Source organism: Pseudopodoces humilis, chromosome 5 (genome assembly GCF_049639895.1).
Source record: "Pseudopodoces humilis isolate 2021_Gansu_Grassland_sample_001 chromosome 5, ASM4963989v1, whole genome shotgun sequence".
Taxonomy (NCBI): Eukaryota; Metazoa; Chordata; class Aves; order Passeriformes; family Paridae; genus Pseudopodoces; species Pseudopodoces humilis.
In genome coordinates, this window is record NC_142204.1 from 23,064,270 (window position 1) to 23,125,217 (window position 60,948).

The 60,948-nt window shown below is 50.0% G+C and overlaps 1 protein-coding gene and 1 long non-coding RNA gene across 2 annotated transcripts; both read right to left on the minus strand.

Moving 5' to 3' along the window:
• Positions 1-2,489: 2,489 nt before the first annotated feature.
• Positions 2,490-11,178, minus strand: ELFN2 (extracellular leucine rich repeat and fibronectin type III domain containing 2). Its single transcript, XM_088055858.1, has one exon. It carries the CDS (start codon positions 10,844-10,846, stop codon positions 8,420-8,422), a length of 2,427 nt encoding a protein of 808 aa, XP_087911984.1. The 5' UTR covers positions 10,847-11,178; the 3' UTR covers positions 2,490-8,419.
• A 138-nt stretch (positions 11,179-11,316) lies between these two features.
• Positions 11,317-60,592, minus strand: LOC148184298 (uncharacterized). Its single transcript, XR_015772446.1, has 3 exons — positions 60,167-60,592; positions 43,769-43,948; positions 11,317-11,474 (listed from the first exon to the last, which is right to left on the minus strand). It is a non-coding gene; the product is annotated as an uncharacterized LOC148184298 (long non-coding RNA).
• Between the last annotated feature and the right edge of the window lie 356 nt (positions 60,593-60,948).

Genomic DNA, 60,948 nt, shown 5'->3' on the forward strand with positions numbered 1-60,948 from the left:
CATCTGCCATTCCATCAGAGATGCTCTTCCAGTGCCTACAGTCAGTCCAGAAGAGGGCAATGTTGCCCACTTGCCTGTCGGTACCACAGCACAGAGGCACATGCACATGTACCTGCAGGCAGAGATGACAACTGGCCCGTATGACTTCCAGAAAAAGGCTCTGTGGCTAAGTCAGGTCCTTCTGTGCTGCTGCAAATTATGGTTTGGATAAGTCACTGAACTTCATAAGGGTGGAAAAGAACCATGTCAGTACAAACCAACCACAAGAAAACACAACATAGTCTGCCTGAGTCTTCAGCCAAGCAAACATGAGGCTGTGCAAAGAACCCATCTGCTCTTCTCCAGGGTGGGTTTGCTTAGCAGGCCAACTCACTCTGGCCAACCTCACACTGCCCACTGCAGCCACTTCACTGTGCACAGCCCTTGCCCCTTCTCTCACTCCATGATGCAGACATCATGGTCCAGCAAGCAGGTCCTGGAGGCAAAGGTCAGTGTGGTTTGCTGCAGTAACTGCAGTCTGTTGGACACAGTTACCTCCAGAGGCACTTGAGAGAATAATGCAGACACACAGACACAGCTCACACCTCATCTGGACACACACCATCTCACACAACAGCGTGCAGAGCAGAGGACTCCTAAGGTCTCTGACTGGAATCAGCCAAAGGCTGTTAAATACAAGCACTGCTTAACTCTTTCTCCACAAATCATTTTGGCCCAGAGGGCTGACTACAGTGCCTCCATGTCCCCTCAGCCCAACAGTTCTCACCTGACTTCAGGACATTTATGATGTCTTCAGCCCTGACAGTCTTCCCTTCCCAAAGCTTCCTGCTCCCCCTAGACAGGATTTGCAAATATATCTTGTCCTTTCTCATCCCTGTGGCAGAGCAACCAAATGAAATGCAAGGACTGTGGAGACAAAATCGAATTTAGCAACAAAATAAACAGCATGGGGGCTCTCCACTGATTAGATTACGCCTCTTTATAATTTATGCATTAATTCCTCCCAAGGTCTGAGATTCCCTGTCTCAGAAGGCCTGTATCCCTGCACTGCAGAGATACAGATGCCAGGAACATCACTTTGACTGCAACATCCAGTTTTCCACCAAGCAGATGAAGCTCTGATTAACCCCAGAAGAGCTCCTCTTTGTTATGCACCATTGTCTGTCCTCCAGAGATACACAGCCCAGCACCATTCCTTCCCACACCCAATCATTCTTCCCAAGTCCAGTGGAGAATATGTCAGACTGTGAAGCATCTGCCTGTAGCAGCATCTGCTCCTAGGTCTGCTCTCAAATCAATTCAAACATTAATAAGAGTCATCATCAGCTACTGCACCATATACATCCAGGAGCTGTTGTCTCCATAGTCACAACTCCCTAGAACCATTTATTCCTGTCCTTTGCAACACAAGGAGCAGAGACTGTGAGCTCAGCACGCTCAATAAGGAAGCCTAGAAGCCATGGCTAGATCTGTCTAATCAGAGCTGGATGTGCAAGAGCAAAAAAAAGAAACCCTCTGAGCCAAGGAGCCGTACCACTCTCAGGAGAAACTAGAAACATTAAGAAACAGGAGGCAGAGAAGAAACAAGACATGCAAGGGAATGGCTGCTATGTCACCATACACAAATTGGCCTAATTATGTGTATAAATGCACCAATAGGCATGGATTTGCTGGCTGTATTTTTGACTTTAAATATTGATGCTTAGGAAGAGCTGAGATCAGGATATCTGCTGGTGGATTAGGCTACAGATTGCTCAGTCATTACCCACGGCTGGATCGCCTGCCTTGGATTGCCTTCCTCCAGAGAGCTCTGGAGCACAGACAGAGGATTTGTTGTGTAGGTAATGGGCAAGGAAGCTCTGCCTTACACCCAGGCAGAGCTGTCTGCCTGCCCTGGGTGGGGCAGAACCTGGGTGCTGATTGCTGCAGAAAAAGGCTGGTACCCTGACAGAACTGACAACTGGATAAAAATGAGGATGTGTCCAAAACAGGCAATAGCCAAGGGCAGAGAAACAGTGTGTCTGGGGAAGTAGATGACCACTGGGTGCCTGGGAGATTCTTCCCATGCCCTGACCCAACTTGCTCAGCTTTCCGTATACCCTCTTTCCTCCCATCCCATCCCATCCTGTCCTCTCCCATTCTGTCCTGTCCCATCCTGTCCCATCCTGTCCCATCCTGTACCACCCTGTCCCACCCCACCCCATCCCACCCCACCCCATCCCACCCCATCCCACCCCATCCCATCCCGTCCCATCCCATCCCCTCCCGTCCCGTCTCATCCCATCTCATCCCATTCCACCTTCTCTACCAGACAAGTCTGGAACAAATGGACTCAGAAGCAGCTTTTCATAGTTTTTGCTTGTTGATTTTTTTTTTAGGTTTTTTGTTGGTTTTGGTTTTTTTTTTTAAATAAGAAATTTATTGCAAATATAGAAATTGATTTTCTCCATACAGGAATCTCCGAGTTGAGGAAAAACGATTTCGTGCCATTCAGTTTTAAAACAGGAAAAGAAGGAAAGAGAGGAAAAAAAAGAAAGAAAAGAACAAGAAAGAAATGCAATTCTAAAAGAAGAAAAGAAAATATTTTTTTTAAAAAAAGAAAAAAGTAAAGAACGTAACTCCAACTTAAATTTGTCCATACACAACCGGGGGATCACAGGGTTGTTACGGAAGGAGGAACACCAAAGAGGCCACAAGGAGCCAGTCCCAGCAGCTGCCTCCCAGGCCCTTCCTTACATTCAAGGGCTGACACCCCCTTCTCCGTGCCTGGCAGCTGCCCACCCCTTCCCACCCCCTCACCCCAGACGCTGTGCTTGTGGATGGACCAGCCGTACCAGCCCTGGAGGGTCTGGCCTGACCCGGACAGACTCTTCCTCTTCCCCCCAGGGAAGGTGGAGAGCAGGCGGTGGGGACAGGCCACCCAGGAGCAAGGCCTCACAGTGGCGGTGGTAGTTATGGGGGAGGCAAAGGCCAAGCCGAACGCGCGAGGACAGGGCATACGGAGGGGGACCGTAAAGGGGGGAAAAGGGAATTTAACCCCTGGTGGGGCAAGGAGGAGAAGGAGCGGGAGGAGAGGGAGAAGGAGAAACCAGGCAGAAGATGCCCTCTCTCCACTCAGGGACGGGGTGGGTTGGGGCAGCCCTGCAGACAGCTGCCCTGGTAGGACGGCCAGGGAGAGGTACGGAGACACCTCCCCAGGGCGCGTAGGGGGACAGTCAAGGGGAGGCAGACCAAGAACACCCCTCACAGTACAAGGCCAAAGCGGCTGAGGGATAGGGTTGGGAATGCGTGCGTGTGTAGGGGGGATGCAACAGACGCTCCCCTCTGCCCCTTCTTCAGGGAAGTACCCAAAAACACCTGCTCAGATAGGGTGAGCAGGGCACGGCTCAGGTGGGGCAGGCTCCACCAGCCCTACAAGAAGCCCCCATAGCCTGGTGGGGGTGGCACAAAGTGTCCGTCCCACACCAAGCCACCCTGAGGAGACTCCCTCCTGCTCAGACGGTGGGACAGCAGCAGGCTGGCTCCAGAAAGAGGACACAGATCCATGAGGCTCTTCTTGACTGCAGCTTGTGTGGAAGGAGGTGGTGATGGTGGAAGGGATGTTCTCCAGGCTCCTGGAGGCTGTGCATCCTTCCTGACACAGCTGAGCTTTCCAGTCAGCAACAAGCATGGAAAATGTGCTTTTGGGGCCCTGGGTCCAGCTCCTACCCACATGGCAGCTGCCCACCCTGCAGCACTGAGCTCTGCCCTACAGAGAGGGGTCACAGCTCATCATGAAGTCTGCCCAGTTGTTTTTCTCCAGGCACTGCTGACTTACACCTCACCTCCTCTCAGAGAGCTTCACCCCTGCACTCAGTCCTTTTCCTTGCTGTTCCCTTTGTCCCTTCATCATCCCATTCTTTCCACTGTAGCCATCTCTTCCCCAGGTCCTTCCAGCCTGTCCCTCTTCTACACCTTCTCCATCTCCCTCTACCTGTTACCTCCTTTCCTCACCACTCCTTGGTCCCACCATACCTTTTTCACCCCTACTGTGTCTGTCCCTCCTCTCTCTCCGCTCCTTTTCCATCTTCCTCCTGCATCTTCCCCTCTTTCCTTCAAGCCTGCCAGGCAGAGCCTCCTCCAGCAAGGCAGGCTGATTAGCATTGCAAACACACAGAGGCCTCCTCAGCCCGACATAATTCTTCATTTGTCAGTCATGAATATTTCACACCTGCCTCAAGAGGGATTTACTCAGCATGGAAGAGTGGGGAGGGGGAAGAGAACATGGTACTGCAGCATAAACTGGGGCAGCACCAGCAGATAAGGGAAAGAGCTCTGCCCCACAGGAACAGCTTGCCTAGAGTCCCACCTTCATTCTCCTGGGTGCAAGACCCCAGCCCAGGCTTCCTCCCCAAGGCTGTTCTTGGGGCTAGAGGGCAGGACTGCACCCAACTTCATTCCTCACCCTCCACAATTTCCAGTGAGGTGAACTAAATCCCTGTTTTCTCTTCCAATAGTTACCAAGCCAGAAATAAAGTATGAAAGGGTTTAGTCTTGGTTTGGCCCCAGAAGTCCACTTTGCCCTGGGAGAAGGCAGCATTGAGGGACTTGCCAAAGCCAAGCCATAGAGGCCTTAGAAACATCAGGCAGTCTCTCCACGCTTTTTCCCAACAAAGAGGTTTTTGAGGTTTCATCATGCCCTGCCTTCTGCCAGGGCCAGCCAGGGGAGAGAATGCATAGGACAGACCTAATCCAGAAGTCTACGCAATCAATAAGAGGAAGGTGGTGGGAGATCTTCTAAGTGATTGTAACTAGCTCCACATCAAGTTTTCACTATCAGAGGTTTCCCTTCAGCTAAAGCACTCCACATTCCCTCAAGAATAACCTTGATTTTTGGGAAAGAGCAACTAGGGCAAAGGGAGGGTAGTGACCATTTCTCTCACAAGATCTATCTTGACAGGCTTCACTCCTGTTCCTCAATAACTAGAAGAAATGTTGGCCACTAGAAAGAGCAGGCCTTTGGTATATAACACATACCCCTTTACATATGACCATGAAAAGCAGCTGAGAGACCACATTTGGAGCAAGGGAAAGGAGGACAATGGAAAGAAAAAGGAATGAGGTTTATGGGCTGATTGGGTTGGGTTCTCTTTGGGGTATGTTCCCTCTCAAACTGGTAGGAGTCTCTCATAAAATCACATCAGGGATCAATGAAAGGAGCAGAGAAAACAGGAACAAGGACAGGAGAGACTTGGAGGGAGGAGGTTAAATTCCAACAAACTGGCACATACACAACAGGTGTTTGCTCAGAAAAATACAGTAAAGTTGTCATGCAAATAGAACGTTAAATCTGCTTTCCTCCAACAGGGCTGGCATCACTTTGTGAGCCCTCATCCTGAGGGAGGAAGCAGGACAAAGAAGAAGGGAGGAGGAAGGAAGGTGAGACACTTTGTTCCCCTTCCTTGCCCTCTTCCTCCCACAGAACAGTCCATCTTGTGCAAACTTCATCCAATGGTTTGAAATGGGGGGCTACAGCTGAGAGAGAAATGGCTTTTCCCTCCTATCCAGCCTTCCCCCCACCAGAGAAAAAAGAAGGGCCTGATGATAGCTGTATCCCTGACCTCTCTTTTCTGCCTCATTGAGGTGTTGAGGGGAAAAAGCAGAAACCTTTACAGATTAATGCTCCCCCTTTAAGTATTAATTAAGCAGAACTGCTTACAAGAACACACAGCAGAGAAGCACAGGGAGGGAAGAATTGGGGAGAGGAACAAGACTCCATCCCCCCCTTGCCTGTCATCCCCTTTTTCCTGTCCCATTCTGCACCACAGCCATTAGTCTTTTCTGCTTGGATAGTTGCCATGCTGGAAGACCACTGAGCCTGCTCTGTGTGGTAGCTGGGGAGGTCTCTGTTGTGCCTAAACACCTCTCACAGCTTTTACCTGTCTTGGTTTGCTGCCCAGTCCCAAAACGGAGGGACACTTGCCAGCAGTGATGTGACTGGCCTTTGTGACTTCCCTTCATCCTACTGCACACAGGTGCACACACACGTGTGCACACACACCCCTTCTTCTTGGTAGGATTGGCTTTTTCTGTGTGGAGTCAGTCCCACAAACACCTCTGGACTCAAGGCAAAATAATGCTTTGACTGTGGGAAAGCAGGCTGACAGTGAAAAGTCTGAGGCAATGGGGTCAGGACCTGGCTTAGGATTGTTACCATCAGCATCCCTATAAGGAAGAAACTCCACAGATCTTCACAGGTTTACACTTTGGGGATACCTGCTCTGGTTTTCGTGCACCAGACTCTGCTTACTGCTCCCCCTCACTTACAGAAGGTGAAATTGTCATCTGTGGCATAGAAGCCAGCTCTCACAGCTGGCATTGCTACTACCTGGCAGATAACAGGCAAGTTCTCTGCATGCAGCATGTAAATCCCTCCTAGAGAAGCTCCTACACCCTCATTTTTCTCCCAGGGCCCCCAAAAACACTGGGTCTTCTGAGGAGCACCTCAAACTACTTAGGGGGGACCAACATAACATAGGCCTTCACCCTCATCCTGACAGAGGTGAACTATGGTCAAGTGCTGGGCAGATCATGGAGAGGAAGCTCCATGATTAAGTGCTGCATAAAGACATGTTCAGCAGGCAGCATTCCTGCCTGACAGAAAAACCTCGGGGGAGATGGTGCCAAGATTGTGCTTTGTTGGGTTGCTCAAAAATGGGACTAGGTGGAGAGGGCAGTAGGCTCATTCCCAACTCTGTGACAGATCTTCTACCCAAGAGGCAGAGGTTGGGACCTAGCAAATGCAAGTGGGATTTTGTCAAGAGATGAAAGGGCCCCTAAGAAAAGTTTGTCACACCTGTGAGGGGGTGGAGGATTTAGGAGATGATATGTTGCTCTCACTCTCATGAGGGCCTCTAGGTAGTCAAAGGAATGCTGCCATCCACATGCTGGTGTCCTCTTCTACCCCGGAACACACAGTGCACTCAAAAAGGGAGCTGCTTCCAGGCCATCCTCCTTGGGCTACTCACAGGCCCACATTTTCATATCCCATTTGTTCCCTGTGCTCCTGTCTTCACCCTAGGATGACCCCTGTTCATGACAGAATGTCCATAGCCTATACAAGAGAAAGACACTTTGTGAGGCCAACACAGTGAGAAGAGCAACTAAAATCCTGTTCTTCACATTCACCTGGAATTGAGGAGGTTGGATGATGCTCTTCTCATGGACACCCACCCCCACAGCCCATGGTGCAAATCAGTTGGGAAGAGCTGCAGAAGCTTCATGGAGAACTTGTTCTGCTAGATCCTCTCCGGGTCCCCTCCTCATGGCAAGGGGGAACATGAACATAGAGCATTAAACTGACTGCACAAGGGCAGCCTGAGCATAGGCGTGTGTGGCGAGGAAGACCTCTGACCTGTAACACTCATGAAGAGATGGGAACCCTATACACCTCTGAGAGACCAGACCTTCCTGCCTTCCTCCACCGCTCCTTGAGGACCTGGCTTGCCATGCCAAGGAGAACATTCACAACCTGTTTTCTCCCCACCAACTGGGAGAAAACTGGCTCTGAAAAGGCCTGGAGAATGCCTGTCCCTCCAGAATTGCTGGTGTTCATCAGCAGCAACATGGCAGGAGAAGGGAAGGAGGAAGAGCAGCAAGAGCACAGAGCCTGTTATATGGCAGGTCCTACCTGCCTTGGTCCTTCACATCTCTTCTTCCTCTGAGGAGGACAGAGGTTTGTGAAGTATCTAGACAGGAAGTTCCAGCCTAGGGACCCTTAACAGAGAAGGACAGGGAAGGGCAAAGGAAAAGAAGGGAGAGAACTTCTTCCAGAAATTCCCACCTGTCTTGGAAGGGAACAGGAGAGAGAGAAAAGCCTCCACTGCTAAAGAAAATGAGGGGAAAAGTTAGTGATGGAAGATTTGGCATAGCACGTGTACAAGGTGGACAAGGAAGCTTTCTAAACCAAAGTCCTTCCCTCCCACCCAAAAGAAAAATCAGCCTTCAACAGGAACAGAAAGATGAATAGTTCACAGCTGAGTTTCATGCCCAGTGAGTGTCCATCCCTGCCCTTCTCCTGCCACCACTGCCACCCACTCCCAGGCCACCCACCCACACTCCAATGTTGTTACCACAGTGTCAGAGCAGGATGCTCTTCCCAACCATCAGTGGGCAGAACAATGGTCCCCGTAACACAGTAGAGACAATTCGGTGTGTGTGAGTGTGTGTGTGTGTGTGTGTGTGTGTGTGTGTGTGAGAGAGAGAGTGTGTGTGTGTCTGTGTGTGTAAGAGTTGTTGTAAACTTTAAGAAAAGGTTTTGTCAGTTTTGTATTTGTCAGGAGTATTTTGTTGTTGGTTTATTTTTCACAGTCAAGTGGCTTTTTTTTTCTGGTTGTTGGAGGGGGGATCTTGGTTTGTATTGTTTCCTTGTGAGGAAGAGTCACAGCTTCTGCTGAGCAGAGACTCCTTTCCAGTAATCCAGGATGTCATGCAGATCCTCGTCCTTGGCAAATTGAACTTTCTTCCTCAGGGCATGCCCAGCTGCCATGTAAACCTCCTCCCTGTGATGCTTCTTGTAAGGCCGGAATCGCTCCCAGATCTTGTGGGTGCTCTCTGAGGAGTACTCGGGGCTGGAGGAGTAGCCCGAGAAGTAGTGTCTGGGGGAGAGCTGGGAGTACGTGGAGTCTCGCTTGGACCGGGACAGTGGCTTGAGGAATGACACCCGCTGGCTCAAGGTGTCAGCACTTTCCTCATAGTACAGGGCCGGGAAAGAGTGACGGTGCTCGCTGCAATGGTAAGAAGGCTTGACCTCCAAGTGGTGGATGGCGCTCGGAGACACCAAGGGAAGACGATCCAAAGGGCTGTTTAGGGGGCTGCCCTTCTCAATGTATTTGGAGTCAGACTTGCTGAGTGGTGGGTGGTCAGGCACATCCAAGCTGAAGACCTTGGCGCTCTTGATGGAGCCACTAGAGGAGACACTGCAGGTCTTTCTGGCCACAGCAGCGTCAGCACTGAGCTGGCGCTGCAAAGGGTGGTGGGAGCTTTCCTTGTAGGGTGGGGAAAGAAAGCTGGGCCGCTCTAGCCCACTTGAGGAACCGGCTGGGATGGACTGGCACTCAAAGGCCATATCTGAGTCAACGCCAGTCCCACCACCCAGGAAAGATGCTGTGTCCAGCTTGAGGGCATCAATACAGTTGTTGATGATCTGGTTGACCTTGTCTACCTCCTTCGCTATAGTAGAGATCTCAGCAGCTGAGCCTTGCCCATTGTCAAGCTCCCTCAGGTCCTCATCTCGCTGCGTTCTCTCCAGCCCATCCCCACCACCAGTCCGCACCTCAATGTAGTTACCTTTAGCGGTGACTTTAGGAGTCTCCATCCCAGCATCTATTGACTTTGATGGGGGCAACTTCTCCCCGATCATGGAAGGGATGGAGGACATCCGTGAGACAGGAATGACAGGTGGCTCACCCAGCTTCTGGGAAGGATGGACCATGGTACTGGTATCAATATCCGATCCATAACGCATTTCCAGAATGGTCTTTTTGACATTGAGTGACTTCTGCTTCTCCTCCTGCATCCTCCGCTTCCGCAGGCAGTAGTACACCACCCCCAGGACAATGACCATCCCAAAGAGGCAACCCAGGGTGGTCATAATATAGTGTGTAGTGGTGGAAGTACTAGAAATAGGATCTTCCCTGCCTTTGCTCCGGGTTGCAAAGGTCAGGCAAGTATGGTTGTAACGCCTGTTGTTGCGGATAGAGGCCACACAGAATGTATAATCAGTGTGGGCCTTCAGCTTGTTGACAGTGACATACTCCTTCTTGCTCTTCAGTGTCGCAATGTCAGAAACGTAGCTGTTGTTGTATTGGACCAGCACATACATCTTACTGTAGGGCATGGGGATGGTGACCATCAGGATGGCTGAAGTGATCGTGACATCATGTAGCTTGATGCTGGGACTGAAGGAGGAGTCAGTGGTGGAAGAGGCTGGCGGCTTGACTGAGAGGAAATCCCCAGGGCTGATGGCTGACCCCTCATCCAGATCTCGCTGGGAGTCAGGGGTGTAAGGAGTTGGGTTGACCCTGGAGAGGGAGGGGATGGTGCCCCCTCTGCACATGGACTGGAAGATGGTGATGGCATTGCGGTTGTGGTGAGGCCGAGGCACCAGAAGCGGATACCCAGCAAACTCCCGTGGAGTCTCACACTGGAGACGGTCATAGTTCTTGGTGACGTTGTTGAAGAGAGCCAGCCAGTTAAGAAAGCTGTAGAGGCTACAGTCACAGTTGAAGGGGTTGCCAGCCAGCTCGCACACCATCAGGTTGCTCAAGCTGGTGAAAGTGTTGCCCTCCAGACGGCTGAGGCGGTTGGATGACAGGTCAATGCTAATCAAGCTGGGGCACTCAGAAAAGGCAGTAGGGGTGACCAGCTCAATTAGGTTATGCTGCACAAAGAGGAACTGGAGACGGGCCATGCCCCGCAACATGCCCTCTGTCAGGTTGGTGAGTTTGTTGTAGCCCAGCTGTAGGACCTGGAGGTTTGACTGACCCATGAAAGCCCCATCCTCAATGTAGGAGATTTCATTCTTGGTCAGGTTCAAATCAGTCAGGTTGCCGAAGCGGTTGAGAGAGGAGTAGAGCACCACTTTGAGCTTGTTCTCGTTCAGACGCAAGTCGTGCACCGTGCTGTTGATATGCTGGGGGATGGTCTCATAGGGGGGCTGGTTCTGGCTGCAGATGGCCAGCCACACATACCCTTTGTCCCCCTCAATCAGCCAGCAGTCACCTCGCACGGTGCCAGGGGAAAACAAGCAGAGCAGGGCAGCTGCCCACAACCCCAGGCACAGCATGGTCTGCAGTGGTGCCCTCATCAGGATGGGGGAAAAGAAATCCCCAACAAAAATCAACGCCAAATCTCAGGACAACAGCAGAAAGAAACTAGGGGGCGGGAACTCAGGTTTAGCAATGGAAGGGAATGAGCACCCCAGTCCTATCAGATGTCATCACCATTATTTCTTCTTGCCCTCTGGATCAAGCCAGGAGCATGGAGGAAGGGGAACACATGCAATCTTCTTCCAGAACACCCAAAAGCTATGACCATGGATGTTTGTTCTGGAAGGGAACTACTTTGTGCTTCTTTTCTGAACAAAAATTCAGGCCAAGAATAATAAATCTTCTTTGATGTTCATGAGCGACTCACACACTTTTTCCACTTTTCTCCCCTCCCACCCACCCCCCACCCACACCAAACCCACCCCAAAACAAACCCAAGCCCTCCCCCCTCTAGTCTTCCCCCGCCCCTCCACAGTGTGATTTGGAAGAACAAGGCAGGGCTGCCTCCTGAGTCGCTCACGCTCCCTTGGCTTCTACTCCTTCTCTTGCTTCTTTCCTGGGTACCCTCTGAGAAGCTTCAGAGCTTCGGATCAAACATGTCGAAAACAAAAATACAGAGAGGGAAAGAGCAAGTGTGCACGAGAGAGATCCATCTGTCACTGGAATCTGGAAGAGAAAACACAAGAGACAAGAAGAGGCATCATTTGGAAGGGTCTTTGAGATAAGGTATAGACAGCAATGTTTCATGAGAAGAGGGAGATGGGGAAGAGACACATTAAGGGGGGTGCAAGCAAGAGAGGTGTGGTACTGCCTGCCGTGCTGATAAGCCTTTGAGGAGGGAACTCTCATGATGTATAATGTCATATCAGGGATATGCAGAAGGGTATCCGGGCTCCCTTAAGTCGTGCAATCACAGCCAGGGACCCGGGGGAAGGCAGTGGCGTGGGAGTAGCAGGGGAAGGGAAAGGAGAGTGGGAAACATAAAGCTGTTATTGTGGGGGCTCAAAATCCCTAGTGTAAACAAAGGCAAGCCCCAAGCACAGCCAAAGCCATGAATTTTCAGCTGCCTGAAAATGATGTACACAGAATGCATGAAGCAGGGAAAATGCAGACAAGCTTCTTCCTCCCACCCTCCCCAAAAAAGCTAAACATTTTTTTTCCTTTCCTTCCTTCTTTGATGCAAGAGGGATAAATAATTCAAGCCACGTGTAACCACTTCTGCTCTAAAAATTGTTCCTGACTCTTGGTGCATGGACAAAGCTGTTGAGGTGAACCAGTCTGGCTTAAGCACAGTGGGGGGCTGGGGGAGCAGGCAGTGTGTCAAATACCAGCCTCCAGTCTCTCAACCAACAATGCCAGAACTCCTAATTTAAAGCACATCACCCATCTACCCCCCACCAAAGACAGCTGCACAGTTTACACCTTCGTACTTTACTACCTCTCCTTGGGGGCTATAAACACTGCCCCTTTGGAAGAAAACACACCTTGCAGACAAAGTGATTTTTGCTTGTTAAACCACAACAAATGTGTTTCTAGGCTCTGGGTGAGCTCCTGGTTCTGACTGCAAAGTGCAGCCTGGAGAAGCGCAGCCTGGAGCATCTTTCTCTCCAGCTACAGCTCAACCCTTCTCCCACTGTGCTGAGACAGGAGCCTGGCAGGGGTGTCCTCAGGCAGCACAGAGGAAATAATTTCATACAGCAGATAAAACATGTGGGTACTGTGCTATGCCTTTTTTTTTTTTTTTTTATAATTTTATGCAGAAAGGAAACATTAAAAAAACAGAGAAAAGGATTCTTGGTTAATGAAAAATAAAGATCCCCTCTTGCCCCTTTTATTTTGGGGGGAGGCTGCTCACTAAAGATATCACTGAAGATTTTGCTGCAAAAGCTGAACCAATTTCTAGCACAGAGACACAAAGGGCAGAAATAAAATGAAGGAAGATAAATGAAGGAGGAGTGAACCCTTGAGGAACAAGGCTTACATTTGTGGAGAAATCTGAGCTGATTTGGGTCTGTGGAATTACCAGGCCAGCTGGATTAAGGGATCAGAGATAGTGTCACAGAGAAACACTTAAATATTCAATAATCAAAAACGTAAAGCCAAGACAGCAAAGGGAAGGGGGAGAAGAGCTAGACCAATGGAAAAGACAGAGAAAAACCTCCATTCCCCACATCTCATCATCTGAGGCCACCAAACTCATGTCACTTACGGCTGTCATATGATGGCCTTCAGCTGCTGCCTCAGCTTTGCCTCAGACAGCAATGAAGCAGAAGGCAGAGGTTTTTACAGTGTGTTGCTTTGTTTCTCAGCCTTGTAATCCAATGAGAAATAATTTCCTGACACTGCTTCCCCAGATGCATGAGATAGGACGCACATCTGGCTCTCCACAGGTTGGGACCTAGAGGCCTCTGATATTCCTCAGCACCAGTTCCCTAACTTGTTCCATCATTTCCAGAGGGGACTCTATGCAGAGACACATCCAATTCCCCACACCATCTCTGTCCCTTTACCTTTCTCTCTGATGTTCACAGAATCACAGAATCACTAGGTTGGAAGAGACCTTCAAGATCATTGAGTCCAACCCAGCCCTAACACCTCAAGTAGACCATGCTTCGAGTGCTACATCCAGTCTTTTTTTAATCACATCCAGAGATGGTGACTACACCTCCTCCTCACTTCCTTCACTTCACCTGATTCCTTTCACTGAACAAAGGACTGGCAGATACTATCATGATTTTTGCACACTGGTGCACAAAGTATGTCCACCCCAGGCAGAAGCCAGGGGCAGCCCCTGAGCAAGCAGTGGAAAGATTTAGGGATTAGAGATTTTAGCCAGCATTCTTCTCTGAGCATTATGTTCTGGCCTGCCTGTCTCACCTCACCAATTACTCTGCACAATATCCAGCTCCATACAGGAACATCCTGGCCCATTTGCTTTGACCCCCTCTGGTAGAGGAGACTGCTCCAAAAGGTGTGCTGAAGTTACCATTGCCTGCTACTGCTTGTTCATGGTGCACTGAAACCTGAGGCCAGGACCATGTTCTTCTGCAGCAACCCCAGCAGTCCCTGAAAACCACCCCATCCCACTCAAGGAGCTGTGCTCAGGCAGGACAGAGAGGGCTAGGAAGGGCACATGTCCTAGTAGCCTGGAAAGGAAAGAGGTGGGTGGGTTAGTGGTGGATGAAAACAAAGGTGATGCTTATTGTTGCTATTTGCTAAAACCAAAGGGACCATGCGGAAATTCCTGTTTCCTGTCTACCTCCCACCTGGGCTGTGTAGCCTTGCCACAGGCCACAGGAAGGGTGAAGCCACTCCTCAAGCCAAACACACCGGTCCCCTTGGGTCCCCAAGGTAACCACATATGAGAAATAAAGACCTTGGCATTCTTCCTCCAATAGTTCTTGTCTCCCCACTGTCATGCTGGCTTTAAGGGCCCTGAGTCCAGCCCAATCCATGGCCCAGCACCTCATTTCAGCTCAGCTCAATGCCATCAGTCCCTGCTACAGCAATGCTGTAAGAGTGCTGATCCCCAACTCTACCACAGCCATGTCCTGCCCTCTAGGGAACAGCTGCTCCCTGATCCTGGCAATTCATAGTCAAAGGGAGGCCAGGAATGAGGGGCAGCACTCTGCCCTCCTTTAACTGTCTACAGCCAAAAGAATATAAATCCCACAGCACTGGAGTCCAACAGCACAAGGAAGCAACACTGTCCTTTCTGATGGCTTGAAAGGTGCTAACATGCATGGCAACAATGGAGGTGGCTGTTTCTCTCTCTTGCTTCTCAGGCAACAGAGCAAGAAGGCACAGGGATGGAGTGTGGGCAGGGGAAGCAAGAATGAACAGCAGAGAGCCAAGGAAGGGGAATGCAAGAGTTCTGGAGAACTTATGGGCAAGAGAAAAAGTTAGGACACAGGATGTTTTATAGGGAAGCTACAAGATAACCACCTCCATGTACTGGGTTTACTTGTTTGACTCTTCAGTGTCACCCAAGATCTACAACAAGCTCTTGGCTCCTGGCCATCCTCATGTATGTGTGAACATGAAGAAACAGTAGTGACATTGCACCCGTGAAAGTTGCGCTCTCCTTGGCTGGCATAAAGTCAGCCTATCAGCTCCAAAGTGATTTCCCTCTGCTTTATTCTCTATTGGCATTTATCTGCAGCACTTTGGAGATGAGCAGAAGGCCACAGGGATGGTTCCATTGTTCAGAGGAAAGGAAAGAGAAGGGAAGGTGAAACAGAGGGTGGAGAGTCCCAAATCTGAGTCAGGAGCAAGTGTCAATGGCCACAAACATCCCTTTAACTTGGAGCCCAAGGTAGCCCAGGGGATGACACAGGATTGAGGCCAGCATAAAATACAGCCAGTGAAAGTATGGACAGGCAGGACAGAGGCAAACTGGGGCCTGAGGGGGTGGAAGGACCAAAACTGAGAAATACAAGGCAACCAGAAAAGTCACATACAGCTGCAACTTGGGCCTAAAATTCTGACCTGGTCAACCTCGTCCTCTTGGGGCCCCATGCACTGGAAAAAACAGCACTTAATTCTACCATTGCTTAAACGGTGCTAAGAGCCTCCCATTTGAAATGCATGCATTAAAAACCTGCCAAATACTCTTGACTCCTCTGGGGACACCCCGAAACCAGGCCAAAGCTCCTGCTGCTTTCTTAAGCTTCATGCTGCAGCTGAGCATCATCCCTCTTCCCAGCTCAGTGTGCTGCCTGCTCCTGGCAGGCCTCAGGGCACAAACACCAGCTCCAAGAGACTCTGCCTCCTCTTCTTGGCTTTAAGGTCCTTCCAGGATTTCTCTAACTACTTTCTGAAAGAGAAGCCTTTCCCAGAGGTGCTTGGCACTTGAAATTCATGCCTTACTTGTAGGGACTCTCCCTATCTGCTGGGTAGTTTCTGTAATTCACAGTGCAGTGATCACTGCAGCCACCCCAAATCACCACCCAGAGACTGTCCTTGCTTTTGTACCTAGCTCTAGTGGAAGCACAGTGCCATGGGAGATGCCTGCAGCACAGCCGTGGCACTTACATGACAGCAATCCCTTCCCTCTCAGCCCTGCTTCCAGGGAATTATTGCAAGAGTTACCTTCAAGTCATGCAGCAAAGAACCTATAACTGTGCCCAGAGGTGCTCCAGAAGCTCTGACAAGTCTGGGACCAAGAGAAGAGGGAGCAGGAAGTATGAAGGCCTGTGGTTTTGTGGTATGGAAGACATTTGCGTGGGCATGAGAGAAAGAATACCTTCTACTACAGATTCTCTCATGTTCACAAAGGGTTGAGCTCACACAATACTCTTTCCTTTAATGGGTCTCAGTGAAGGTTTCTTTCTCATGTTCTCTCTTCTCTAATTTATCCCCTATTTTCATGGAACACGTAAGATCTCAACATCTCTCAGTTCCATCCCAATGTTACATTTGTTTGAAATCAGCCCTGTAGCTTCAAAAATCCAGAGGTCAAAGGAGCTGTACAGCCACACTAGAAAGTCATGCAACAAAAGGTGTTCCCATATCACTAACCAGACAAAGCCTTCATCCCATACAGGAGTTGAACTGATTTCAATCAGTCCTGAAGGGTGTCCACTCAACCTCAGAGCCTCTGTGAATTTGGCAATGTGCTGTTGCAAGAGAAATCTCATGCTTCAGCTCTGGGCAGGTTCATTTCACCCTATACAAATCCACAGTGCCTGCAGGTACAAAACTGCAGCTGGGCTGAACCTGAAAGCTGGGCTGCCTTTGTCATAAGTGGGGAGGAAGACTGCAGCTCCCAAACTCCAGCTGTCCCTGACATCTGGAAGCCCAAACCACTAGGATCCCGGCAGGACATTGGGAACCAAACAAGATCCCAGCTGCTTCTCACAGGACACCACTGCAAGGATACTCACAAAGCTCAAATTCCAGCCAGCAAGGATGGAACCCTGCAGAGAGGAAGGGAAAAGAGATGAAATACAGGCCACAGTACTGCCCCAAGGACATGCTGCTCTGCGGTCTTGCCCTTTGGCCAGTTTGGGGCACAGGAAGGAAGGAAAAATTCGGAAGGAAAAATTCAGAAGGAAGAATTCACACACCCAGGCTCAAACAAACACACTGCCATTGACTCCAAATCTTTGCTGGGACAAACAGCTTAAAGACTAACCATGAAAAAACCCAACACGTCGCTGCATATAAAGCCCCTGCTCTCCCATCGCGCCTCCCCAACAGCGATTAGATGCCTAATTTGTTAGGCAGCAAGAGAGAAAGAATGGGAAGGCTCAAGGGAGAAAAATGAAGCAGCTCAGAAGCATGAAAGAGAGAGCTTTAGAAGCATAAATCTTATTTTAGAGTGATAAATACTGGCAGAAAGGTCTTTAATATGCCTGTGGTTCCCTGGCAGGCCAGAAAGCCACTTTTGTTTTCCAAAGTGAAATGGTTACCTTTTATATTAATATGATTATTGAAGATTAAGGCGGATTTGCATCAAGCCAGCTCCACCCAGACAGCCTGCAGCAGCAATCCACAGAAGCATGTACACGGGGGTAGGCTTGGGAAACAGCCTTTTCCAGGTAGAAGAGCGTGTCAAGAGATTAAAGGTGCCACAAAAAATATTATCAGCAATAAGGCTGCCTTCAGCACTCTCCCTCCAGAGCAGAGGGGAGCCTGGGAGACATATTTCCTTTGTCATCCCATAAGCCCAGGCACAAGGGGCTTAGAAATAATTCCTGCTGGCCATGGGGAGGGAGCATGGGGTCTGTGTGACTCTCTGTAGGGACCTGCCACAGGGAGTGGGACACCAAGACTGGCTCTGCCTGCTGCTGTGGCATGGCTGTGAGTCACTGTAGAGAAAGACATGGCACTGTTGGCTCCAGGAGTGCGAGGTGGAGGGGGTGTGTGCGCGGAGGAGTCGCTGTAGGTGATGGGGTGGATGTGTAGGCTGGGGGTGGATGTGCTTTAGTCACTCTGTGAAGCAGAGAATCAGTGCTGGCTCCTGGGGAGGGAGGAATTGCCATGGAGAGCCAGGCAAAGGCTGTTTGTGAGTTTATGTGTGTGTGCATGTGTGTTTGCATGCAGCAGGCACCACGGAGAAAGGGGTGGGAGTGTTAGGCTGTGTGAGAGGAGCTGCAGGGGACAGGGTGGGAGTGCAGGCTGCACGTGGGCATGCAGGGATCATGGGAGACAACCAGTGTGTGTTTGGGAGAAGGGCTGTAGGGAGAGGGGTGGGAACGCTCCTTCAGTGTGTGTGCCCTGATGTGAGTCACTGTGGGGAGCAGGGTGTGAGGGCAGGCTCTGTGCATGTGCGTGTGCACGTGTGAAGGAGCTGCTCCAGGGGACAAGGAATGACCTCTGCTGTCTGTGAGCTATTGAGGGGTAAAGGGACAGGAATGGCAGCTCTGCATGAGCGTGTGTGTGAGCTGCTGCAGGTAACAGGCCAGGAGTGGAGGCTCTGGGAGCATGTAGCAAGCAGGGTGGGAGCGGTGGTGCTGTTGTGTGCTCCCATGCAGCACATCCAGCATGAGACCAGGAGAAATCCTTGGGCTGTATGTGATGTCACTGCGATCTCCACCTCCTCAGGGTCATTGTGATGCCTCTGCTGTCCTGTGGTGGCCTTGGTGCCCCGTTTCCTTCAACAAGTCTGGCTCTCACCAGTCTGACTATGAACAGCAGGAAACTATTTAAGAGATGCCCTCCCCCAAACCAAGCATACCTCCAGTATTTCTGCATACTGAAAACATCTCCAGCAACCCAGCAGTGCCAGTTTAGAATGTCCCAAACATGCTACCCTGTAGGTAGAGCAGGAAAAGGGCATGGTCCTTGAATTACAACTCACTACAGTTGCTTACAGGGGGGACTCGAGCCTAAAGAACCACATATGCCCTGGAGTAGCAATCACTTCCTGACATGCACTGGCAGCCATTTGCCCTATGTAGGACACCTCCAGGCCTGCAAACTCCTGCAGGGCACAGGCACTGGCATTCAAGCATCCTTCAACATTCTCTCGCCTTCCAACCGCCCTTGTGCTTGGTGGCCACCTGAGAGAGATTCCCTCACTGGCAGTGAGACCCTCAGCCCTTCAAAGCTCTTCCTCTGGTCAATGCATGCCTGGATTCAGCAAGAGGAGTAGCCTCACAATGGACAGGGCATTATGTTTCCACACAGATGCTTCCACCTTCCTTCCATCCTCCACCCGCAGGCAATGGCACAGCTCAGCCCCGCTGGGGAGGGACCCTCCTCCCGGCCGGCTCGCCCACCTATATTTCAAGCTAGCATCTGACATGCATTTTGACACAACCCTGCCTCCCTTCTCTTTTCCCCACTACCTTGCCTTGTTTAGAGCCTGGTTTTTTCTTCCATTGCCAAAACACAATGACTGTTATAATTAACAGATTATCTCAGTGCGACAGCTGCAGTCCTTTGAAAATTAGGTTGAATAACAGGATCCTGCCGTATGGTAATTTCTTTTCATCTCTCAAATATTTTCTCTCTCTCACTCTGGTTTCTACCTCATTTCTATTTTTCTTTCTTTCTTTTCCCTCTCCCCGCTCCTACATTCCACCAGCTCCCTGACTGCATGAGCAGTATCTTTGGGGAGAGACAGGCTGAAGGGCTCTCTCTGCCTTCATCAGCTGTTTTCACTCCCCTTCTGTTACTACCACACCTCGCAGAGAAGCAGTGCTTGCAGGTAGGCTCATAAACACGTCGGGAAAATATGTGCCCACCAGAGGCAGCAGTCAGGGGCCCTCTCTGAAGCCCCACTGCTTCAGAAAAGCAACCCATGGAATTTCATGGGGAGGAGAGGGGAGAAAACTGGGATGCAGTAGCCTGAACCACTGCATGCAACTTTGCCATAGGGAGCTGAGTGCAACGGTGCAGCTGAGTGGTTTGCACTGAGTTAGCCAGGGTGCTCTACCCACCCACTCCCCGTCCGCCTTCTTGCTGACTCAGTATCTGCCCCTGACTCACCACTTGCTCACTGAATGGGGACTGGCAGTACTTGCACGGCATCCTTCCCTCTCGCTCAGGCAATAGCTCTGCCACTTACCACCCCCTTTCCCATTATCCACCTACATCTGTCTCTCTACCGACTCAATCAACCCAAGTTAGCCAGAAAAGCAGCTTGCTGGGGATTCAGGGTTTCAAAACCAAAATAAGAACTGCTCCCAGCTGGACCCAAATTAGAGGCTCTGGAAATCTCCTCCTCCAGGACTAGAGATCCCCTGGCTCTAGCTGTAAACAGGACTGATCCATTCACAGAAGTGGCTGGAGTCCTCGGTCTCTGCTTGGCATTTCAGGCTGGGAGGATGACCAGCCAGACATGTGAGCTGGGCCTGTTGGAATTGTTGGAATGGTGTCCGGGATTTGGCAACTTAAAGGTTTCAAGTTCATTATGTTCTGGTCTCAATAAGTCTGCAACTTTGTTGTTGACTGCAAAGGGAGCATTAGTTAATTATTCTCAATGCCTGGCTTGAACCCATGCAAAATGCCTTGGTCCTGCACTGCTTATTTCAGCCATGCCTGTAATCTATACAACAGATGATAATCTGTTACACTTAAAAACTGCTTTTTCCTTTTGAAAAACAGGGAGGGATTCCTCCATCCGACATGTCCATCACAGCCTAACACCCCTCTGCAGAAGCCAGTTCCAGCTGGGTCCTGGGCCTCCTCCTGCCTGCTCAGCACAGCCATTTCCTCTCCTCCCATGGAGTTCCACCTCATTTATTTCCTTAATCCTGACTCGGTAGAACAAAAACTCTTTGTCACCATTATTCTGCCAAAAGCCAAGTAGTTTTATAACAAACACTCATCCGTTCCATTGTATTTCAGCAGTCTCCAGCAATGCTGCTCCTCGTCGTCCATGATCTCTTTCTTTTCATCCTTTGCCATCCTCAACCCCGCATTTTCTCTCTGCTTTCACTGCAGGCCCTGTGATAGCTCATGGCACTTATAGCACATCTCCTCATTCATTCACTGTCACTTACCCAAATGTTACCTTCATTTATTAATTCTTCTTTTTTCTAGTAGCATCCCTCCTCTGAGTGCTTTGTACAGTCCTACTTACGTATCCAATAATAGTATTTTCCCAATGAGTGAGTCACATACCCCTTTGCTGACATTTAGAATTCTCCTTGTTCTTTGAAACACGTTTATTCATTCCCCATCTCTACAATTATATATGTCTACTCATGGCGTTGCATTTCCTACAGCAGCTGTGCAGCAAACAGATGATTTGTGCAAATAACCCAGCAAAATACTTTTTCCTCCTGGTACCTTGACATCCTCCATTTTAATTATGTAGGCCAAAGCTAATTCAAGCTATGATATATATATGTGACAGCTGTATTTAAAAAAAAACCCCACCCTTTCCTTTGTTCTTGCTCAATCCAGTTTTCCATCTTATTTCCCCACCTATCCTCTGCTCTGCTTCTTTCGATGCTGTCAGTAGCAGAGTAAATGAAGGCTGCAATTGTTATTGGGCCTCTGATTTCATAGGTGCTGAAAACATTTTTAGTGAGAAATAAACTTTGCTTTAGACTGTTTCTGGGCTGAAAGGATCAAAAAAAAAAAAAAAGGAGCATTACTCAGCTAATACAGGCACATAAATGTCTTACCCACTAACCCATGTAATACATACTTCATGGCCAGGGAATGATGCTTATAACCCTAAATCTCTCTCCAGGTAGCCCTAGAAAGCAATTAATCTGACAGCCCCTCTTTGTTCTTCACTGTGGCCCCTATTCCTTCCCCCACCATTCTTTGCTTCTCTTCGAGTCCTTAGTCACCCATGCATTTTCCATATTTTATTTATTCTTTACTACTCCTCTTAATCTGCATAGGCCAAACCCTAAGCTCCGGAGTCACCCTGACTCATTTCCTACCCAGGAAAAGCAACGATTTATATCAGTGGGAAAGCCTGTGATGTCAATGTGGACAGAGACTGATTCTGCACGGGGACTCCCGCATGATTATTTCTTGTTCTCACTCATTCAGGTCTCCATTTAGCAACACACTTAAGCATGCACCCAACTGTAAACCCATGCAAGTCCCATTCAGTTTCTCAATTGCTTTCTTCTGCAACATCTGTGTTGATGGTTCCCACATCTTCCAAACACAACAGATTCTCCCTCTGTGCTTCCTCTTCCTAACCTCTCTGTTACCCACTCACCAACATCCTTCCTCTTGCTTTGAGAAATTCAGGTTTTTTTCAGTTTTTTTTTTTCCTTTGCTTGTTTGGATTTTCTTATTTTCACTGCTGCCCGGGGATTCCAGTTTGTAATTTCACCTCCCTGTTCCTGAGATTGCTATGTTGAATAAAACACTGACTTCCCCCTCCTCTCCCCAGCAGTCTGAAATACTGAATTGGGCCACTAAAGAGAAAAGCTATTGGCCAGGACTGCTGTCTCTGATACTGAAACAGAGCTGGCAGTAATATTTACAGGCGACTTTGAAAGCTCCAAGGATGGCTTGTGGCCAAAAATGATGATATCCACCCCCTCTTTTTTTTAATGATGTCTTCCTATGACTCAGTCTGGTCCATAAGTCAAAATAAGATTTTTTTATTTTTTTTTTTACCCATCCTCCCTTTAAGCAATGAGAACAAGAGCCTAAGAACAGAACGCTGTAGCATCACGGACAGGACGAGTTACGTCACGAGTAATGCAACTTGGGGTGTCCTTGGTAGCTTTAAAAGAAGCAGAACAAAAGGCATATGTCCTCTTTCCGGAGAAATGAGTTTTGGCAGAGCTAAACTGGCAATTGCCTGAGTTTTCTAAACTTAGTTTTATCTGTAAGCAAAGCAAGAAACACGCGGGAAGCAGAGACACGGTGACCTCAGGGGCTCATGATTTGCCAGGCTCAGCAAGGAGCTGCCGTGCCCTTTATGATCCACCATTGTGCGGAGGCAGAGCCTCGAATAAAGGGACGGTGTCGGGGGAACTGTGACGGTTTCAAAGTAGGGCTGTGGTGTACCAAGCCAGCCTGCCCACACACCCCTACCTCTGCCTCCAGCCACGCAGCCTGCGGTGACAAACAGCCATCCCAACGCTTGATAAACGAGCAGTTCGGCCCAAGACCATTTAATTTGCTCCTCACCTTCTTTGTCTGCCAGTGGCGGGGGGAAAAATTGCATGTTTGGAAATTGGCAGTGTTGCATACAGCATTACCAGGCTGGAGTTATATTGCCTGCTAGACTGCTACAGGAAAAAAACAAAACAAAACCAAACCAATAAAAAAAAACCCCAACCCACCATCACCCCCCCCAAAAAACCCCCAACCCACCAAAAAAACCAAACCAACCAAAAAAACCCGAACAAACAAAAAACCAAACAAACCCAACAAAAAAACCAAAAAAACAACAACAACAAAAAAAAACCAGGAAAAATCAAATCAAAACAAAACAAAAATAAAAATAAAATAAAAAAAGCAGAAGAGGGGAGCAGGCTGAGAGCTGTGAAGAAGGGTGGGGTGTGAGCGGGGGAGAGCCAGGCAAGGAAATAGGGAGAGAAATGAGACAGTACTATATCCAAGAGTAGATACTATGATGATGGGGACATTAAGAATATGATAGATAGGCAAGGAAGGAAGGCAAGCAGACAGAGGAAGGTGCAGAGAAAGAGACAGAGACGAGGGAGGGAGGAAGAAGGAAGAGAGAGAGGCAGAATTAATTTAGGAGGAATATACTGAAAACATAATCTTCTCAACAGAGTTAAAAAAGAGAGTGAGAGAGAATTAAACAAACAGCGACAGGAAACTGAGAAAGAATAACTTTTTTTTTTTATGAGCTTGTTAACATTTGTGAAGTTAAGTAACCCTAAATTTATGCCATTAATTTGCATGTATTACATTTTTTTTTTTCTGTGCTGCCAGTTTATAGTCTCTGTGAAACCTTTAAAAAGTGGCTTTTTTTCTCCTTTTCCCTTCGCCTGTGTTAATTAAGGCTTGTGATATATGTATATTTTTACACTGCTGCTGTGCTCTAGCATTTAATCATGAAATGGCCCTTTTTGCCTTTTCTTTGGGCTGCTCCTGCCTCATCCTTTCCCTTCCAGTGAAACCTGAGGAGGCCTGCGGGTCCACCCACCTGCACCGAACTGCAAGCATGCCTGGAGCCAGACTGAGATCCCATGATCCCAGGCCGGGATTCACCCTGTCAAACAAGGCAGCTTTCACAACAGAGAGAGGATCCCCAGCTGCTGGAGGGTTAACAGTTCCAATGCACTAGGGCATTCACATTGCCATACTGAAGCACACGGTATTTACACATTAGCAATCACTGGGGAGCCATAAATCGGATTCTCAGGGGAAATCCAGCCAAAGAACAGAGTGAGATTCCTAATGAAGGAAGTCACAGCCAAAGCTGGGGGAGGCACAAGTGACAGATACCCTCTAATCAGCTGCTGGAATAAAAGGGGACCCAGGTCATCCTCTAGGGCTTTAGTAGCACCTGGAATTATCCAACCTAGGATGCACATAGAAACAGCTGCTGTAGAAAATGTGAGTCCAGTTTCTCCCCTGCTTCCAGGGGACTGCACCACACCAGTTCTCAGGGGCAGTGTCCCTCCTCTCCTCCCAAGGACTCTTCTTTCTGGGCAGACAGATCTCTCTCCTAAGCACATTGCTGACTTTGGAAGTGCCCAAGGCCAACACAAAGTGTAGCTGGTGGAGCCCTTTTGGCAGCTGTCCCAGCAAGCATATTTCTGAGCTCAGCTGGACAGGAGTCCTGGTCCTAAATGTGCTTTGATTGCTTTGCTCCTCTCCAAAGGCTCTGTTTCTCCCAGCTGTAAGCAGAGTTTGCTGAAGCAAGAAGCAGGTTGCTAAGCCTGGTTTGGATGCTGTTTGGTCCTTAGTGGAGCTGATGGGACTCATCTTGTTAAAAGCCAGCTGAGCTGATTCCATGAACAGTGAACATTGATTCAGACCTAATCACCCTCCACGGGAGACACAGCAATTGGAGGAGGGAATAAGGGGGATTGCTGGTCATAGCAGAGGTGGTGTTCCCTCATCCACTGTGGAGGAAGCTTGTGATGTCCTTGGGGTCCAAGAGGCATATGAGAGGTCTCTGGAGGGTCTCTGCTGAACTGGATTTGGGAAGGAGAGGTAGGGGAACAGACCAGGCTTTCCACACTGTCATTTATTTTGCCATATGGGGGTGTTGAGCACCAGAGAGGATATTCTGATTTACTCCCTGGCTTACAGTTGCTGTGGCAACGGGAGAAATACAGGCCAAACTAGGCTGCATCTGCAATGTGGTGGTAATAGGGAGTTTGGATTCCCATGTGTGTGTGTGTGTTTATTTGTTTGTTTGTTTGTTTGGCTGTTGCAGGAGACACATGGTAAAAAAGCACCGTTGCAATGAAAAGGGAATGAGGTCTGAATTGTACCCAGGCAAACACACCCTCCTCTCATGCAACAGCCAAACAGCCATGCATGCAGTCCTACTGACAGCACACAGCCCAAGGAACACCAGCACACACATGTGGCCTTTCTTCCCACCCCTGGAGCTGGGGGTCCCCAGCTGCTCTCCCACCCTTAAAAGAAGCCAGACTTCTTATTTCATAGGTACGACACCCCTGTGCACCAGACACTTTGTAGATGGGCTCTGAAATGCGGCTAAGAGTCTAGGGCACCCCTGGTGTCAGCAAGAGAATCTCCACTGCTGCCAGACCCACACAGATCCCATGTCAGCTGTGATTCCAAGGGATCACAATCCCCCCATTGGTTACTGAGCAAATACTCCTCCCTGCAAACACTCCTCCAGCACACTGTAGTGACAAGTTCTTACCTCCCCCCCACACACACTCCCCAAGCTGATCAACAAAACAAACTCAGCCCTTCCTCAACAGGCTTATCCCCGATTAGGTGCGATGGCCTTCGTTGCCAACATCAGAGTGAGCCCTCAGGTCACATAAATTGGCCTGCTGCAGATACCAGCCTCCAAATGTGTGAACTCATGAGTCTGCCAGCACAATTCCCATCCCAGAAAGCAAGCTGTAGAGCACAGTGAAGTACTGCCTCTTTCCTTCCCTCTCCTCCAGCTGCAGGAACCTGAGTACCCTCAACCACTGGCCCCTGGAGAAAGGCTCCATGTCCACTGCATCCAAAACACTGGCCCCAGAGACACACTTTAGGTTAAGTGGAAAGAAGGAAATTATTTCTCAACTGCCCCTCATGGCCCCAAAGTTTCTCCCTGCAGTGCTGGAAGCAGAGAATAGCCTTGTAGCAAGACAAAGTTGCTATTCAGCCATACCATCATCTGTTCTTCCTTTTCCCAGAGTCCATAACAGGCTGAAGATAGCATAGGTGCAGGGAAGAATGGCCTGGTAACAGGATGAGGACATGGTTTGCTCAGGCACAGAGACTTTGGAGTTCCTGGAAATCAGATTCCTAACCAGCTTTGGGGGTCCTCTGTTGCAACTTTTGCAAAGGAGGCACAAAGTCCATGGCAGAGATAGACTGAATTTCCTCAGTCTGGCAGAGCAAGAGCCTGTGAGGGAGGATTTCTCTACGAGGGCAGCACACTTGGGGTGAGATACCAGCAAAGACAAGGGGTGTCATTGAAAGGCTGGTGATGCCAGCAACCTGTTGGCTGCTGCTAATAATGACAATGAGATAAAAATGGGGGGGAGAGAGAACAAAGGCACTAAGGTTGAGCTGAAAAAGATGAGGTGGTGGAGATGAGAGGCTCTGCAGGTATGAAAAGTTTCTACAGAACATTGTGCAGAGAGGAGATGTCCAGCTTGATCCCAGTGAGGACAGCCACAGGGAATGTGTGGTGGCTGCCAGGGTGCTGCACGAATACTATGAGTTTGCAGAATACCTGTCCACCCAGGGTGTGCAGGAGAGGTGAGACAGGATACAGATTCACAACCCTTGAGTCCTGGCTGCTTTTTCTCGCATTATTCCTGAGACTCCATCTGGCCTCGCTATTTTTACACACATACACATACCATCAAAAAAAAAAAAAAAAGGAAGATAAAATAAACACTTAATTTCTAACCTAATCAGCCCTTCTCTCACTAATTAGCACCCTCTGAGCACATCCACAGGCTGTGAGAGATACTCTGGGGCTGATAATGACCCCCAACCTGCAGTTGCATATGCTGAAGGGTCAGCAGAGCCAAGAGCAAGCCGTGGGGAGGCAGGGAGCAGAGCGACCTCTATCATTGTTTTTTTTTCCCCTGAAATGTGGGATGATGGAAAGGGGACGTCTCTTTTTTGGCAGGCTCCCTTGCTCGTGCATGTGTGTGTGTTTTTCTGTGAGAGAGAGAATGTGTGTGTGCACGCATGTGTGTCGAGGAGGGGCGAAGCTGGAGAGGTTTGGAGGGAGGGGACTGGAACAAAATTCTGGCACTGAGCCCAAACCTGAAACACACGCCAATTTGTGCCTCTTGCTGGTGGTAATGAAGGGCTCCGTTCAGGACACACGGGACACTAATTAAGGGGCTTCAAAGGCGGCTTTCTGCAGAGCGCTCTCCAAAGGGGGGCTGGGGGGAGGAAGGAGCACAAGAGGGGGGTGTTCTCCACTCAATGGAAGACTTCTGGCTCCTAGTGCTGCTGGGGAAGGCACTTTTTCTTTCTCGCTGTCTCCCATAGCAACTCCTACCCGTGAGAGCTGAAAAGGTGCAAGCATCTGGCAGCTCCGGGCCAGCCCTCAGCAGCCAGCAGGCAAGGCAGGCTCCGGTGTGCAAAGGTGGAAAAGCGGCATGGCAGAGAGGAAGAAAAGAAGAAAAAGGTGGAACTGGGGAGGCAAATCGGTGTGATTACAAAGGTAGCACCTGTAGTAACAGGGGCTGCCGTCAGTCCCCAGGGATTTGCAGGGACAAAGCTCTGGATCACTGCAGATCAAAACTCCATAGCTGAGCCTGTGTCAACTTCATCCCATGGGGTTATTTCATATGAAAGTGTGGGTGGGGCAGCCTTTGTGACTAGGACAATGGGCAGGGCTGGGAACGTGCCTCCATCGTATCAGTCTGGGCACAAGGGCTTAGCTGGACACCTGAGACAAACAAAAACTGCACAGGCTCCCAAAGAGCTCTAGCCCACTTCCAGGAGCTTCACAGACCTTGGTCCTACAAGCTCCAAGCATCGCAGATTTCACTCGTAGCTGGGTGTTCCCATGTCAAAGGAAAGGAGCCAGGCCACCGAATGTGCGATGTGATTCAGCCATGGTCACCAAAGGAGATCTCAGTTCAGCTCTCCTGCTTCCTACCTGTTACTGTACCCTCACACCTGCCCGCCCTCCCTCCCTCCACCGGAGTAAACATGGAACAGCAGCCCCGGTGAAAAACAGGACTGTGCTGAGATTGATGAAACGGGGACAGAGTGTGGGAGGAAAGAGAAAAATAAATTGGCAGGGAGAGCAACAGAGTGTTAGTGAGAGACACGAAGAAAGGATGAGTGAGAAAGCTGGTGAGGAAGAGAAAAGAGAGAATAGAGAGTTATCACGGATTATAGTCACTGGGCCATGCACCACGCAGAGAGAGAAAGTGAGGGAAAGAAAAGAGAGGTGATATGAGCACATGAAAACGAGAAGTGAGAAGAGGCTCACAAAGAGCAAGAGAAGCAGACGGCTTGAGAGATGAGCAGTGTTTCGCTGATCCTGCACGACAGCATGTTGCCTGCCATCACTCACCACCCCACAAGCTGCCAGAATGCCCCACAGCTTCCCTTGGTTTCAGACAGAGCTGTCTTCTCTATGCCAGGCAGTCTCAGCACCACACATGGGTCACCTGGACACAGCTCTTTGGGAGCCAGGACCAGTCCTGCCACGGTGAATCACAAGTACACATTATTTAACCAAGGTGAAACAAAAGGCTACTCTAATGTTTCTCCACAATTTTTAGTTTTAACTAAAGTTAGTTTTCCTAACCTTTCTGCCCTCTCCTGTTCACTGTCCTCCTATGCACCAGCCCACATTTAACTGCTTATTCCGGATGACCTGCTCCATGTCTCCCATGTTCAGTGTCACCCGGCCACAAGCACGGCCACCTGCAGCCCAGAGCAGTTCAGCAGGGCTGTGCCTGCCACTGGAGACAAGGAGGGAGGAGGCTCACTCTGGAAGTGGCACCTGGGGTAAAACTGGCTGAGGTGTGACTAAGGCCAGTGACTGCCCAGAGCAAGAAGGACAGCGCAAGGCAGTCCTTAACAGCAGCTCTTGGGTAACACTCATATCCAGAAATTCCCTGTTTTTTCTTACTACTGCCCAATGATGAATCTTGCTGCCCAGCCTGAGCAGTTTCCAAGAAGAGGTGGTCAGGTTCATAGGCAGACAGAATTAAAAGGGTGCAGAAACAGATTATAGTGCTAGAATCACCCTACAGCAGGTCTTGCAACTGCCTGGGCTGAGGAACATCTGGGGTCTGCTAGGATCTGCAGAAAAAACAGATCAAACTCAAGGAGGTGCAGGCACAGTCCCAGATGCAGTTGCAAGACACAGTCTTGGCAGGGCTTAGCTCCATCACTGACCCTTGTCTCATCCAAGTATAACAACCATGGCACAGGCCAGACAAGTTCAGGGCACTCATGTGTGCTGCCTCCACCCATCCCACAGACCACCAAACTCTTCCCATCAGCTGCTAACAGCTGCTGAACCTTTACAAGGAAACCCACAAATATCTAAGTAGAGTGGGAGAACAGAGCTGATCACCAGCCTCTTCTGACCATAGGGGAAAAAACAGCCAAGACATTCAGGTTCACAGAAAGACACCAGCATTAGTTTCCATGGAGAGAGGAAAGAGGAGCACTCTCCAGCTTCCCCCTTCATCTCCCAGTTCTTCCTTCTCCCCCCGCACCTCACCTTTCTGCCCTGTGCAATCCAAATTGGACGCCATGCCAAAGACAGATAAACAGGCAACTAATGAATCACTCTTATTAAGTTTGAACTTATTATTGAAAGAAAAAATAATAAAATAATAACAATGAAAAAAGGGAGAGAAAATCAAAGCTGGGATTACAGGCTTAGCAAGCATGAGTGCATATTCAGCCTACACTGTTCTCTTTGTGACTCTGTCATACCGGTAGACTGCTAAGAGAGTTATACCTTTACTAACATGACAGCATTGTCCTATACAGCCTGGATTAGAAATCCCAGTGGCTGTATGGAGGGGAAAAGTCCCTTGGCAGTGGCAGGCACTTGGCCTCATGATGCCTTCCACTTGCAGCATGCTGGCCAGGCAGGGAGAAGTATTTAATTATCAGACAGGCTCTGCCTTTTCCTAGGCCAGCTTTCTTTCATTGTCTGACTGCTTTCTCCCTGGTCAGTGATGCCTGAGAAGTCTGTCACGCAAGAGAAACTCAAGATGGTCCAGGCAATTCCTGAATCAGGCAGACTTCTCACAGCTGAACCCCTACTCCTCCTCACAAGTACACCGTCTTCTCCAAGTATGGATAGGATTGAGTCTTGAAGGTGGTGAATATTTCATTCACCACCACCAACCTGCAACAACTGCCTGGAAAACTGGATCTCCTTGTTCTCTGCTGGGCAGGAACATCAGTCAGTTGTGATTCCTTCTCATTTCTCCGGCCTAAAAATCATCCTACTGAGCCGAGACTGATTGCCCTCATTACTTCCACTTCTTAAGCAGGACCACACCAGTTTTTAAACACATCAAAGACATGTATGTTGCTCTGATGCATTTTTTAAATCTTCCTTTTCCAAGTAATCCCCATATAAACATCACCCAGAACACCACAGCAATCAGATAATCACCCATACCCTCATCCAGTGTTTGTACCCTTTGTGATGTCCTTGGGGACTCTGTTTCCTCACTGGGACAGTGATGCTATAGCATGTCTGTGAACTGGCACAGTTTGACAAGAAAAAGGCAGCTGGCAACAATAAATGCATCACCCCAGCCAGGATGCAGAACGAGGAAAGGTCATTGTGTAACCTGGTCTCTCATTGCTCTGGCAGCAGCCAGAATTCCTGCTTATGTGGCCACCAGTGCAGGGGCTCGGCTTTGGTACTACTGAGGGAAGATGAGCTGGATGCTGCAGGAATTAGCTGTGTCAGTCTCTGGGTCTTCAGAGAGGGAAAGAGGAGCTGGAGTAAGAAAGGCAGTGAGCTGAGAGGAGGAAAGAATTGGGTATGCAGCGCCTGGAGGGTGAGGGTCAGGACCAAGAGTAGCAGAAGGAGCTGCCTAGGACAGCTGCTCTCCCAGATGGTCCCTAGTCTGTAGCCTTCAGATCTTGCCTTAGCTCCAGCCCCGTGGCTGGTGCCTGTGGCCTCATCTCCCCACATCTCTGTTCTGCAGCCAGTCAAGTCACTGGTGGGGCAGTCTCTGTACCACTGAAGGAATTAGGGCAGGGACTGTTCGTCATCCACAGAACCCCAGTACTATTTTCTCTGTCCCAACCCAAAGAGACAAGGGAAAAAAACACAGTTTTTCTTTCCAGAGCTGCCCCGGGGCTAGGATACAATATTTTATGGCCCAGTTCTTAGCCTATTTGCATTTTGTATTTTTACTTCAGCTGCTGTTTGTTTCCAGGCATTTGGGATGCCTAATGATTTTCAAAGCACTGTTTATTTTAATCCCTCTAATTTATTAATAAATTAGTTGGCCTCGAAGTGCTTGGGAAGGAAGGGTAAGGAAGTTGTAACCAGTGCTTTGAATAAAGCATCAAACTGTCACATGATCACATCAAAGCAACAGCAAGCAGATCACTTTGTTGGCTGTATCATGATACAGCCTCATAGGTCCTCCAGCTTGGTGTCAGGTTTCTTCATACATGTCACCCTGCAACACTACCAGGCTCACCAGCTCCAAGGATGAAGTAAAAAATAGCAATGCCCAGAGGCATCTCCCTCTGAAAAGTCTGCCCCTTCTCACCCTCTGCGTGTTGTGAGAATGTAACATGCCACTGTGGTGCAGATAATATAAACCATGCTGACATCCACGTGGATTTGCAGGCAAGGTTGTAATCTTCCCATAAATCACAGGTGCACTCAGCCTCCACTACACTCTCTTCAGCCCAGTGCTCTGTGGCAAGGCTACAGTTTCACACACAGGAGAGTCCCTGGAAAAACAATGAGCATAAACACTGCTAATCATGCAAATGAAGGACTTGGAATCTCTGCTAGTCAGTCCCAACAGGAACATGCCAGGTTTTCTCATCACCAGAAAGCAACTGACAGATCCTGAAAATCCTAGGGGATAACTTCTTCAAATAACTTCTCCCATCTCCAGGAAAGCTGTGAGTGTGCCCCATCATATGTTTATGAGCCTGCCTCCATCTAGGGCCTTAAGACCACGTACAGTCTTCTGCAGCTGACAAGCCCATCACATCCTTACTGCTGCGAAGCCCATTTGCTCTCAGTGATCCCACTGAGATAAAGATCCCCTTTCTCCCATCTCACGCTGACCTGTCAGCGTTGAGCACGTTACTCATGGGCTAGCATTTGCCAGGGACACACGACTTGCAGGAAACAGAAGCCTCTCTCTTGTGCAGCAGCAGGGCTTGCTGCAAGTGTACATCTTGTGCTAAAGGGCTGAGGTGATTCCACAAACAGCTCTCTGAAACCAGCCTGAAGTTGCTGCTGGTTGTCATGATGAGTTAGTTGTGCTAGATGTCCTCCAGAAGCACCGTTCTGCCTGGGAATAGACAATGACTACTGTTTAGAGGGGGTGAACACATCCTGCCTGAATGAGCTGATTACAACAGCCAGCACGGCTGTCTGGCACAGAGGGGACACTTGCACCCATGTTCTCTTTGTACTTGTGGATAAACTGACAAAAACAGAGATGCCTCAAGAAAGGCAATGGCGGGCTAGAAGCTCTTTCACACAGGATGCAGGAAGAACAAAGATATTCTTGCAGTGCCAGTTGCAAAATGGATTCCAGAGTGGATCTCCTTGCTGATGTCCACAGGTCCATCAGTACTGATGCAACCTGAGCAGAAGTGAGCCCAGCCTGGCCCTGCACCCATCTACAGGCAAGTGCCTGCATGCCCAGCAGCTCATTGCCCTGCAACACATCTGCAGGACAAGTGTATCATCAGGAGTGCCAGGTCAGGCACCTCCTGGGATCAGTGGTCACAGCAACAGATTTCTGCCCTCCCCACCACAGATTAGGCCCACAGCTCCAGGAGCAGCTCCAGTTCCTGCAGGTACATCACTGCTGAGTGCTCACTGTGCACTGCCATAGCCCCAGTCACCATATTAGTATTTTTGCTTCTATTCTTTACTTAAAATCCCCCTTCTCTCCAAGCTGCATCTCCCATCTGATGAAGGTGAGACCAGAACCAAGGGCTGACTACCACAAGGCCTGCTGGCTCCCCACTACTTTGAGGGGTGCCAACCTGCCAACAGAGCATGCCCTCTCCATTTCCTCCTTCCCTGACTCCCTGCATTCCCACCACCTCCTGCCAGCACAAGAAGAGCCACCTGTGGAGGCACTGAGACTGCTAACCCTCCTTCCTAGCTGTTTCTTCTCTCCCATCTCCTCCCTGTGTGTGGACACCCTGGTGGCACCTGCCCACTCACTGGAAGGGGCACCACTGGATTGTGTCTGCCCTGCCCCTGGTACTCAACACCTGACACCTTGTTTTGAGGGCATATCAACCACTCCAGCAGCCTTTCCCTCTCACCCAGACCCCTCAGAGTAAACAGGCAGTGATCCATGCTGTGCAGGAGGAAAAGGGATGACATGAATCCCAGCACCCTGCTCTGTGTTGTTCTTCACCCTACAAAGAAAGTGTAACTCTGCTCTTGGCTTGATTGTGGGCACTCAGTTGATAAAGTCAGGTTATTACCTGCATGCCCTGGCAAGGCACCAGCTCTTCTGTCTGCCCATCTTCCCTGGGGCAGGGAGCTCCGTGCTTTACCAAAGCCTGATCGCCCAGCGAGTTCTCCTGTGTGGCAAGAGGAAATAGAGATCTTCAAAACAGGATTTGAATTGAGTCCTCAGCTTGATGATGTACCAGTTACAAAGAAGGCCAGGGTGGATGAACCCTGATCTTTGCTCTCAAAAAGGTGCACCAACAAGTGATAAGGACTTTGGAGAGAAATAACAAGGGGAACAGCATCTCTTGGAGCCTTCCCAAGAGGAGCATAACCAGCTCATGTACTTAAGGCCGTAACCTTTCTCATTCTCCCCATAGGCCTCTTGGTGTCTTTTCTTCTGTTGCCTCTCTGATCCCTGAGCAAAGAGCACAGCCTTAGCAACCTAGCCTCTGCTGGGAAGTTCAAGAAAGGCCAAACCCTCCAGGATCATGCCTTACTTGTCTAAGGGCACAGGGAAGCACCATCTGCCTCCAGGATGCTCTCTCTAGCAGTGGCAAACATTAGGGCCTGGGAAAAAGGAGCAGAAATTGACCAATATAGAAATTCCTCCCCAGGCCTCCCAGACAAGTTTAAAATGGTGGATTTTATGAGTTGGCCAAAATTTACTACAAAATTATTAAATCTCACAAAATTATTCCACAAGGATCCTGTCCAGTGTTCACTTTAACAGTGCTTCATAGCTACATTTCATAGCTACACACCAGGTGCTTTTCTGCTGGGAAGAAAGGGGGCTGTAAAAGGCTTATTCATGAATGAGAGACTGCTTTGCACAGAGTGGTGTGTCTGTGGGCTGGGAGGAGGGCAGGTGTTGCTTCTCTGTGCTCCTCAGCAGGAGTGAACAGTAATGAACATGCTGGGAAAGGCCAGCATGTTGTGTAAGAGATGCCAGCCAAAATGAAGAGACCATTCCTGCATTAAATCTCCTTCAGGGTGTCCATAAAACTGGTGAGTGCAAACATCCTACTGTGAATGTTCACATGTGCCATGCCCACAGCGCCCTGGGACGTGTCCCCAGCCCGTGAGCGTGCGAGCCAGCCCCACGGGGTGTGCGTGTGCGTTGTCTGGCTGCCAGGGCACCTGCCCGCTGGGGAACTCTATATCTAAACCAGCTGACAGCTGCTCTCCTGAGTTTTCTGGACACCAATAATGTTTTCCCTTTTCTAATCTCCCCGATGTAAATCCATTCACAACGAGCGCCTAGAGACTTTTAATTCCATCGGCATTAAACTCACTAAAACCTCTATTACCAAAAGCTTTTAGGATTTTCCCTAGAATCTACAAGTCATGTTCATAACATGACAGAATGCCACCTCTCTAGGGTGTCTGAGAAATTAATTCATGCTTTCTAAACGCCAGGATCACTGACCAGACATTCAAAGTATCCCCCTTGCCATTAGTAAGCTCGAGTTACTGGTGCAACATGGCCCTTGCCAGGGGCTGAGCTGTCTTCTGAAACACCTCTAACAGTCTGAGAAGAGCCCCCTCCCTGTACCAGGCAAGAGCAGATCACCTGCCACGTCAAAGCAGTACCAGAGGTTCATAGATGCTGTGTTAAAGGGGTTTATTTCCCTGCTGCCTTGCTGCATTCACAGAGCAAAGGTCTGGCACACGCAGCACAACACCAGCGCTCCCCCCGTGCCATAATAAGTGAGAAGGGAGTGTGGTCTCACCTCAGTGCTGCACGCAGGCAGGCACTGTACAAACACAAGGATTATCCAGCTACACCTCAGCAGAGAAGGTGGCTGGGTGCCGAGACAAATTGGAAGTGGTTGTGGTGGAGGGGTCAGACAGCTGTGAGTCAGTGACTGAGGTTTCTAAATGCTATAATACTCCAGCGATGGTGCATTTATCCTTTGGCCCTGGAGGTTCATTGGCTGCTGTAATAGAGCAGAGAGATGCAATCATCTTTTGATCCCAGAGGTCTTTTTAGGTGCTATAATAGAGTAGTGATGATCAAGCCATCTCCAGAGCCTTGGGGTTGCTGGCACGCAGCATGGGTGACGTCAGTGTCTCTCAGCCCCCACAGTCCCCAGCTCCTGGATTCCAGGAGAGGTGTTGAAGATGTTGTTTCCACCCCAGAGGTTTGCTGGGGCTGTGGTGATGTCAGCTTTGACACACTGCCAAAGTTCCCTCTGGCCTCACAGGAACTTTAACCACGTGGAAAGGTGTGACACTGACCCCAGGTCTCTTGGCACTGGGACACAAGCCTGGCTGCTCCCACTCTATCCACATCAGCTGCGGTGGGTGCAGCTGCAAGCCACCCACCAAAACAAATCACAGCTCTAAGAATACAAGAGAGCTCACAGAGACCCAGCAAAGAGCAGCATGCAAAGATGATCCCCAGTGGGTTTTTATCTGGCTTAAAAACATTTCCCTGTGCAAGCAGCCAGTCTGCTCACACCTCATGGCCTGTCCAGGAAGGAGACGTACTTACAATGAGTCTGGGATTTGTGTTTAGCTACACACACAGTTGTAGCAACACACAAATAGCCAGAAATCAAACAGGCTAAGTTAGCCAAGGTGCTGAAGATTTCAGCATCCTATATCATGGACTCAGAAAAAATTTTAAAAAAAGAAATAACAAGATCAGGGACCATGCTCCTGCGAAGGGAATGCTGTTGGACAGAGAAGACTGGATGTTTGTAGACTCAGGTTCTTACACTGAAGAGAGGAGGAAGTAATAAAATAAGGGTTCAGGGTTTCCAAAGTCTCAGGGATTTCTCTTCTCCCTTCAGCCCCATCAGATTTTTAATTCTGGGATCCAGCTTGGCCTGGAAATTGGAAAGTTTGCTGGATACCCTGTTATCCTGGCACTGATTCCTGCATCCATAGTTCAGGTGGAAGATGAAAGCATGGGCAATCTCCCAGGAATGTCTGGGAACTTTGCAGGTTAGGTTTCTGATCTGAGGCAATACAATGAGTTTAGGTGGGTTTGCCCCTTTTCTGTGGCAGGGCTGGGGTTTGGTTTTCCCCGGAACCGAGTTCAAACTCAGATGATGAAAATTCTCCTTCATACTATGGACTTCAACATGATGAGACATGAACAGAATTTCACTTCTCATGTCCCAGAAGGTAAAATGTACACAAGGGAACAACCATTCCAGGTCAGAGAAATGTCCACACTGGCTCTCAGGAAAAACATCACCTGACTCTGGGGGAGAAAAGGTGGAAAAACATCAAAGCAGACAAATGAGGGACGATGTACTCCCGTCTCAATTTTCTTATTTGCTGCCCTAAGTTGCAGGCTAATATAGGCTCCGAAGACTGAACCTGAAGGTTCAGACTCCAAAACTGAGCTCATCCTTAGTTAAAACTCATTGGGGTACTCTTGTTCTCCACAAAACACAAGCCCACTATGAACCTTTCTAAATACTTGGACCTGACAAATTCTTATGTTTTAGACCTCCACAGTTCAACCCTGTGAACCTGAATCCCATACATTTTAATTTTACTCTGCATTCCTTCACTCCTAGGTGATGAGGAAAGGAAGGACAGATATCCTCATACATCTCATAATTTTATTCCCTCCCACCATACACTCCCAGTTTGCTATCTGACACCAACAACCCCTGTCTCCTCCATATCTTCACTTGAGGGGGTTCATTGGCTTTCTGTTTCCACTCACAGGCCCTTCAGTTCTCCAGCATCCCTTCAGAAACAGGCTGAGCTGGGTTTGGCTTGCAATTCCAAATGAAGCAGCACTGCAGGTGTACCAAGAGCTCTTCCAGAGCCCTCTCTACCCTGTGCATCCAAACAGCTGATTTGCCTTCTCAAGGGCATCACAGCATGGGGCAGAGCTCTGCAAAGACATTCACCCTCACTGTCATTTGGCTGATACTCTTGATTCAGGACCTTTTGGGTATCTAAAGAGTTTTGAGTCTGCCCTGCAACACACATTACTTTGAACATACCAATATTCAGTTCCATTCATCAGAGCACAGTGCTTTCATTTAACTTAGTTCTCTTTCCCAGGCATTTCCCACAGCCCTTTCTGTCCACAGACAACATAATAATTTTGTCTCATCTGCTGATTTCCATACGGCATATCTCTCCTCCCACCTTTCCAATTCATTAAACAATAAGGTAAATCACAAAGGATTTAGAAGAGAACCTGGAGGCCACATTAACCTTTTGCCGTGGTGAAACCTGACTGTTTAATCCCCTCATTCTTTCAGTCTCCTACTCAGTTTTTGATCTATGTCAATATTTTGTCTCTCACTGACTACTTAGCTTCTTTAGCAGCTCAAGTGTAGGATCTTTCAAAAGCCTTTTGGAAGTCTAAATACGTTATATCACTTGGTTCTCCTTTATCCACTGCATTATTGACACTTTCAAAAAGTTGTAGGAGATTAGCATGATGCAGTTTTCCCCTGCTGAACCCACGCTGGATAGGCCCGATCAGACCACAGTCTTCCAGATGTCTTCAAGCACTTTTTAATTATCATTCCCACCAGTTTACCAGATACAGATGCAAAGCCTACTGATCTTTAATTCCCCGGATCATCGCTGAAGCCTTTTTTTAAATATAGGTACAACATTTGGTCTTCTCCAATTCCCCAAATCAGTAGCGTGGGGTTTTTTTTTTCACAAGAGATTGCATATTTTTGTTAGCAGCTCAATCACTTAAGCTCCTTCCAAACTCTCGGATTTAACCATCTGGACTTGATAACTTATTGTTCAGGGAAGGGGGGGGTGGAGGTTTTGTAGTTGTTGGGGTTTTTTTTCACTGGGTTTGTTGGTTTTAATATGAGTTCCTTTGTCCCGGCACCCATTATTCTACCAGCACATTTTCCAACAGATCCTCATCTAAGCAGATATAGGAAAAGAATCTCACAAATACTGTTGGTAGGGACAGCTGATACAAGAGAAATCATAAGAGAATTCAGCTCCCCAGCAACATCCTAAAAATGGAGATACTGAGTCACTTTAAGCACAGGAGGTGACTGGAATTGATCAATGCGAGTTTTCTTGGATAACATCCACCCTGTTCTGACCAACCAGGCTAGTTTTGCTCATTTGTTTGGGTCTCTTGCTGAATAGTGATTTCCATCTTGACCCCAGAAGATTCAGGGCAGGAACAGTGCTAGCTTGATTATATACAGCCTAAGGTGTGATGAAAAGAAAGTGACCTCAGTGCTGGGGGATGCATGAACCTGGGAGGAGATGAAACCCAGCGAGGATGAAAGGAAGTAAATCAGAAGGTGAGCAGAACAATACTGGGCTGTTAGCTCCAGTGATTGCCTTTCAACTGCATCAGCCACAAGACATGAAATGTAATGGGCAATGCTGGAGAACTCAAATAAGTAGCCCCATTATATGAGCATTTCTCCCTTTGTGCCAGACTGGTTCTCCATAGATTTCACCATGCTGGCTGGTTTTAAAAGGCATGACAGTTGAGATCGAGGCACAGCCCGGTGGCCCTGATGTGCCACTCACTTTAAGCCATGCCTTCCGCCACTCCTGCAACAGAGAGTCAGGGAGGAAGCTTGAGATGGAAAAGAAGCACCCACAGGTTTTATGTCACAATGAACACAAGACCAGTTGTGGATACATGTTCAACTGTCGACCTGGCTGCAAGCCAGCACTGGCATTCCAGCTTCTGGAAACCATCACACCCCCATCAAAAGTGACACTGAGAACATCTGTATGTTGAAATTGTATGCAATCTACCTACCCTGTTACAGACTTGGCATACCTGCCTTACCTGATGGACACATATTTTGTAAAAGAGGAAATTTCCATAAATCCCTCTTAATCTAATTGCTGTTCAGTTCTTGTGGGACATGTTGATGGGGCAATTGTAGGAAAAAAAAAAATAGAGAAAAAAATGTAGAAAAAAATTGTGTAGCTTGTTGAATTCATTCCCTGCAGACACTGCCTCTGTGAGGTAATGTAGGAATAAGTTTTTCTGGGGAGCCATCTAAGGGCAAGTCTGTGCCTCCCTCTAAGACCTCACCAGCATCTCTCCAGTACAGAGCAAGGCAAATTTCAGCAGTGCTGGGCAGCACATTCACTTCCTCTGGCTCCGTGGGGCGAGGGCCAGGAGGACAGAGGACACGAGGAGGGATTTCTCAGCCTTGTTCCCTCCTCCATATTGGGAGCAGACAAACATGCACAAGGAGAAGACATCTCAAAGAAGGACAATCACAGGCTGGCTATTGCCTTAATTAAAGAGGTGGATAGAAGATGAGCAGTTTACTGTACAGAGCTGGTCCTCCTGCCACAGAGCTTTTGAGACCACATCCCTGCCCAGTACAAATGGGGTCTGGTCAAACTCTATCCTGTAATATCAATATAAGATACTTCCATACCACATTGTCATTGCAGGGACATGCTGATCTCTTTCTGCCTCCCTCTCCACCCCTTTTTACCTTTGCTGCTTCCGTCCTTTTTCTCTTAGGTCCTCCCTCTTTCTCACCTCAGTATCTGCATCCCCTCCGTACTCTGTGTGTCTTGGATTCCCCTTTCCCTTTGCAACGCCTCCCTCTGCTGCTTGCAGGTCTCCATCTCTACGAAGCAAGCGAGGGCTCATACTGGGATGACACAGAGAAGGAACTTGGGGGAGAAAGAGGTCTTCTTTATGACTTGAATTAGCCCAACAAGACTCCCCACACACCAGACACAGCCCTGCTTGAAGTGCCCGTTTGGGCTGGAATAAAGCAACATGGACACTCACACAGATGCAGTTCCACTGCACAGGCCATAAACCAAGTAGGGAGGTAGCACGAAACCCATCCAGCTGCTCTTCTAGCAAGGCTTTTAACTTGCCTCCCTCTCTTCACATGCACTGGTCTGTCATGTGTATGTGTGTGTCTTAGGGCTGTCCTCAGCTGCTTGGCAGTGGCTGTGCAGAGGGTGCAAGGGGGAGGTGGAATGACGGGGGCTGGGGATGGCCAGCTGCAAGTCATGGCCTGTACCAGGGTCCCCTTAGTCCCCTGACACACACAGACACGTGGCACGGCTGCTCAGGGAGGCCCAGCCAAGAAGCCTGTCCTTCTCCACTGAATCTCTACTCTGTTTCCCAAGTGACAAGCCACAAACTCCCTTTCTCTTCACAAACAAACAGAGGCTTGAGTGAATCGCTGCCTTGGCCCTGGCACGCAGCCCCTTGGTCATTAGGGATTCTCCTCCGGCATCCAGCCCCCTGCAAATGACAGCACTCAGCCATGTCAGTGGAATCTGCAGGCTGAACCTCCCTTTCCCCACAGCATCTCTTCGTGCAGCCTGAAGTGCTGCTCCTTCACATCCCTACTCCCCAAACCCCTCCTCTCCCACTGTGTTTGTGGCTACTGCCTGCTCCACGTAAAGATAGGGGAAACTGTGGCACAGCATGGTGACCAGTGGGAGAGTCTGCTAGGATTAGGACCCTTAGCAACAAGGTTTGGTAGACAGTGTCACCTCTTGACTTTAACCCCCAAAACTCATTTTGCTGGGGTTTATAGTAAAACTGACTTCAGACGGCTAAACCTGGTCAACAAATTCTCCTCCTAATCACCAGAGACTTGCACACATCCACACAAAAGCATGAGGCAAATCACCTCTCACCACCTTCCTGTCCTTTGGCCCTTCAGGACAAACAAAATTACCTCCCTCAGCAAGACAAGCTGACAGAGCTGGACAAAGTCCCTGCAGCGTAACAGCGAGGGTTTGCACTCATACTCTGTCCCAAACAAGCACCTGCCTCCAGTGGGGCTGGCTCAGCCTCACTGATGATCACAGTGATCCCATGATAATGATAATGCCTGGGCCCTGTGCACTGACCTGTGGAGCGGTCAGGGCTGGAGAACAACATCCTCCTGCTGAGACAAAACTTCCTTCCTCTTCAGCACGATTCCTGCCCTCCTCACAACCAATGCTGCCTGGTGGGGGACATGGCTTGCTCCCAGACTGCAATTTAACCCTCTTTCAGACTGGCTTGCCTGTCAGGAGGGACTGAACCAGGCTGGCTGCAGCGTGCAATTACATCTGTCAGATTAGCCGTAGCACGCACGATCCGGAGCACGTGCCAGATGTGGCACACAAACAACACTCGAGCCAGAACCAAGATAGGGTTGTGCAGACAGATAATACCCAACACAACATAAATCCTGCCAGTACAGAGTTAAGCCGACATTGTTTTCTAAACAATTCTCAAACAGCAGCGTGAATTCATACTGGATCAGCATTTTCTACCATGTATCTGCAGCAGTTTTGACCCAGTACCAAGCTCCCTAGAGCTGGATTTATTGTCTTGTCCACCCTGAGTCAGTGCCAAAGCCACGTCCTGAGAGGACTGAGGGATGTAACCAATGCCAAATGACTTTGCAGGCTGCGTATGGGAAGAGCTTGCTTTCTGCAAACTCTCCAGCCATGACATTGAGTGTGGCTGCATGGGCACGCTCCCTGCCAGGCTCCGGCCAAGAGGAAGAGCGACACATCAACAACACCACGGTCACTTGTCACCCGCAACACGTGCACGGCACACCGGAGGGTGTGAACCACATGGGAAAAAGATCACAGTATCATCAGCTGGCACCAACATCCAGAAACAACCCCACTGGGCAGCACAGCCCTTCCCAAGGCTGACCAAAGCTGCTCCTGCCCGACACGGTGGTCACAAAGGAGGAGAAGTGAGGAACGGGTGCTCAAAGAGGGAAAAGCAGGGCTCAGGGCACCCCAGGGAAGGAAGGAAAACAGCAAGAGGCACCAAAGAGAAGTTGAAGGCAGCAGTTTGTGTAGAAGGGTAGGTATTGGAGCAGTGGGTCAAGGGGCATTGAGGAAGTGCAGATGGGGAAAACTGATGGCAGGGTCCTGCAGTGGCAGCAGAGAGATGCACGGGAAGATGCAGTGGAAGATGTGCCCTCCTTGTCAGCATCACTGTGTGGGACCTGGGCAGGAGGGGAGCAACCCATCACCTCTTTCAGGGGAAACCGCACCAGCACCACTGTTGGGGCCACACTGTAGCACAGACCCTGCTAGTCCCTTCCCCTCAGATAAATACAACAGCTCCCAAAATCTGACTCAGAAAAACTCTGGTCTCTGTCAGAGTCTGTGCAGAGCCTGAAACCACAGCCTGGCAGGTTGCAAACTCCCGGACCTCCCCTTTAAAATCCACTCCTCTGAGCTGGCTTTGCCAGCAGCTCGTTGCTTGAGGGTCTATTTTGGGGAGAGGCATCTCCAGGCACGTTCGTGCTCCTTGAGGGCTGTCAGCGCGTCTGGGCCTGCCCAGGCACTGGGAGAAACAGCTGCTCCCCTCCCATCCCCATACCACAGCAGCTCCAGCAGCACGGAGACATGGCTTGGAAACAGTGCAGCTGATCTTCCTGCTTTCCCTGCAGAGGAGCTGAGGAAAGGGGCACTGAGGGCAGCCCCAGGCAGCAGGAGGCCTTTTCAGGTGCTCCCAAGAGCTTTGCGCCCCAAAAATGGGTCAGGCTCGGCACAGGGCCCCTTCTCTGCCTGTGCAGGGCACACGGCGTTCCCAGCTTATGAAACACACCGTCTCCAGTAGGAAAACATCCCTTCCAGTTGAGAAGGAGCACCAGGGGACAGCAGATAAGCAGTGACAAAGAGCATGCCCATCACCCCAAAAGCTGTGGCAGGCTGGACTGGGTATTCAGAGGAGGTACCTGCCTGGGAAATGGAGGCCAGCATCTTCTGTGGGGAATTGGAATCCCCAAAATATCTGTGAGATGAGGAGGGAGGGGGAATCCTCCTCTCTTAAGCCCTGCTCCCAGTAGCATGATGCCCACTCCTGCTCTGCTGCAAGCTGTATCACTGAGGTGACCCAGGCCAGGGCTGCGGGGCCCAGCTTTGCCGCTGGCCAGGCTGCAGCAGAGCCAGCCTGGCTGCCCCTTCTCCCGGGAAACAGGGGAGGTGGAGGAAAATGACGAATGGAGAAGAGCAGACAGGTGTGTGTGTGCGTGCCCAGGGAGGGATGGGAAAGGGGAGGAATGCACTCGGGACTGCGTGCGGGGCACCCGCAGAGCTTCCCTCGGCTGCTCTGCAAACAACCCCTCCCTGCACACGCATGCAGAGCCGAAAGGGAAGGGGCTCAGAGGGGAGCCAGCGGCTCTCCTTTGTGGGGAGGGCGCTGATGAGAGCCTGGATTTTGTTCACAGCATACCAGAAACCCCTGCCCTTCTCCTCCCTCACACCTCTGGGGAACGAGCAAGGCGAGGGAGGGAGGGCAGGATGGAGAGAGGCACAGACAGAGGTGCCGGGCTTGGCTTACCTCACAGTGCCTGCGCTGGGGGTGCCCGGTGCGCGGGAGGGAAATCCAGGGCTCTGCTCTCCTTGGCGAGTGCTGGGAAAGGTCTCTGTTCAGTCACGTGAAGGAGTGGCCTGGGAGTGGGTGCTCCAGCTCACCGCTCGATCGAAGCTGCCATGGATTCATTGCGAATGACTTCGCCTTCTGTGAGGAGAGGAGGAAAGGGGAGGGAAAAAAAAAAAAAAAAAAAAAAGGAAAAAAACCACCAGCTTAAGACTTGGAGGGTAGATTCACTTCTTTCTTAGGTTTCCAATGGCAACTGAATATGCCACATATGAAGATCCAGGGTGTGTGTGTGTGTGTGAATGTGTGTGTGTGTGGGAGGGACGGAGAGATGCACAGCTGCTGAGTCCACAGGCAGTGTAGGGTGTGAGCTAGTCAGGGCGTATCGGTGATTATGGGAACAGACAACTGGACACGGGCAGCAGAGTAGACAGACAGCCAGATGGAAAGAGACCGAAAGGATGGAAAGAGGTTGGCCTGTGTGCTAAGAGCCTGGCTGTCCCACTGCACACAAAAGCTGAGAGCACCTGACCCAGCACAGGGCAAGGTGCTGACGGAGCTGCACCGGGAGAAGGTGAAGTGTGCCTACACACACGGCCGCACGCACGTATGCACGCCACCTCCCAGCCCACACCCCCTGCAAGGACACTGCACACTCAGGACACACACACACACTGGACACACACACACACACACACACATTTACTCACTGGTCTTTCCACAGCACCTTGCATACAACCCCTAAAAACTCAGAGCTGCTCTAAAGGATGAGGTGCTTCTCCACATACAGCCTGCACCTACCTACAAAGCTGCACATCTGTATTAAGATGCACACGTGATAACTCAGACAGCCGTCACACAACACCACATCATCTCCACCCAGCCTATTCCACCCCTCCTATGAGTGCACAGCAAAAACATTTTTATACAGCACAGCAAATAGTGATCCCTGCACAAATGCACGTGGAATACCCAAACATGTCTACCACACACCAGCTCCTGATCCCTTATCTGAAACTATCACTGCACAAACACACAGCGTTTAATGAGCCCACTCCCATAGCAGAGACCAGAAAAAGTGCCATGTGCACGCACACACACATCCGTATCAGTGCAAGCACCACAGTAGCAAATGACGTATCTGTAAGAAAATGAGGGCACATAAAACATCCTCATGCACTCAGGAACATAAGTCAAGCAAGCACCAGTGGCTGTATATCACACATAAATATACTCTGCTTATGAATTGCCTGCAGCATACAAACTGATTGGATCAGATACTGCTACCTACCTAAACTCAGCCCACACAGTGGCATAGCATCCTTCTGGATCCTAAACATTAGCCCCAGCAACTACCAGACATATTCTGTCACATGGAAAACAAAAATACTCATCAACATCCAACACAGGCAGACAAACACAAACTAGACATGAAACACAGACAGCAACACCACTCACCCAAAAAAAAAAAAAAAAAAAATTAAAAAGAGCCAAAAAACCCACAAAAAAAATCCCACATTTTTTAAAGTTATGAAGCTGGAACAGCTGTATTATTCTGTGCAAGTGCACAGGTGCATATGCACACACGCACACACTCCACTGCCACACCAAATCTGCTTTAACTGACTCCATCTCTAAGTAAGATTTCTGTTTGTTTTTTTTTCCCTGCACTTTCTCTAATTCTGCCCATTCTACAATCTCCCATGTGTTTGTCCACAGACTGGAGCTGCCGCTCTGAGGGGCAAAGTCTCTGGAGCAGAAAGCCTGCAAAAGCATCCGCGCTCATCCCTTCTCTTCCCCTCCATTCTGGTGTTAGATGTGCATAATTTGCATGCAAAGAAGAGTGCACAGTCCCAACAGCCCCGAGTGCTCTGAAATTGGCTGATAGTGGCATCAGGGGATGTGACTGCAAAACCTAAGCGTGGCGAAGTACATAAACCCTTATGGGAAGCAGAGATTTGGCTAGGAAGGCGCCAGCTTCCCCCAGGCCCCAGGAAAGACAAAGAGATACACGAGGTGGGTAAGAAGGGGCAAAGGAACGAAGGGAGATCGGCCCAGCACCAGGGACAGCACAGCGAGCGCTCGGCCAGCCTTGTTTAACAAGCTCGGCGGTGGCACAGCGTGATGCTGCCAGCGATGATGGACAGCAATCAGGGATGGACATCAGGGCAAGCAAGCGTACCTGTGTGCCCCCGGGAAATGGGAGAGGCAAGGGAAAGCATGGACTTTGCAGCGGGGAAGAGCAGCCGGGTGTGGGTGCAGCTGTAGATTATATGGCATAGGGGTCCATGGCTGCACTGAGATCATTGGAGCAGTGGTGGCACAGATAAAAAAAGAAGAGCTCACAGGCAGAAAAAAGGCTGGCATAGGCGTGGCTTAGACACAGGCAGTGCAGGGGTTGCAGTCGGGTCTAGCCCCGGGCACAAGGAGGAAGTGTGGAAGGAGTCCCTTAAGCTCTTGTCCTGTGCTCTCGGACATCACGGGCTTCCAGCACGTGTAGATACACCCCAGTGTGGGTCAGTGGAGCGCACACTGCAACAGCCTCCCTCAGGAGCTCCCTGCCCTCACACACACTGCGTGCCCCAGCAGCTTCAGCCCCTTCCCAGTGCCTGTAACTTTCCACACCGCTACTCTGACATGCCAGCTCTCCACTCCCCAAAGCCGCCTACTTCCACACACCCCCACCTCCCCACGCTTGCACCACATCCACGTCCATGTGGCAGCATCAGAGGAGCCAGAACAAACGTGGGGAAGTCCCCACTGCCACCTCAGCCCCAAAAAGTCGAGGGACTTTTCTTCCCCTCTGCCTTCACTGGTGCCACCACCATTCACTTTTCTGAAGTGCTTTGAAGGAGTAGAGGTTTCCTGTCTCTCTCAGCCAAGCTTGGCCCCTGCATCCAGGCAATTTCAGCTTGCTAGTAACGTCAGTGCCTCGGCACTGCTCAATTGTACCTGCGTGCCTCTTCCCACAAACATCCATTGTGCATTACAGCAGATGAATAATTTAGGCTGAAAGGGGACAAGTGAGAGAGTCTTTTGGGTCTCAGCAAGGCACATGTACAAAGTAGAGTGGAGATGGAGCTGGCTCATTTGGTCAAAACTAACAGATGCTGCCAAACCTAGAAAAGCCACTATGGCCTGAAGTGCTGCTTGGGTTAAAGTACGGTCATGAGGGCAATTTAGAGAGGCATTTGGACTCAGAATTTCTCATAGGTGCTGAGAGTGACACAGAGGTGTTGTGTGTAGATGAACAAGGAGGATCTTCATCTCTGAGACACTCAGCACTGACCTCAGCAGCTGAAGAGAGCCACTAGTGGAAAAGGGAACCATCATCCTAAACTGACCTGCAAACCATCTGCTCCTGTGCTTTGGAGGCATGAAAGAAGTACTGTGGCTGGCTAAACAAAGGAAAAGGGATTGAGAAAGCACAGCAACCAGGAGCTGAGTGGGATGCAGATGTGTGTTTGCATGTGCACATCGGTGCTCCTCTCAGATGCCACATCCCAGTTTTGTGGCGGCATGCAGAGAGGCCTGGAAGACACAAACACGTGTCTGTCAGTGCTGCCCTGAGTGAGCCCATGGGATAATGCTGGAAGGGGGCAACATGGACAATGTGGGGCCACGTGTGCAGGTAGGTGGGTGTGCAGGAATGCGTGGCCTCTGGTGAGCACCTGTGTGCTGGTGCTGTGCATGTGCCTGCAGTGGGGAGTGGATGCCAGGGATGGATGTTTGGGATGTGCATGTGTGCATCAAGTGCTGCAGTGCAGGGTGAGCAGCGACTGTGGGTATGAGTCTGTTCCTTGCTGAGAACACCGGCGCATTTGTGAGGTGTCACAGGGAGCGGTGGGTCCCCTGTGGGCTGCCTTGTGTGTGTGTGGCAGCATTTACCTCGGTGAGACACCGCTGTGTTACTGCACACCTGCAGCACCTTGGGGAAGCAGTGCAGTGCAGCAGCACAAAACTATGGGAGAGTGCATGTACTGGAGAGCACCCCTGGGAGCATCCAGGCTCGCAGGGATGGGATCCCCTCTCTGGGTGGAACAGTCTGTCTGGCTCCTGCACTGCCTCGTCTCCTGGACTCCGCTTTTCCTTTCTCGCCTTCCCTCAGCTCCCCTCGCTCACTGGCAGCAGCATGCTCTGCCCTGGGAACCAACTCCCACTCACCACACTGGGAGGGAACTCCTTTCTTAGCAGCTCCCTGGTATTTTCCCATATCAAGAGCAAGAAAAAACTCACTGGGCAACCTCAACTGGACCTATTTCCTTTCTATGTCCTTATTCCTCTTTCCAGCCCACAGGAACTGCATTACAAACTCACAGATTTTCACCCAAACCCACAAACCTCCACCCCCAAACCCCAAACACTACAAACCAGACTCAGTTCACATCCAAGCCATGGGCCATCTCAGGCTGACGCAGCTCTGGGAGGGCACCTCAAGGTAACAGAGTTAGGAGAGAGCGGTCCCTGTAGCTGGGAATATGGAGAGGCTCCTGCAGCTGCAGCCATATCTGTCTGACTTTCAGCTACCCAGCCAGAATCACCCATAGCTGGGGTTGGAGTAAGAAATTTTATGCAGGAATTGCAGTCAGCACAGCTCAAACTCACACTTCTGGAGGCAAAGGAACATGTCTTAACTGCTCCATTATTGCTCCTATCAAAAGGCTTAACCTCCAGCCAGATCCCACTTCCAGGAGAACTGCCAGGCTGGGTTCCAAAGCACCAAAGCCTGTCCACTTGGAGCACACCCTGGGGCAGTGGGACTTGAGTAAGAAGAAAACCCCAAAGGCATTTTTTTAGTTCTTTAGCCAATTCTGCAGATCAATACTTCCCCCCAAACACCCCACCTGGAGCTCTTCTTGTTTTTTCTGAGGCTCATCTAAATTATTCAACTCCCCAAACTCAATTGCAAACAACTGGCCTCCATTTCAGGCTTTGCTTTTGCCCTATATCCCACTTTGCACCTATTCCCTCTGGAGGACAAAACTAGCACACAGGAGGCACTTGTGAAAATATGCACTGCTTCCCTGGAAGGCTTCATGGGCTCCTAGTAAGACCCAGTTTCACCCAGGACCAGAAACATACAGTTTTGCCATGAAATGAAGCCTTAACACTTAAGCATCATCTGGTTTTGTCTCAACTGCAGTCCTGAATCTGGAATATCCCCAAACTATCAGTGCAAATCCTATGCACTCAAAGCCTCACCTCTAAGTTCCATTTTGAACATTTTGTCTCCAGTTTTCTTCTGAACTCACTTTACACATAAGTGTTCTGTACCAGATCCCTTCTCTGATGTTTTCTCCACACCATACAAGATGACAGACTGGGAAAGTCTGGCTCTCTGATCCACTGCATAGCAGCAGTCACGACCCACAGTGCAGGTCTCCAGGAAGCAGGACAGGATTTGCCAGATTTTTTTCTCCCTACAGAGGAGCCCTGCTCATGGCTTAGACAGTTTGGGAGACCTTTTTCACTGCTGGAAATCATAACCAGGAAAATAGCCCTCTGTGGTCATATTTAAATACGAAAAGCATGGAACCAGCATCAGTGCTTGCTTGGGGCTCTCCCCTGTGCAGCACCACAGCATTGCTACTCCAGTTCTTCCCTCAGACTGAGGTCTTTCCCTCCAGCCCTGTGTCCTTCTCTTCCCTGCTCAGCTTCATGAGCAGCTCCTGCCGATGCCTTTTCCACATCCTGCCCTGCAGCCCTGCCAGCTTTCCAGGCCCACCAGGCACACAGAGAGTGAGCCCCTGATTACCATTCAAACTGGATTCTCATTAGGCTGAAATGCCCCTCCAGGAGATCCATTAACAGTCCATAAGGTTAACTTAATCCAGCCAGTCTTGTGTGGTCTCTGCCCAAATTCCCTATTACATTAACAATCTTGAGCCTTAATTAGCATGTGAGGCAGAGGTGGCATTATTAATGGAGATAATATGGAGCATTAAGAATAAACAGTCCAGGCTGCCTCTCCCCCACCATGCATGCAAATCCTCTTCTGTGCAGAGACAGTGTGAGCTTCCCCCACGAGCAGCACCGTGAGGGGCTGGGGTGCCCCAGACCAAAGACAAACCCTGGAGCATATGGCCAGGCTGCTGCAGGAGGATGATGGGGAGGAAATGGAATCCCGGAGTGACCCTTTGTCTGCCTGGGAGATGAGGGGCTGATAACGGGAGGACCACGGTATGGCAAGTCCTGCGAGGCAAATCCTTGCACCAGGAAGGAGCTGCCACGTCCTTGGCTAATCCAGCCATCCCATCTTTTGGGAGGCTTGGCAAAGCAAGGCCAAGGTTGTGTGAATTTCTATTCCTTTGCACATTCAGTTCACGCTGCCGTGTGCACGCACGTAGGATAATGCGATGGGCGCATGGGCTGGAACACCACGTGTAAGGAGGGGGCTCTGAGGAGCAAAATGCTCCTCAGGAATCTCCTTTCTGACCACTGAACCCCAGTACACTGAGAATACAGGACAGGACAGAGGAGCTTCAGCTGAAGGAGAGAAACAGTCCTTTGTGGGAGCAGAGAATAAATGATGGGGGTTCCAGCTTGGTGCAGATTGACTGTGTGGTGGGGAAGGGACAGGTCCCTTTTCAGACAGGCTAGCGACTGGCTGCACAGGTGGCTGCTCGAAACAACTTGGTCATTACAGGTGAAGGGGCAGTCTGGGGCCCCTCCCAGGCCAGGTAGAGCCAGCACAGGTTAGAGTAGAGAAGGGGAGGACTGGTGCTGCCAGCAGCAGCAAGGGGTTGGGGCAGCAAAGGGTCAGGGATGCACTGAGTATCAGCCAGGAGAAATTACAAGCCTGACACTTTCTTCTAATACAGGCACTTGCAAAATCATAAGGCAAAACAGGGGAGGAGAGAAGTAGAAGCAGCTAAGCCAAGGAAGCAGAGCCTAATGACAGGACCTCTGGACTGCTAATTTCCTTCCAGCAGCACCCAGCAGTATAGGGGCAAAGAGAGAAGTGTGTCTCAGGGATCCACAACTGCAGGGAATGGCTTCCTGGCTTGTCCCCGTTCCAGCATGGCTCCATTGTGCTCAGTGTGTCCCTCCAGGCTTTGCAGAAGGGCTTGCACTGAGAGCAATGTTCCCTGAAGCACAGAGTGATATCCCCGTGCCTCGGCCCTGCAGCACTCGGCCAGTGCTAAGTAGCCTTGCTTAGCAAGGAGCAGTGCCTCAGGCTGGGCTGCTGTCTCCCAGGGCTGCACTCAGCATCAGCCCAGCTGCCTTTGCATGCCCAGAGGTGCAGCAGACAACATCAGAGGCCCTGAGCCAAGCCCAGCTCTTCCACTTTCCAGCACAGCAAGTTCCCACTCCCCTAGGCCCACCAGCCAGCCCCTGCCAAATCCATTTGTCGAATCTTGCGCTTTCTACTAATCCTGTTGAGCCATCCTTTAAGTTGCTCTGAGGCAGAGATAGAAAAATACAAAGATGCCTTAAGAAGCTTCCCCTGACCTTGCTCAATTCAAGATAAAGGGCTTTGATTTAAAAAATTACAGTGGGGGTCTGTCACTGATCCACTGCATGGATTAAAGGGAAACAAACAGAGACACAGGATGCAGCTAGTGCTAGGTGAGCAGTCACAGGGAAGGGAGAAAGGTTACAACCAGCATGGGGGAGGAGACAAAACAAAACAAAGGACAGAAAGTGAGAGGGAAGGAAGAAAGCAATAACTTCTCCCTTGCCATCTCTGTGCTTGACTGTTGGTAGAAAAGCTTTGTACATTCATGATGTTATACAACATGTCCCACCACCTTTATTGATCTGTAAGGAAGAACGAGGCAGCTGCACTCTCTGCAGTGTGATCAGGCTGGGGACAGGGTGCTGGGACTGGAGAGGAGCTCCTTGCCCTGTCAGAAACATCCAGTGGGGTACCTGACTGAAATCCCAAGGCACAGAAGCCTGCTAAAGAGATTGTCATCACTATCTCTCTTTAAGACATTGTTCGGACCTTTCTTCCTCCACCCCTTGACCCTTCCTTCACACCAGACCTCTCAGCTCATCTCCTTCCCTTCCTGACAGTGTTGTCTCTCACTCTCCCTGCTGCTTGTCCTGGCCCACATCACATCTGACAGCATCTAAACAGACTTCCCACCACCCACCTCAGTCCCCTACAGCCCTTGACTCAAAGGTTACTCAGAACAACTTTCCTCTGCAGGAAATGTCATAATGTCATAAGGACTAGTGAAGGCACCTTCTTCTTTCCCTGTACCCTCCAGCATTTGCTGCACCCCACAAGTGCAGTCCCAGGCATGAGCCTGTTTCCTCCCGCTGAACCTGTTCTGTAAGATGGCTGATGTTTCACTTTCATTCTTCTTTTACAGGTATGTTAACCAGAAAAGGAAGCTTAAAGAAGGTGTACACCTCTCATAAAAAAATGCTGGAAAACAGATAACAATGGATGAGGAGAAGGCTAAAGTACTCAGCAACCTTTTTTGCCTCAGTCTTCAATGGCAACATTTCTTCCCACATCTCTTGAGTGGATGGACAGCAGGACTTGGAGAGCAAAGTGCTTCCCTCTCTGAGTTCAGGTTCATGAGCACCTGGGGAACCTGAACATACATAAATAAGTCTATGGGCCCTGACAAGATGCATCCCAGAATCTTGAGGGAATTGTCCAATGTAGTTGCCAAGCCAGTCTCCATGATATTAAAGAAGTCATGGAGGTAAAATGAAGTTCGAGGTGACTGGGAGAAGGGAAGCACTGTACCCATCTATAAAAGGGGTAGAAAGGAGAACCCTAGGAACTACCAACCTGTCAGCCTTGCTTCTGTGCCTGGGAAGATCATGGGAGATCCCCTTCCTATGTTTCAAGCCTCATCAGAGCCTACCCAGTTCTGTCTTGACGACCAAGGGCACCTTCAGCTGGTTTCAGAATTTTTGCCCACCTTCTTCAGCTCCTCCTGTACCATGCAGGGATGTGTGGGCACTGTAGCTGACTCAAACATTTTCACCGGAGTGGGACCTGGTGCAGCTCATTGCTGTGATGTCACTTCCCACCCAGCAATGCCCCATGTCCTGTTGCTAAAAGCTCCACCACTGTAGCCAAGAAGAAGGCAGCTGATAGATGCAAAGAGATGAAAGGTGAAGGGATACTGGAAAAGAGACAGCAGAGACCATAAAATGAGACAGGTCTATAAAACCACAGATGACAGAGGAAGGGCAGAGGAAAGAGGTGTTAACAGTCTCTTCCCACTCAAAAATCAAAAAGGGTCAGGAAATTAAACCAGAAAGTCACAGGTTCAAGACAAACTGCATGCTTATGCTGCACAACTTCCTACTGTGAGGTTCTGAGGATGCTAAAACTTTACCTGACCTCAAAAATTGGCGGGACAAATTCAGAGAAGAAACAAATCCACCAAGAACTATAAAGTGCACAGCAGATCTTCCAGCACTGGGTCCCTCAAATATGTATCACTGGAGGCTGAAAAGGTGTTCAGAGGAAGTGCTGCTCCACAGTTGTCCTGCCTGTATGCTAGTCCCTCTTTCAGCTACAGCTGGAGATACTCCACTGGAAGGACCACAGACCTGCCTTGGTATGGTCCTTTTTGTATTCCTATGGCTTTCCATAGCCAGGCTGACACAGAAGTCATGGGAAAGAGTAGCTCTGAGTAACAGTATCATTTTGGAGATGGATGGACAAGACAGCAAACAACAGAGCTCATTCCACTAAAGGTTTTTTTTTTCTTCCCTGACCAAAAGCTGTAAGGAGGTCAGGTGTCATTTAAACCAGTCATTCCAGTACAGATCCTTGCTGGGAATAACATCTCTGCTTGAGCCCTAGCTCCCTCAGTGCCTATTTCCAGACTTTTCTAAGACCAAATCCCCTTTCCCTGTTGATAAACAACAGAACCCTTTAAACAGACCATCTGTAACAGGTCCAACCCCCTTGAATTCCCTTCCATTTCCCTGACCTGTCTATCACACTATTCACGGCAGGCTCTCCACACTAATCCTTTTATTATGATCTCACTCAATTTTCCTGGCCTATGACTGCAATGAGGAAAAAAAAAAGGAGGGGTATTAATCCTTCTGACCTTGTTGTCCCAATTCTGGGCCATCTGTGACTAGGAATTCAGAGGAGGGAAGTCTGATCCTCCTGACCCCACTATCAACCCCTTGCTTTGGGAGGTTCAGTTTGTACTGTCCTAGAAAGATGGGGAAAAGCCCCTTTTCATTTACAGGCTCTTTCTACAGGGTTGCTTCCTAGACTACCTTTCCAGCCAGAGAGGGTGGAGGGAATGTCCTCCACCTCCATCAGACTCTGTTTACTTATTCCTCCTGTATCACCTCTCTGCTCCCTCAACAGCAGTGTCTGTGGGTTCTTTCCAGCCATGAGACAGGGAATCAATAAAAGGTGAATTACAATCAAACATCTCTCAGAATTTCCCTGGCAATGCTGCATATAAAGAGGAGGCCTTGCAGCTCACTCCACTTCCACCACTGGCCAAGTGCAGCCTGTTCCCCCCACCCCTTCCCACCACCATGTTTCCTTGCTGCCAGCAGTTGCATCTCCATGAACCTGCCACACTATTTCATAGGTGGTTTGAGCACTCACAACAAGCTTTCATGTATCCTCAATAGACAAATATTCTCCTCTTTGCTCAGCTTCATCCATGCCTCTGACTTTGCCCAATTTTTGCCACTTTAAACGATCTCCTCCTTTCCTTGGTGTTTACAGTTCTCAATACACACAGACTTTTACATGTGAACATTTAGTCAAACTCTATGTATTTTGTCCTTTCAATCTCTCCTCATAAATAAGTACCTTCAGCCCTTTCATAATTTTTATTGCTCTTCTCTGAATTCCCTCCAATTTATCACCCTCCTTCAGCTAGCACATCACCCAAGTTTGCATGCTAGGTTTTCCAGACTGATCTTACTAAGGCCTTGGAAATCACATGAATTCAGTCTCCCTAGCGCTTCAAGGCTTGATGTTTCTGCGTGCACCTGAGTTTCTGGATGTCAGGAAAGCAGTCTCACTTCAGACATGTGGCACCAGGTAACACAACTCAAGTCTGTCTCCCCAGGGAGAGGAAGCAGAAGGTTCATGAGAGGTGGGGAGAAGACGACACATGGACAGGTGGGGACAGATGTCCTGCAGCTGAACAAGGGACACGACTACAAACCCTTATGTACTCACACACCTTGAGAAAAGACATCAAGTCCTGGCTATGGAAAAGGTGCATATACACACACACACATAAACACACACGTGTTCGCTGCACAAACAAACCCCTGGTGACCTGCATCACACAGGAGTGCACACAGGAACACGTACAGGGATAATACCACGAGGCAGGAATGACACACGTGGGCATGGAGACTTTGGGCATGCACACAAGAGGACAGGACAAAGTCTAGCAGAAAATGGTGCTCTCCCTGCTCACAAACATACATGTTCTCATGCATAAACCAATGCTCCCAGAGGAAAGATAGCAGCTCATGGAGCCCTTATAGTAGCCTAAAAATACACAGGCAGCTCTGACCCATCTGGTCTGCAGATAGAGCCCATGAGCCATGGAAAGAATGAAGACAAACATATGACACCTTGCCTTAAGGCACCTGGTAGCACATGCATCGTACTGAGACAGTCTTCATATCTACAGACCCTTCCATAGTGATTACACTAGCAAATACAATACAATACAAATACAAAGCTATTCAGAAGTGAGGTGAAAGATGAGGACCACAGAGAGAAAGAAAGGGACTCTTTACAGGGCAGTTGTGGCAAAGCTAGGGATCCTTCCTCCTACTCTGTGTCCCCCTCCCTGAGTCATGTTACAGGTGGTCCTTCCTCACAGGGATGTATTTGCTCCATCACTCTGCCATCAGAGATCCAAAGGAGTCAAAAGCACACACAGTTTCTTGCCAACAGTCTTTCCCCTACAACTTACCAAAACCAGACATTATTAACATTTTGTGAGCATCAATGTATAGAGAAGAACATGAATTCTTGGCCCCTAGACACAGCTTCTCACTTCTGTGAAATTCATGCTGCACCATCAGCTCCCCAGAGCATCACCTGGAATGAAATTCTGTGCTAAAGGGCTGAAAAGCTGGAGATGCACTCCCCAGGGTGACTGCAGACAGGAAAGAACAGTCCCAGCACAGCAGTCAGGTCAACACAGAATGGGCTTCACCTTCACCAGCTGAACAGACTCGGCAGTGGGGTTTTGATCCCATGTCTATCTCCATGGCATCTGATGCTATGCTATAGGGCACCATGCATCCACTGAGACTCCCCACACCACTGATGCCTGGGGACTTCTATAGACTCCTCGCAAGTGGCAACATCTAGGGACAAAACCCATCAAGTCATTCACCTCAACCTGACTCCTGGTAGCTTGTTTCCCACCTCTTAAAATGCCGTGGAAAGAGTGACAACTGCCCTTCCCTCCTCCTGTACCTCAGCTGGTCAGCTGGAACTGGATTTCCTCTTGGCTTATGAATGTTGAGAAAATGAGGTCATTTCTCCTCAGTGACAGAAAATTATTTGGTGAGGAAAGCAGTTCATCTCAGGCAATGGCTGTGTACCCCTGAGCTACCCAGGAGACCCTTAAAGAGGAGGTCAGGGCGAAGCAAGGCACGAAACCAACACCAGCTGGGGAGCACAGGAAAGTCATAGCACAAATGCAGCGCTGCTAAAGTGAGGCTGTAACTGCTGCCAGACCAGCTCACCACTGAAGCAAACACAACAGCAGTCCCAGAGTCATTGTCACCTCCAAAGTGTCAAGCTTGACTCATCTGGGGACTTAAATACAGCACTCATCTGTTTCACAGCTGTGAGAAACTCATCCTGACCCAGCAGAGAGAAAGGGCTGGAGGTGGGTCACAGCCCCTTGGTCTGCTCCCTGAGCTTTGCACTCTCCCCTTCCAGACCATAGAAGGGATTCAGTGACCCACTGCCCTGGCAAAAGAGGTGGCTCCCATGCATTCCTCTTGCCTCCCCTTCAGTAGCTCACTCCGTGTCTTCCCTCACCCTCTTCCCACATGGAAAGGCACTGGGGGACACAGAGCTCTGCTCCTTTACAGCTGCTCAAGCACTTGCTGTAAGTCCAGTCTGGGAAATCCTCACCAGCAGGACCTGCAGAGCTGCCAGGCAAACTCCACAGCTGCCAGCAGCCTGGGATCCCTCACTGTTCAGGACAGCTCTGCTCCTCCATGAAGGAGAAAAGCACAACCACATCTGTTCCCAGAAAAGGGGATGTTTTCCTGGAAGACACGTGCTCTGCACCTAAGCTGCTTCTGTCCTGCTCTGGTGCACAGGCATGGGCAAGGGCTGCAAGTGTTTTTTGGGACATCACATCCCTTTACAAGAGCAAGGCGGCCCTCATGAGCTCACAAGGGTGTGAGGACAGAGGTGTTCCCTGCATGTCCTCTGCCCTCCCTCACACTAATAAAAGAAACAGCTTAGCCCAGGTCCATATTTACAGGGACCAAGGGGGAAAAGCCCTCAGTATTTAGGATGAAGGTGAGAGCAGCCAGGTCTCTCTCCCTCAGCAAACGTGCTGATATTTTCTGACACAGCTGATAAGAGCACTGGGAGGTTTCAACAGGCCCTGATATGACCAGTAGCTTTTTTCCCAGGTGGGCAGAGCTTTTCACCACTCTTCAGCAGGGTCAGGTGAGGCAGCTGCACTCTGCCTGGAGCTGCATCTGGCTTCTGACATGACCCAGGTAAGAGCAAACATCACAGACATCATCGCAGCTATGTTTGCCTCCCTTCTGCCTTCCCTGCGATTTTTACCTTTCCGATTTGCAAGCTGCCCCCCAGCAAAACCTACACCTCCGTATGCCCCCCTTTCCCAAATGCCCTCTCTACCCTCCAAGTGGCTTCTGCTCCACAGCGTAGCTTTGCACCAGTGCGGCAGATCAGACAGCATATTCCCAAATACCCACTTTGCCTGGAGCTGGGGGAAGAGCGGGAAAGGCCATGCATCCACAGTTCTTCCCTTGGTGTCATAGTTTTCAATGGGGGAAAAGCAACGAAGGCAGTTTGCTTCATGCTGACAAATCTGCATGCTTGCGGGTTGGGTGCCCTGAAAGCCAATCACCCCCCAAGGAAAATAATGGCGTGAGGAGGGTGGCAGATGGGGAAGGGGTTGGGGGTGGGGGCAAGGTTGGTAGGTTGGGGAAATCAGTGGGATTAAAGTGTCTGCTCCTCACCCCTGGCACTGCATCGGCACCCTTCCACTCCCTGCAGCTTCCTCACTGCTGCTGGTACGGTCTGCACAGAGCGGGGAGGCGAGAGGGGGGCTGTATTTAAATGTATTAATAATGCATGTTCCATGCAAATGAAGCTTTCCTTGAATATTACATTAGCGATGCTGTCAGGCTGCGCTTCTTGGGACCCAGGAGTGACGGGATGAGTGGGGACCCGGAAGGGGGGTGTGGGGAGGTAGGGCTCACCAGAAATTCCCTCGTACCCCAGCACAGCCTCCTTTCTCCCCCTCCAGCCCAGCTCCCCCACATTACACACACTCCCACTCGCTCCCACCTCTCCGTGCATGACAAATTCCTTGGCTCGCAGCGTGCAATGCAGCCAGGCTCCCCAGGCCCCCTCCAGTGGCATGGCCCACCCCACTCCCTCCATAATCTTTACCCCCCCACCTCCAATGTCAGCAATCCTCTCCCTGCTCCACAGCTTGCTTTATAGCTCTGTACCTCCCGAGCAGGGAGAAGGGTCCTGCTCTGCAGCCTTTAGGGGCAGGGAAGGGCAGCAGTTCCCAAGTCTGGCCTGCACATGTGCACCCCTTTTGCTTGCACCCACCGTGCCCGTGTGAGCCCAGAGTGGGTGCCACAGCTCCGCGGGCTGTGCCAGACGTGTTTGCCCGCAGCACAGGAGCGATGCTCTCCGTCCCCATCACCGACACCCCCTTCCCTGGGCGCTGGAGAGGCTCTCTGGTGTTTGTGCACAGCTCTGTGCACACTCAGGCGTGGGACACGCAGCCGTGTGTTGCATGGTGGGGCACACCAGCGCACACACGCGAGAGGGCATTACGTGTCACAATATTGTCACAATTACGCACAGCAGCTGCCGAATGTGCTGCCTCCTGCAGTATTAGCTGATTTATGCTGCCTTTCCCCAGCCAGATCCAAGCTCTGGAATGGGAACAGAGGCAGCTGTGCACTCCTGCCTGTCCTGGGATGAGAATAGGATGCGCCTGTTCGTCTCTCTCCCCAACCCCCACCCCTCCTCCTTCCCCCTCCTTTTGCTCCCATTCATTCATTCAGCTTCTCCTCCCCCCCCATCCCATGCCCCAAAGCAGGAAGATCCTTATGCATAAAAATGTGGGCATGCTTTCTCTGGTGGAATAAACGGGCATGCAGACACCCTGCAGGCAATACATACACACTTACATATGCATTGGAGTAGCTGTCCTGGGCCCCTACATGAATACCCGGCTCCCACCACCACCACAGACACATTCACACACCCGACAGACACCACGCAATGACTTTTCTGCAGCCAGCCAGTCTCCCAGCAGAGCGGTGTAAGAGCAGAGGAGAGATTTACTCTGCATGCAAACCAGGCGAATATTCACACACCGCACGACGGACAGACACACAGACACGGACAAACCACTGTCCGCAGGGGCTCCCCGACAAAGTTTGCAGAGAGACAGGGAGCAGGGGGCTGAGGGATGAGACTGAGTCCTTCTCTGTCCCATAACTGCAGGCAATACCCGGAGAGGTCTGCCTGTCTGCACATGCATGCATGTGTGGGGGTACACACATACACCTATAGCTACACCTATACACGGCTACACACATGAGCACACACATATATACAGATATATACATGTACATGTACATATATCGCCTCCTCTTGCAAGGTCTGAATAGATGCAGGCGGGTCAAACCCAGCTGTGTGCAGCAAGCCCTGAACCTATTCATGATCCCAGTCCTAAGCAGAGCACACACACACACACACACACACACACACACACACACACACACGCCCGTCTCCAAGCCTCTCTCCCTCCCTCCCATCACCCTATATAAGCATAATCTCCCCCCCTCCCCACACACACACACACCCTGGGCCACTTCCCCATCTCCTTTGCACTCACCCCTCGCCTTCATCCTCAGATCAGAGGCATCCAGCCCCCAGGGAGTGCGTGCACAAGCTGGAGGAAAAGGGCAATCCATGCATCCTGCCCTTCTCCCCCTTTTCCAATCTCAGCTGCTTCTCCGAGAGGCAACACGGACGGCAGCCGGGAGCCGAGGACACGCGAGGCAGCAGCACAAGGACTGCACACAAAAACGTGTCACACACACACACACACCACAAACACACACACACACACCACAAACACACACACACCACAAACACACACACACACCACAAACACGTACCTGCTTCTGGAGGGGCGACTGCTCCCAGCTTCCATACGGGGCATGACAGAGACGAAGTGGAGGCACAAAATACCCCGGTCCTCAAGCAACTTGCAGCCCTGCAGATGTGTTCGGGGGGCGGTGGGGGGGTGTGTGTGGGTATCCCCCACTTGTGTCACCCCTTGGAGCTGGAGCGATGCTCGCCCCGCAGCTGTCTCATTCCCGGCCGCACCTAGGCAGCGCTCCCAGCCATGCACACGCGCGGCCACGGCAGGCGGGGATGGAGCAGCAGTCCAGGGAGGGCACGCACAGCCGGAGGATTTGCTGCCTTCGCCGCATCCGCATCACTGGGGGAAGAAGGCAGAAAGGGCTGTATTGGCATTTAAAACGCAAGTGATTAATTCGCCACAGGCTCGGCTGATAGGGCTCTGGGACCAGAGCCGGCGGCACTGCTTCTCCCAGCTGGGAAGGCTCTGACAGGCAAAGGACCCTCTCCCATGGAGCCAGTTGCGAGCTCTCCTCGCCTGCACAGCCACTGCTCCGGTGCAGGCGGAAAGGGGTGGGCCTCCACCGGAGACATGAGCACACGCATGCAACAGCTGCTGGGAACTGCACACACACACACACACACACACAAACACACACACAGACACAATTCCCCACAACAGCTGCTCAGGAGCTGCACACAACACACAACAGCTTCCCAGGAATACACACAAACAACAGCTGCTGGGGTATCACACACACACACACAGAGGCTACAGCTTCTCAGGATTAAGTCACCCACATGAAAATACAACAGC

Excerpts from the sequence above, each read along its gene's own strand:
- ELFN2 (XM_088055858.1), bottom strand. The coding sequence starts at position 10,846 with ATGAGGGCACCACTGCAGACCATGCTGTGCCTGGGGTTGTGGGCAGCT.